At 49.2% G+C, this 67,482-nt stretch overlaps 6 protein-coding genes across 9 annotated transcripts; 3 read left to right on the plus strand and 3 right to left on the minus strand.

The window, feature by feature from the left end:
• Positions 1-999: 999 nt before the first annotated feature.
• Positions 1,000-11,404, plus strand: SOX10 (SRY-box transcription factor 10). 2 transcript variants are annotated; one of them, XM_040061176.1, is made up of 4 exons: positions 1,000-1,185; positions 2,406-2,859; positions 8,290-8,555; positions 8,951-11,404. In XM_040061176.1, the coding sequence occupies exons 2-4, from the start codon at positions 2,450-2,452 to the stop codon at positions 9,664-9,666; spliced, it is 1,392 nt and encodes a 463-aa protein (XP_039917110.1). In that variant the 5' UTR covers positions 1,000-1,185; positions 2,406-2,449; the 3' UTR covers positions 9,667-11,404. The 2 variants fall into 2 exon arrangements, with proteins under 2 accessions (XP_039917110.1, XP_058276434.1); XM_058420451.1 differs by lacking the exon at positions 1,000-1,185 and having other exon boundaries at positions 1,485-2,859.
• Positions 9,675-18,366, minus strand: POLR2F (RNA polymerase II, I and III subunit F). 2 transcript variants are annotated; one of them, XM_058420452.1, is made up of 5 exons: positions 18,297-18,366; positions 18,106-18,175; positions 17,832-17,962; positions 16,282-16,353; positions 9,675-9,830 (listed from the first exon to the last, which is right to left on the minus strand). In XM_058420452.1, the coding sequence occupies exons 1-5, from the start codon at positions 18,314-18,316 to the stop codon at positions 9,752-9,754; spliced, it is 372 nt and encodes a 123-aa protein (XP_058276435.1). In that variant the 5' UTR covers positions 18,317-18,366; the 3' UTR covers positions 9,675-9,751. The 2 variants fall into 2 exon arrangements, with proteins under 2 accessions (XP_058276435.1, XP_039919337.1); XM_040063403.2 differs by lacking the exon at positions 9,675-9,830 and adding an exon at positions 14,483-14,707.
• Positions 18,367-18,448: 82 nt separating this feature from the next.
• On the plus strand, positions 18,449-21,898 carry C4H22orf23 (chromosome 4 C22orf23 homolog). Its single transcript, XM_040062519.1, has 6 exons — positions 18,449-18,558; positions 18,792-18,854; positions 19,228-19,404; positions 19,877-20,011; positions 21,153-21,253; positions 21,545-21,898. Exons 1-6 carry the CDS (start codon positions 18,468-18,470, stop codon positions 21,647-21,649), a joined length of 672 nt encoding a protein of 223 aa, XP_039918453.1. The 5' UTR covers positions 18,449-18,467; the 3' UTR covers positions 21,650-21,898.
• A 647-nt stretch (positions 21,899-22,545) lies between these two features.
• On the minus strand, positions 22,546-43,108 carry MICALL1 (MICAL like 1). Of its 2 annotated transcripts, none has more exons than XM_040062518.2 (16): positions 42,952-43,108; positions 36,792-36,840; positions 34,634-34,775; positions 33,420-33,523; positions 32,558-32,685; positions 29,779-30,359; positions 29,229-29,292; positions 28,195-28,574; positions 27,461-27,879; positions 26,840-26,974; positions 26,399-26,525; positions 25,958-26,048; positions 25,519-25,592; positions 24,991-25,105; positions 24,610-24,656; positions 22,546-24,312 (listed from the first exon to the last, which is right to left on the minus strand). In XM_040062518.2, exons 1-16 carry the CDS (start codon positions 43,095-43,097, stop codon positions 24,191-24,193), a joined length of 2,724 nt encoding a protein of 907 aa, XP_039918452.1. In that variant the 5' UTR covers positions 43,098-43,108; the 3' UTR covers positions 22,546-24,190. The 2 variants fall into 2 exon arrangements, with proteins under 2 accessions (XP_039918452.1, XP_039918451.1); XM_040062517.2 differs by having other exon boundaries at positions 27,461-27,939.
• Positions 43,109-46,099: 2,991 nt separating this feature from the next.
• EIF3L (eukaryotic translation initiation factor 3 subunit L) lies at positions 46,100-55,641 on the minus strand. Its single transcript, XM_040062567.2, has 13 exons — positions 55,530-55,641; positions 55,402-55,450; positions 55,086-55,296; positions 54,422-54,501; positions 54,110-54,171; positions 52,726-52,795; positions 51,965-52,038; positions 50,926-51,097; positions 50,511-50,665; positions 49,566-49,736; positions 48,103-48,600; positions 47,079-47,159; positions 46,100-46,346 (listed from the first exon to the last, which is right to left on the minus strand). The coding sequence occupies exons 1-13, from the start codon at positions 55,560-55,562 to the stop codon at positions 46,308-46,310; spliced, it is 1,695 nt and encodes a 564-aa protein (XP_039918501.1). The 5' UTR covers positions 55,563-55,641; the 3' UTR covers positions 46,100-46,307.
• Positions 55,642-55,925: 284 nt separating this feature from the next.
• ANKRD54 (ankyrin repeat domain 54) lies at positions 55,926-65,546 on the plus strand. Its single transcript, XM_040062572.1, has 8 exons — positions 55,926-56,187; positions 56,545-56,592; positions 60,930-61,028; positions 61,446-61,517; positions 61,924-61,971; positions 62,084-62,208; positions 63,048-63,155; positions 63,826-65,546. Exons 1-8 carry the CDS (start codon positions 55,926-55,928, stop codon positions 63,898-63,900), a joined length of 837 nt encoding a protein of 278 aa, XP_039918506.1. The 3' UTR covers positions 63,901-65,546.
• Positions 65,547-67,482: the final 1,936 nt, after the last annotated feature.

Here is a 67,482-nt window from a genome sequence, read left to right on the forward strand (position 1 = left end):
TGGCTCTCCAGCAGGGAGCTGGGGCAGGAGCTCAGTTTATCTCATTGCTGCCATAGGAGATCGGAATTTTTGTGGGTGACTTCTCATGGTTACAGAGTTGGTGTTTGTCTATATCAGCCCTGCCAACAAAGGAAATTGAAGAAACCAACTACCAGAGGCATGTAGGAAGGAAAGTGAGGTGGAAAACAAAAGATGTGAGAGAGAATATTCTAAACCATTGAGAGCTGAGATCTATTACTTATCCCAGTGCACAAGCAGCAAGAATGATGGTGAGTGAGCGTAGAAGTCCTTCTCATCAGGAAACCCCACTTTCCTTGTGAGATCACATTTGCCTTTAGGAGCAGCTCAGCATGCTGAAGGAAGCAGAGCCTGCTTGTCTTGGCAAGAGCCCACAGAGTCCACCCCTAGAGTGCAAAATTCTTAAGAAGGCTCAGACTGGTATCCACTGTCCAGCAGCATGGTATTTTCCTGATGTCCTCCACCCTCCGAACACTTCTGATCCCCTGCATCGCCTTTCCTACCTTGCAGATGCAGGTCTGAATGATGCCCTTTACACAGTGCCTTGACCCCAGAGTCCCAGGTCAACTCGTTTCAGCATAGAAGAATCCTCATGTGACTCTGTGATGAGGACTAGGGACTCATTTAGCACATGGGGAGCACTAGACTCTTCAGGAGCAACCACAGTATCAGAGGGAAGGAGGGGGATCCCCATCCTGAGGATGGACCCCCTTCTCCTCAAACTACCCACACCCCTTCCAGCATTCCACCACCTCAGCCTGCCAGGGTTCAGCACCATCTCTGGGGTGGCCACGCCGCTGAGAGCAGCAATGCCAGCAATTCTCATGAAGAAGCTGGCATCATGGAAAACAGAACATACTGGTAGCTGAGGTGGGGGGCTGCCTGTGTCCCCTCCCCGCCGTCCCTGGCCGACTGTATTCTGGCTCTGAGGAGTGCTTGGCTCCACCTTCCGCCCTTCCCTCCCCCGGTGCTAAGCAGCAAAGCCAGCTAGAGACATCCAGCCGGGGTATTAGTAAAAACCAAGCCTCCCTCCAGGAATGGCACTCGCTTGAGAGCCTCCCCGAGCTGCGTGCCCCGACACCGCTGGGGCTGGGAGAAAGAGCAGGGGGGCTATTGGGATACAAATCACAGCCCTTGCAGGATTTGCCCGGCATACCGGCCAGCAATGTAAGTTTTCCTACCTGAGCTCGCTTGCACACGCGCACACTTTCATTCGCGCTTTTTTCCCTCTACTTTCTCTTACTTTTTTCATTTTCCTAAACAAGAGTCTGTGTTGCCCTCTGAAACTAGGGGGACAGCAGCTCTTGCTATGCACTGGCTTTTTTTTTTTTTCCCAGCTAAGCCAGAGGCATGCTTTTCCATCACTTTTTTTATTATTATTTTTTTGATTTCTTTCTTCTTCTACTTTTTTTAAAATTTTTTAAAATTTTATTTTATTTCTAGATGGGGAGGATAAGAGAGCCTTTATTTTTAGAGTGTTTCTTTCTCTTAGGGGGGAACTGCTGCACAGCAGCAGGGACTTTTAGAGGTGACTGCAGACAGAAGGGGAAAGGCGGAGTGTGTGGGGCAGGCAACCCAAAGCTATGGCTTGTCTCAAAGTTAAACTTGGTTGTGTTTTTGTCTGGATATACATAGATATAGATGCAAATATAGACACAGATATAGATACATCAATGTGAGTGTGCATAAGCATACACACATATATACTGGAATGTGTGTGTGTGTGGATGAAGTGTCTTTTAAGCCTTTGGTTTATCTGCTATGAGAGGAGAGTGAAGGATGAGATGTCCCTGCAGAAGCACTTTCTCAGAGCTGGGATCAGGGTCTCTGGGTGTGGTTCCCGGGCCTGAGTGCTGGTGCCAGCCACTCAGGTTCCCTGCTACGTGGGGTATCAGTCCCTTCTGGCTTACAGATACAGTGCCAGTGCTTCCCCTCGCATGCCTCCCCCCAGACATTTGACTGCATGTCTTTGAAATAAAGGGGCACTTCCCCACACAAGTTTGGTGGCTCTCCTCCACATTCCACTCCTCTGTGGGGTACTGTGCCCAGGCAGAGTGGTACATGTCTCTCTCCTTTCAGTTTCCCAGCCTTCCTTATCCCTCTTGCAGCAGGCCCTTCCACACATGTCAGCTCCACACTATTGCAGAGATAGGGAGCAATATCCCAATTAATCAGGGGCCCCGGCCCATCCCCACCCCCATTGATCACGGGTTCTGTGGTGTGCACAGCAATTGCGTTGCTTGCGCTTTAATTGAGCAGCCCCTGTCTCGTGGTCAGTTCTTCAGAGACCTTGGAGTCCCTTTCAGATTTGGTGGTTGCTCCTCCTTTTCTCTCTTTTCCCCCTTTTTTCCTTTCTTTTCGTTGTTTTTCCTCCCTTCCCTCCCCAGTGAGAAGGACAGCGAGAAGGAAGAGGGAAGGCTTGAGAGCAACGATGGCTGACGACCAGGACCTTTCGGAGGTGGAGATGAGCCCAGTGGGCTCTGAAGACCACCACTGCCTGTCCCCAGGACCCTCGATGGCATCAGACAACTCCCCGCACCTCACTGGCTCTGGGAATGGGGAGATGGGGAAGGTCAAGAAGGAACAGCAAGACTCGGAGGCAGATGATGACAAGTTCCCGGTGTGCATCCGCGAGGCAGTCAGCCAGGTGCTGAGCGGCTATGACTGGACCCTGGTTCCCATGCCCGTCCGGGTCAATGGAAGTAACAAGAGCAAACCCCATGTCAAGCGGCCCATGAATGCCTTCATGGTCTGGGCACAGGCTGCCCGGAGGAAATTGGCTGACCAGTACCCCCACCTGCACAACGCTGAGCTCAGTAAGACCTTGGGAAAGCTCTGGAGGTAAGAATGCGGTGGAATGTGGGGTGTGTGGGCTGAGGTCTGGAGGTGTCCTCTGTAGGACTGTGTGGTCATGTGGAAGGATGGAGACTCAGTGGAATGGAAGGGGTGTCCCTTGAGGGGACTTCTGTACGGTGGGCCCTGTCACAGGAGGCGCCTTTGTTGACTGGAGCAAGAGAGGTGGGTGAATGTAGTGAAGGCTTCCTCAACAGAACTCACCTCTGTACTGGGCAGAAGCCCTTTCCATGTGTTTCCTACTAAGTTTCCCTATTGTTCCTGATGAGGACACTCTCATTCTGGTCCTCCCTGCCTGTCTGCCAGGGGAGATCTTGTTTTCTTGGCTCACTCTCCCTGTTGGGCTCAGTTGTGCACTAGCAGTAAACTGGCTGAGCTTAAGACTTAAGAGCTAAGTCACAGGTGGCTGCCCCAAGCCTGTCTGCACTCAGATCCCAGCACTAACAGGATTTCTTTTCTGGGCAGTGCCACAAAACAAGAGGGAAACCAATTTACAGCTGAGGAGGAAGGTCGGGGGAAAGGAGACAGGCAGTCAGAGCCCAACACTCCTCCTTCCCTGGATGGTCCCAGTTTTGGCAGGCCATGCAGGTGCAGTGACATGGACAAGGAGAGACACAGGTAGAAACAGGGGCTGAGGCTCAGCAGAGAGGAAGAGACCTGCAACAGTCCCAGTGTTAGCAGGCTCTCTTGGAATATGCTGGCTCAAATGAACCCCATCTTCCTTTGCACCCAGAGAGATGCCCTCCCTTCTCAGTAGCACACATACTTTTGTTCCTTGGCACCATCAATTCGCACACCTATTTTCACTTTGTGCAGTTCCTGAGTCCTTTGTGTAGCCTCCCCTCCCTCCTCCAGCAGATTCATAGGCTGCCCTCATCAAGTGTGCAGAGAGCCATTGTGCCAAAGCCAAATGCGTCAGGCTGGCTGTGTCGCATCCATACCGTTGAACGGTCTCTGCTGAATGCCTCATCAAACTGTTACTTTCTGCCACAAGTCCCCAGCACAGTCCCCTGCCTCATGCCAACCAACGCAAACCAAGGCTCACGCAAACAGCCTCTCATTCTCTCACACCCTGACAGTATTTCGCAGAGGAAGGCCTCGGTTTTGGATGAGCCAAGACACATTTTTTGAAGCAGAAGCTTCAAAACACACTCTCTATAGCAGCTATTCATTCCTGGCTTCAAACCGCCTAGTTTGCAAGGAACCAACCCCTTGGCATTAGATTCTCCCTCTGCTATGTCAGCCTGTTTACCCTGACTCCTGAGTGTATAATGTGACCCCAGCAAAGGGATTTCTTTGGGAAGTCAAACGCAGAGCATTGATTGTGAATGTCTCATTTGATGTTCTTTCCTGTTTGGGTCCCCTCTGCCTTCCCCTTACCACAGCGCTTGCTTTCACCTGGGACTCTGCTGCCAGCCTCTGGACTGTGAAGCTGTGTTGAGAAGAGGGGGTGTGTGGGGGGACCCATCCTATTTGTTTCCAAAATGTTGATTTCAAGATATCATTCCTTTACTGCAAAATTTTCCCAGATTTTAGATCAATGGTGTCTCCCTCCAGGCACTGTGTTTTCCTTGAAAATATAGCAAAGCAGTGAAACCTCCACAGGTATTACATTCAGGGCACAGGGAGACATAGCCTCCAGCCCGTGGCCACAGTCATGCATCCAAGTGTCTCCCTGGTCCCAGCACATGGCTCCCGCTGCTGGCCACATGGGACTCAGTGCAGTGGGATACTGCCACCAGACCATGGTCAAGGTCCCCATGTGTTTATTAGGGCACAATATAGCCAGGAAGTGTGGCTCAGATGAGAAGCTTGTGGGGTCAGGCCTGGGGTTGTTGTAAACTGCTAAGTTTGCCACCTGGGTGCTTCTCTTGAATGTCTCCTCTCCTAGTGTGTGCTGAAGCTCTCCAAGCCATGCCAGCCCCATTGGATATCACACAACACAGCAAGCTGGGCTATGGGTACAGTAAGTGTCTGGCCACATGTGTGTGTCCTTCTGTGAGGCTGGGGAGAAATATCAACCACAAAACTCCAGGGAAGGTGACCCAAAGTTTACCAGGATAGTAGTCCAAAGCCTTGCCTTCCAGCTGTGGTATGGGTGGGCTTCCTCTGCTGAGGTTCCCATTGTCTTATCTACACTGTCCTCCAGGTATAGCTCCTACACACGGGTACAGCTGCAGGCAGAGAGGATTTTTTTCTGGATGACTTAGCCTCTAACTTTTGATGAGTGTCCTTGCAAAGGTGGCCATTGAAACCCTACTTCCATGGCTTGTCGCTTTGGAAAATGTTGGCTGCTCTGAGCTTATACCGATAAAGGGCGGGTTAGAGGCAAAGGCTGGTGGCCACAGGGACTCCCTGCAGACCACCATTAAACCAAGCACGTCCCCAGAAATCGGCACTGGGTGGGAATGGAAGAGGCTGGGAAATATTGAGAGGCACCTGCAAAACAGGGCGCAATAGCCCAGGATTTTTGGTTTTTAAGCCCAGAATTTGCACTGCCATGTCCTCCACAGGCACCAGCCCTCACTGGAACGGGCTGCAAGATATGCCCTGATGGCCACGTTACCTGCCTGACCCCAAACACAGTGCCAAGGGGCTTATAGCCCCATCCACCCTCCCCAGTCTGTACCCACTTAGGGTGTGTGATGGGTGCAAACAAATGGGACATACTAAAAAAGAAGGGAGAGTTTTTGTGCTTGACGGTCACGAAATCTGTCCTTGAATTCTTTCCTTTCCCAAGGTAGGACACGGAGCACCTCTCAAATGGAGGCTGGCTGCTAAAATGCCAGCATGACTCCCAGCCAAAATGCCAGCCAACGCCACCTCTGGGGCTGAAAACAAGGGAAGCATGGGAAGAAGGGGAGGAAGGCTTGGTAGGGAGGAGCAAGGGGCCCCGATGGAGGGATCTTTGCATGAGGGTGGCAACACCCAGGGAATTAGTTCATGCCAAATCTAGGGCCATGGATGTGTAGGAGGGCTGCTTTCTGCTCCCAGCCAGCCCTTGCCTTGCATCAATCCCTGTGCCCAAGCCCATCACTGCACTGACTCATTGGCAGCTGAGCTCCAGCCAGGGTCAGGCCTCTGGCTGCTGAGCCAGGAGCCTAGAACACGGAGAAGTGCAATGCCAGGTGGCAAAAGGGAAGGCTGTGAGAGGCTGGCAGGAAGGTTTTAGCCTTTCTTTCTCCTCCCAGAGCATGGTGCTGGATGCTTGCCCCTCTCCCCTCACTTCAGGAGTAAGCATTTGGTGTCACTTGGATAAGGCCCATGAAGGGCTTTTCTCTGTGATCCATAACTTCTCTGCCTGTGCGAGATTCCTTTCCATTATGGCCTGGAGAGCATGGGGGGCAGGAGGGGGAGGGCAGGAAGCAAGTGAAATCTAAATCCCCCCAAATCTCCTGGCCTTTGCCTGCTCGCACCAGTTTCACTTTGCTAAAGCCGATTTGAATTCTGATCCCAGTGGGAGGGAGGAGGGAGCAGGCAGCCTTGGAGAGAAGGCAAAGATGTGGGGAGTGGACTTGCCTCTGTCCCGTTGGTGGCACTACCCATGGGCTGCTGTCAAGGGGAGAGGAGGTGAGGCATTTGAGAATTGCTCAGAGGGCAGAGATCTGACACCTGTGTAGCCTTCAATGGCTCTGTTTCACACCATCCACAAGACAGATGTCGGAGGCTGAGCTTTGCAGTTTTTGCCTCTATTCTCCATATCCCACGTTCTGCAAGGATGAAGGTTTTGCCAAGGCAACGTTGCTCCCAGTCCACAAGGCCTATGAGGGTTGACCCTTGGAGGGCCATCTCGAGCAGCACAGGCTGACAGATTAGAGCCTCGTGGGACTTGTGAGTGTGGTATACAGTGGCGGGAGGGAGACAGGAAAGCTGGTGTTGGATTCATGGTGGCTCAGTTGCCCTAATCTCCAGGATTAAGGCAGTGGAGGAATGTGGTGTGTGGCCACAACCCGCTCAGGCTGACTGGAGTGAACCCGGGTCAGCACTATGCCACACACCTTCCATCTACCAGCCGAGAGGATGCACAAAGAGTAGCGGGGAAGGGGGTGTTTAGGGACCAACCCGCTACTTGCTGGTGAGCCATCTGACTGCCCACCAGATTTACATGTGTATTCCTTGAGCCATGCCTCCTCTTCGTCTTCAATTTTTCAGGTCAGTTCAGGTCTTTTCATCTTCCCCAGAGCTTACAGCTAAATGGAATTGATCACATTTTAGTGCTAAGGGCTTCAGCGCTGCCATGTAGTTCTGTTGCTGGGGAGAGAAAGGTGGGGACACAACATAAATGGATTTTCTTTTTTGCTGTTTGTGAGTCCTGCCATTTGTAATGGGTGTTTTGAGAAGACTGGTCCCATCTGAGAGCACTGGTTTTTGGTTGGAGGCAGGATGACCTTGAGTCACAAGAATATGAGGAGGAAAATCATAACATGAAATTGAAGTGCTTCCATGTGAAATGCTTGCAAAAGGCTTGAGCAATGAGTTTGATCTCATCTTCAAGTGCTCTAAGGCATCCTGCCTGTGCATTTCACATTTCCTCAGAGAGCCTTAACTAGAGCAGCCCGTGATCTGCAGGAATACAGACAAGGAGCTCACATTTCTGCAGTGCCTTTCATCCAGAGACCAAGGCTCATCTACTTCTACAAAGCCAGTGAAATAGCAGCTAAATTTTTTACAACTGCTTGTTCAAATTCAAGGAAGGCTGGTCCTTTGTGCTTCAGCCTTTTGCATTATCCATGTCTGAGGCGAGCAGGAGCTCCAGGAATAGTAGAATACACTGTTTCTGCCCCTTCCAATTTTTTTTTTTTTAATTCCCTTTTAGAATATTGCAAGATGACTAAAGGTTGCTTTACATGCTTATAGTGGAGCCAATATCAATTTTTGCTATTGGTGTTCCACACAGCCTCAAACTAGGAGCAGAGCCAATAGAAGGGAGGAGGTTAACCTGGAACAAATACAGTCTAGGGAAGAGCAAGAGACATGGGACAGGCAGCACTACAGGCAGTTCGCTGTCTTTGTCCAAAGGACAATTCCAACTGCCCTTAATTTGTCCGAAGTTTTTAAAAGCAGCTCGTCCAACCTTATTTAACGCAGCTACAAAAGGCTGTACTTCACCCTTTGGCAATGAAAGAGAGTGTAAATTGAACTTACTGAGGTGAGAAGCATCATACAGGTAGGGAAGGGGGACCCAGCACTGGCACCAACCAGTGGCAGGGCTTAACGACTAAGGAGAAGAAGGAAAGAATTGCTGTCTCCATTGAAACACTCCAAGTTCTTCCTGTTGTTCTGGGAAGTACCCTCCATGGGGCAACATCCTGGCATTTGGATTTACACACCCTGTCCCACAATACTGAGCATAGGTGTTTTACTTTGATGGACCTGCCCCGCTCCTTTCCCTCTTCTTTACCACCTTGGTCTCTGCAGGTTGTTGAATGAAAGCGACAAGCGGCCCTTTATCGAAGAGGCGGAGCGACTGAGGATGCAGCACAAGAAGGACCATCCTGATTACAAGTACCAGCCCCGCCGGCGGAAAAATGGCAAGGCCACACAGGGTGAGGGTGAAGGCCAGGTAGAGGGGGAGGCTGGTGGGGCTGCTGCCATCCAGGCCCACTACAAGAATGCCCACCTGGATCACAGGCATCCCGGCGAAGGGTCGCCCATGTCCGACGGTCATCCAGAACACTCCTCAGGTGAGTCTTGGGTCTCAGTGAATCTCTTGACAGATTACAGCCAAATCAGAGGGTCAAGAAAGACAAGTCATGGTGAAAGCCTTAGTGATGGGGCTCACACTTTACTCATGACTCAGCAGACTGCTGGTGTCAGCAGTACAGGAACATGCCTGCGTTTCAGGGGCACTTGTGTTCCTCTAGTCAGGCAAGATATCATTGCATTCTTCCCTTTTTTCCACAAGATGGTATAAATAGATTTGGGTTTGGCTATTTCTTTCTCTCTCCACCAAAGCCTCCAGCTAGACAGCTGCTGTCATACTGGGAAGAACAGAGCTGGGTTGTGTATAGAGCGAGTCATAAAGCTGTAACTCACCTCTTCTCTCTTTTTCCTCCTCAAAATACTTTTCACATTGCAGGTCAGAGCCATGGGCCCCCCACACCTCCTACCACCCCTAAGACTGAGATGCAGGCAGGAAAAGCCGATTCCAAACGAGAAGGGCGATCCCTGGGGGAAGGGGGAAAGCCACACATTGACTTTGGCAATGTGGACATTGGGGAGATCAGCCATGAGGTGATGTCCAACATGGAGACCTTTGATGTCAATGAATTCGACCAATACCTGCCGCCCAATGGACACGCCGGCCACCCAGGCCACGTTGGAGGCTACGCGGCAGCAGCCGCTGCTGGCTATGGCCTTGGGAGTGCCCTGGCCGCGGCAAGTGGACACTCTGCCTGGATCTCCAAGCAGCATGGAGTCTCCTTGTCCACTGCCACCTCATCGGTGGTGGACTCAAAGGCCCAGGTGAAAACAGAGGGGTCCACCCCCGGAGGCCACTACACTGACCAGCCCTCCACCTCCCAGATTGCTTACACATCCCTGAGTCTGCCCCACTACGGCTCGGCCTTCCCCTCCATCTCCAGGCCACAGTTTGACTACCCAGACCACCAGCCCTCAGGACCCTACTACAGCCATTCCACCCAAGCCTCTGGCCTCTACTCTGCCTTCTCTTATATGGGACCTTCCCAACGTCCCCTTTACACTGCCATCTCTGACCCTGCACCCTCTGTGCCACAGTCCCATAGCCCCACACACTGGGAGCAGCCCGTGTACACAACTCTCTCCAGACCATAGGGAATGGGGAACAGTTACCGAAGCAGCAATGGAAAGGCTCTGAAGAATCAGCACGGGCAGAAGAGCCTCCGAACTCCAAGGTCACTCAGTGCCATCCAGCCACCAGAACCCACCAAGTATACAGAAGTGCCTTTCTTGATCCCAGTTCTCGCTGGCACACCCACCTAGAAGAAGAAGGTTTATTGTCCTTTCGCCCTTTATCAATTTCACACAGGCCACACGACTGGCTTGCAATGTCTTACTGGCCTTCTAGATGAGGGGGATTCTAGACATGGAGTGACTGGTCTGTGGTGGGTTTTGTTGTGCACACCCGGGACTGTACGATGAGAGAGACTGTCTTTTCCTTCCCCTCCCACACTGCTCCAGGGAGTTTGCAAGTGTTTCCAACAGGCCACAATGGCCACATCTGCTGCAGGTGTAGGGTGGCCACTCAGCCTCAGCAGATGCATCTTAGGAAGAGCAGTAGGAATGATGGCATGGCCAGCTTCCTTGCAATCAGCGTTGTACAGCAGTCCTGCCTAAGATTCACACATGCACGAATCTTGAAGCCCTTGGAAGACCAACCAATGCTTGCTTCCCTGCCAATTTCCACAGCTGCACCCTAGCTTTTTCTCCCCACCTCCTCCCTCCATCCTGTCTGTTTAATCCCACACTCTTCCCAGCATGGAGATTTGAAGGCTTGCCTGAACAGTACATGGGATTTGGGAACAGCATGAACTGTCTTAGCATTACTTGTATCACAGCCTGTGCGCACATGCATGTTCACGTATGAAGGTGGAAGAGAGGTGGGGAAGGACCAATGAATCATTATGGTGCTACGGGTGAATCCTCCTTTTTTAAAATTACTCTGTATCATTAATTTATGTCTAGCATTTCTGGTCTGTAAGTCCCTTCTAATATCTTCAGAACCCCTAACAACCTCTGAGCAAACTTAGTCCTTGCTCTTCAGTGTCTGAAGGTGCCTGCATGAAATGAAGAGGCACCAAGAACGCTACAATGCACTTGCCAACACCCCAAGTTGATTCCACTCTTCGAGCTCCCACTCTAAGCCCAGGCTGAACTCATTCATTCATCATATCTCCCAGCCAGCCAACACCTCTCTCCCATCTATGCTGAGAATGGAAAGATACTCCTGTGGCTTTTAACAAGGTAGTTACAGACCCGATCTTGGATGATGAAAGAAAAAAGTCTATTGAGGTGCAAAGTAATCTTCTTTGCCTTTGGATTGTAAACTGGAAGCAACCAGCTCTTAGAGATCAACCTCTTTTTTCAGCCCAACATCTGAGGACAGTCTGCTTGCTCCTTCTTTGTCACTTCCATGACTGGGGTGGTTTGTCATGCCAGGGAGTGAACCAGCACAAAAATTGCCACAGGAAAAGATGATTCCTGGCAGCTGATTGCAGACATGCTGTGGGACACTCCGGTGCATATTCCAGTCTCGAAAGAAACTTTAACCAAATGTGGACTGTGATGGGTGCTGCTGTACCTCTCTGCTGATATGACTGTCAGATGCCCTTCCTGCCTCCTTTAGCTACAGATGACTTATCCTTGTGGTGTCTGAAAAGATCATGTAGAATGTTTGCTCCCTGATGTATGTAACCTCTTCCAGCCTTGTCCCCTTATTTATGCAAGTAGCACCTTCCTCCCCCACCTCCCTCTCCTCAGTCTCTGTGCCATCCTAGCACCATTAACTCTGCATTAAACATATGGAATAATAAACATAAAAGTTTCATTTTCACATGTCTGGGTTTTTTCGACCTCTTCCCTGCAAGTCTGATTTTTCCCCCAGTACGTGTATAATGGGTCACACACACCACCACACAGATCCTGTGCACAGCCTTCCTCAGCCTCTCAGGAAGGGGAACATTTCTGAGTGGCTGTCCAGACTCCTTCATGGAGATGAAGCTCATCTTCTGTTTACATCTCACCTCCAGTCATTTCTTCCATGACAAAAGCACTAACACTGATTTCTGTTCTTCATCTGAGATACAGCACATGCAATCAAGAGTACTATTTTGCACATGCTTCACCCAAAAATTTCTTAGTGTGATTGTTAATGCTAAGATAAAGTATGGGCTTTCTTATCTTGGTTGCTCATGACCAGGTAGCAGGTGACATACCTTCAAAAGAAAAACTTCCCCACATGCACAAATTAGTGTATTTTGGAAGCAGCCATTAATTTCTCTGTAAAAACTCAACCCCCCATCCTCTTGCCTTCCACAAGGAAGAACCTAAACACTCATACATACAGAGTATATTCCAGAACATATGTATATTTTCTTACTCGTTGAAGAAGACATTCTGTACATAGTGATGTCCTGGGAGGGTATCTGAACTTGTCTGGGAAGAAAAATATGTAGCAGGTATCACTCTGCTTAAGAACATCTCTCAAGGCCAATGGCAGAACGGTAGGAGCCTAATTACCACAGACACTCCCAACAATTACATGTTGATTCGAAAGGGTTTCAATGTTTCAGTGCATGTGAGCAAATGCAGTGAGTCAGTGTTCACTAAACCCTTTATGGGCGAGTAGAGCAAGCAGAACATTTAGGAACTGTGGAACACGTTCAAAGCTTTCTAAAAAGCACAGCACTATTTGGATTAAGTTCTGTCTAGGGCCAAAAGCATGCCCAGCAGGTTGGCTTAATTAATCTAATAATAGTGATGCCAGCTAAAGAGTTTCATGCAAAATGGGACTGACCATTCATGAAGTGGAGGAGAAACCTCTACCCCAAATCACAGGCTATGGGAAGAGCCGAGAAGGGCACTGCGGAGCAAGTCCGGAGCACGGGTAGGGAGGAAGGGAACGCATCGTAGAATTAGAGGTATGAAAGTTGATCACAGGGGTGGGAGAGAGAAGTGACACAGTATGCATGAACAGAAGAGTGGGAAAATCTCACATAAGCACTCTTCTCCATCTCCTCAAGAAGCAAACTAGGAAAGTGAGTGGGCACTGCCTCAACCATTCTCCAGTGGAAGGGGACGCCTCCTCTCATATGGGGGGGTTGTTGCAAGTAAGAGAGTACTGAGAACACCACTGGTAATAGAGGGGTTAACCAGTCCTCCTGCAGCCTAGCAAGAGCTGGCCCGGCATCCTTCCCTATCCCTTTAATCGTATCTGATACAGATGCAAGGCTGGGGAGGGGAGTCCGGTAGGGAACAAAGAAGCCATTTAAAAAAAATAAAAAAAAGGACAAGAAAACGACCGCGCGCTCCATGGCAGACGCCAAAACGATTGCACAAAGGCACCATTTCAGGGCTGAAATTTCACCGCACCAACGTGATTAAAGGATTCCATGGAGGGTGGGGGGAGAAGGCTGAAGGCCACAGTGCTGCAAATTAACCTTTTCTTGGTAAGGATGGCCTGGATGAGGAAGCATTTGCATTCTTCACAGTCAACCCCCTTCACGTAGCTGCAAACATCTCCACATCTCCTTTGACCTGTCATTTCACCTCGGGACCCATTCAGCTCTTGCATTATCATCTCCAAACCCAGCCTTTCCTCTGCATAGCAAGAGAGGAAGGATAGACTGGTGCTTTTACAGGGAGCAGTAAGAGAGTGACATTCATGGCTGGTTACATGAGCCAAGTTTCCAGGCAGGTGAGTATAAACTCCCTTTGGGACATGGATGCCCACGTGCAGGCATTGACCACACATACAGCATGGAGAATGGATCACTTTATATATAAGCACAATCTTTAACACAAGCTAGTCAGAAATATTCTTTCTGAAACAGAGCAAAGAAAAATATAAGGCATAAACCATAGGTGAGGTGTGCCTTCCTCCTTCTTCTCTTTAAAAACAGAAAACAAAACTTCTGAGAGCTCTTTTTAGTAAGATAATTGAGAAAGATTTGGTGTGTTCTGCCCAAGCTCAAATCTTCTGCATGCAGAGAAAGAACCTTGAAGTACATGGATCAAGAAATGAAAACTGGGTGAATTAATAAAAATCTGCAGCTGGCTGGAAGCTCTTGCAGATTTGTAAGGCATCCACCCAACTCTTACCTCCCAGCACCTCAGAGACGAGAGTGTAGGTACCTGAAGGGGACAGATGACTGATCTTTCACCACAATACAGATCAAAGGAACCCTAGGATTTAGCTGCAGTTGTGCCACAGTAAGAACCACCAGGTTACGTTCAACTGAGATGGCCGGCCCATTCTCAGGACCTCAGTTCCACCGTGTGTCAGAGAGCCTGGATGCACCAGGAACAAGTGCAACAACAACCCACACCTGTGGAGCTGGTGGGATGGTGAGTGGCGGCCACGCTTCCGGCTGGGGCTGTGCCACTGAAAGGGGATCCCCAGTTCTGATAAGCAGCAAGGGAGCAGGGAAACAATAGGTGGCTTGATGAGAGCTGCTCTATGATACTCCTGAGAAGCCCCACAGTCAGCACTGGCCAAAGAGGAAATTGAGGGTTTCCACAGCAACCTGTTCAGGGCACAAAGGCCCAACTGTCTAGGGGGAAGAAATGGAGGTGTCTCAGCACTCCCATTTTAAGAAGGGACAGTGGTGGAAGGCTGGAGTCTTTCTGAAGCCAAAGTACCTGCCAGAGCATTTCTGTACAGCAGGAGTTTAACTGGGTATCAATTCTGTAACCAGGGAGGAGCAGTGCTAGAGGAGGGAGTCACTGCAGACTTTAGCCTAGCTAAAAGACGAGGCCTCCAACAGTGCAAGAAAGCCGAAAAAACGGCATTGCACTTGGCTCCCTAATCTTACTAATATAGTATACAACACACAGAGAAAAAAATAATACCCAGACTGGTGAAGACAGCTAAGAAAGTAATCTCTCAGACATACAGAACTGAGATGAAAGAGAAAGTCAGAGGGCAAAAAACCCCAAATACATTTAATTTAAAAGAGGGAGATGTAGAATTTATTTACACAAACACTAACCAAAATTAGAAACATCCCTGAAAATGCAAAACCAAAAACAATGCCTGGAATCTGATCAATCTGTGATAATTAGCTCATCCACACCCCAGTCTTCATAGCTCCCATCCGGAAGGTAACGACGGATGATTATGGGGATCTTGCGTGCTCTGAAGGGAAGAGAGAGATGAACAGAAATGTCAGAATCTCCACTGTATCACTTCAGTAAGAGATGGAAGTGAGGTGCTTGGTGGCTTCAATAAACTCATCAGATTTAACTGAGAGCTGTGCAGCACCAGTGATTTGATATCATATAGCCAAGTCCCAACAACCTTCTGTCATTTCTAGATGCGAAGCACTCAGCACCCTCAGACTACAAACACCAAAGACCTCCCAGACCTCTGTTGCTACTGCAGGAACTGTCTTGCAGTCTGAACCCACTAAGAGGCAACACCAAGCATCTAACCCGGCTACAGGGGGAAAATATAAATCAAGGGACTTGAAGAACAAATCCACTTTTTGTTTGACAGAAGGTTTTCCCCCACATGACATTAAAAAGGTGGCAGAATTCTGAGAACTTCCAGGACAAACTGGTATTTACAGAGAAATTTGCATCCTGAGAGCATCAGTTACATTTTAAGAAGGATACATGAAACAGTGACTATTCAGGTATCAAAAGCTGGGGTGGAGCACAGCATCTGCTAACAGTGCTTCTGATTAGAGAGTAATAAAATGCTGAATATGATTTAGCCTCATGAAAGTAGATTTAAGTCAGCAAAGCATAATCAGACAGTCTGGAATCTAGCCAGGGCATCAGGTTTCAACTGCATCAGACTTGAAAAGTAACACAACTCCTTTACATTCAGGGAGGTTGTTTTTCTAGTAGTAAAGTTTCCTTGTTGCCAAAAATTACAACTGAATTTTGGCACAGAACAGGATGCACCACCCTGACTTACTTTCCAGAGCTCACACACAGGTGACCAGAAACAATTCAGTCTGAGCCTGGAGATCTAACGGGAATATGACCTAAGGAGTTTCTAGCAATGGTGAAGGGAGCTGTAGTAGATAAAAAATCTGCAAGAGCAGCGTCAGTGCACTGAGAAACTGGGGACAATTTTATTCAAGGAGAAGACCTAATCAGCATCAGAGTCCAGCTGCTTGAAGGCTATCTGCATGTGACCTAGATCTTGCAGGAAAACTGTGGGACAGCAGGGAGCTCTGCTGTGGAAAGGTAGGCCTGCAAGTGGTCATCGAAAAGCTGCCTCTGCTGCAGTCAGAAAGGATTTATTTACCTTTTCTGTAAGCAGGGGGAAAGCACAAGAAGCCAAGCACGAAAGGGTGCAGGAAACAAACTTCCTCACCAGCCTGACCCTTATTTAAATTTTTGCCAGCACTTCATTTGAAGACAGGTCTGTTCAGATGACTGCTTCAGAACAATTCAGTTTGGGGAATTAAATCAATTCCCAAAAGATTAAGACCTTGGGATCCCATTATAGAAATAAAGAACACTGGGACTGTGAAGTAGAAGCAATCCAGAGCACTCCTAATCATCAGTATTTGTAGGAACAACTAGGATGGGAGAGAGTTATCTGTGGAGAAACTCCAAGGTGAAAAAAGAAAAAGGCAACTATAGTGCTTACTTTTATCGAGGGAAGACAAGGCTGTCCTAGAATAAACTGCTAAATGCTGGGATGAGGAGAGGACTGCTGTCTTTATGGAAATCAGTACAAAATCTGTTACTTACTTGAGTTCTTTCATGGCAATGAGCAAGGGGTCTGTCTCTCCTTCCAGCTCCACCATCACAGGGGCACACATCCTAGGAAGAACATCAACAACCACTTGAGCAAAAACACAGAGTGAGAAGAGGGAAGAGCTAAACACCTGACTACCTGTGTCGCCTCTAGAATAGCCAATAAAGTAGGAAAGTGGGACACCATCCTCGCAAAACTGATTTGCTGTTGTGCACTTCAAGAAGAAAATTCCCCCAGATGGTTACAGACCAAACTTTTACTTCAGTGTTCTTCCTGTCCCATCCCTAGGGCTCTGCTAACCAGCTCATGCTCAAGAACCGGTCAAATCCACACTCTCCTAGTCACCCTCTGCTGTACTTAAACATGTAGAAAAGAATGGTTCTAAAATTAATCCAATGAAATGGGTGGAATTGCTGTAAAATGAGCAGGCCTCCTACAACTCCAACACATCCTTACATTCTAACTTGCTCACAAGCTCTTGATCAGGGATCAGGGATCTTGATCCAGCTCTTGAACAGGGATCAGGGAAGAGAGGGGCTGGATTTACAGGGCATTTTACCTCTTGGAAGAAAAAATTAATCATTTTGCAAAGGCCTGTGACTACACCCATCCACAGGCCAGTGGTGGCAGAGAAAGCTCACGGTAGTGTGGGTAAGTCCATGGGGGCTGCTGCTGGTCAGGGTTCAGCACTGAAGGCAGAAGATGCAGGTGAAGCAGAACCAGGTGCCAGAGTGCTTTGGATTAAAGGCCTGGCACGAGCCTATCTCATCTCCCCCCATTTTTCTTGCCTTTCGCCAGCTGAAAGAACATGCACAAAACAGCTTCACAGGCTGTGCAAAGAACAGCATGGCTGCCTCTAAATCATGCAGAAGAGAAGCCTCATTTTCAAGGTGGCTATAACCAAGATGAAACCCTTGCCAATGTCTAGCAATCTCACTCAAAAGGTAGTTTTTCAAAAAGCATAACAGTTTTTAATATTTATAATTAAAACAAGTCCAACAAGGCAAATGGATTAAGAGCAGCCAGTCTTAACACAAGGTAAAGTAAGTACTAAATGTTATTGTCTATTGAAAATAAGGCCTTAATATTGCAAATATTTTAAAAAATTTACAGCTTCCCACAACGCAGTTGCACTTAAAAAGGATTTCTGGTTGGTTTCTTCACTCCCAATTCCTCCAGCCCTGCGGTATCAACCGAAGCTGTTTTGAACCATCTCTCCCTCCCTCTTACAAACCAGTTATGAACCTTCAAGTCCATGCTGCCTCTCTTAGGAAAGACCAGAAACTGTCTTGTCCCATTCCCTGGGAATGTCTGTGACCTAGGAAAACTCATTGTGGCTACTAAATGCTCCCTTCTTAATGCACAAGTATCACAGTTTCAGGCAAGGAGAGACACAGAGACTTCAGGTGCAACTACGAGCCCCTTAGTCCTGTGCATCACTGCTGACCAGAGGCTGACACGCAAAATCAGCAGCCATACAAAGGATTCAGTGCAAAGGGGGGGCAGCTGCGGCAATGCTGGGGACACGGCGGGCAGTACTCACGCTATCTGGAGAGCACGAGTGCCCAGGACTCTGGCTCGCTCGTACTTGGTCATGTAGGGGGTCGTGATCCGCTTCTGGTTTGCCTGCTGCCGCTCTCCCGAGGGCAGAATCTCCACGTTCTCCTGTCCCTCCTGTTGGAAACAGACCCGCGCGGCGACTCAGCCGCAGTCACCACCGAGGCCCTGAGGTGTGGGGGGAGCCACTGAGACCTCCCCAACCCCAGCAGTCGCCCAGTCAAGCTGCGGCGCGACCCTGCGGGCCCGGCAGAACCCACCTCCTCCGCGTTCTCCAGGTCCTCCAGGCCCTCATCCTCCTCCACATCGTCGAAGTCATCCCCGTCAAAGCTACGGGAGAGACACACGCGTCGAACTTGCGGCCGGGCCACCCCCACCCGACTCGCGTCACCGCCCCGAAGCGCGACACGCCGCCGCCTCCCGTCCCTCCCCTCGGCCGCCCCGCTCGCACTTGTCCTCGTTGTCGGACATGTTTCCAGCCCGGCGCCCCGTGACCCGCACCTCCGGCAGTCACTTCCGGGTGTCGCCGTGACCTACCGGAAGTCGTCCGGCGCCGTTGCCATGGCGACCGCCGCTGCTTCCCCCGCGCCCCCCCCGTCCCTCCCGGTCGCCGCCCGTCGCGATGGAGGCGACGGGGACCACGGGCCGTGGCGGGTGCTCAGCGGCGGGCAGGCCGGCCCGGTACAGCACAGGCACACAGGAGCTAGTGAGAGGTAACGGTGGAGCGGGCCGGGCCCGGCTGCTCTGGGCGCCGGGATCCGGCCCTCCGTGTCTCGCCCCGAGGTAGAGCGTCCCACCGCGGTCCGGCAGTCGGGCGGGCCCGTCGCTAGTGTCGCCGACCCGGCTGGAGTCACCCAAACCCGCATCTTCCCCTTCGGGTTGGGGTTGTGAGGGGGGATGAACCCAGGGCCAGCTCTGCTGCCTCTTACGGACACGTGTTTTTCAGCGATGATGGAGGAGTTGCAGGTGACGCATTCCCAGAAACGATACCTGATGGACTATGTGAAACGTGAGTGAGGCTCCCTGGCTCTCCTGTCCTCTGCTGTGCTGTGGTGGGAGGTTTTGCATTCGGCTTGAGACGGGGGCATTCGCCCACAGCGTGCTCGGATGGGCAAGAGCTTTAAAACAGCAGCACAGCAGCTGCTGGCACATGGGGAGAAACGGGGCGAGTTGTCCTCACGGGTCAGCCGGGAAACAAGGCACAAACGGTGTGACTTGAACCACAGTCTGTCGTGCCCAATCACCAGAGTGAGACATCTGCGGCACTGGGATCTTTGTGATGATACTATTGATCAACAGGTAGATCTGCTGGCAATGCCTCAGAGCCATCCATCCAGAAACCCCTCTGCCTGATTTGCAGTTGTTTTTGGTTCGTCCCCCAGGAGGAGATGCCCTGCCCCTTCAGAGATTCCCTCCATCCAGCAAACAGCCAGTGCCTGTTTCCTACCCAGCAGCCTGTCAGCCACACAGGCTTCCAGCTAGAGCACTCCTCCGACCCGCCAAAGTCTGCCAGGCAGGAGATGCTTACACCCGCGAGAAATTCAAGCCACAGCCCACACGTAAGTCAGCAAACACTGCTAATAAATACATGGTGATGCCTGGAGCCTCTCTTCCCTTCTGTCAATCTCCTGCCTCAATCTCAGCAGTGGCAGTGTATCTGAATTGCTCCACATCCACACATTCTCAGTCTTCAAAGATGCTGCAGAAACGGATCTCTGAGGGAACATCTGCTCTAAGTGCTTGGTGACTCTTGTGTGCCAGCTGGGGGGGTGAGAGGTGCTAGGGACCTGCACAGTCCTTGAGTAACAATGGAGCACTGTGTGATTTTTTTAGCACATAAATGTGAACCACACCTCTCATGTTGTTTTGGTGGGCTCTGTACACCCATGTGGTGCACACAGTCCAAGGATCGACTGACATTAATGGAACACTTCCTCTGGCACAGTTAGCAGGGAAACAGTGTGGTCAGGCTCCTCCATGAGGAGACATGCTGATAATTATTATTATTTTTTTTTTCTTTGGCCTTCACAGGAGATTTGGAAAAGGAGAAGAGAAGACTTCAAAACATCTTAGCAACAGGGAAGGATGAGGTGGAGGACAAGGTGGAGCAGGTGTTCATTCAGAAAAAGGAAGAGGAGATAGCTAAGCCTGACCGGTTTGAAGAATGTACGTCTTCATGTCCGCAGGAGGGAGGCAGGCAGGAAGCCTGGGAGGCCAGCTCCCCCCTGGGCTGGGGTAGCAGGCTGTAACCTGAAGCCTGTTACAGGGGGAGCCACAAAGCCCAGGTTCCAAGAGAAAGGACTTGCTGCTATGACGCTCTCCCTCTCCAGCCATTCTCACAGAGCTTATACTGCCAAGATTTGCTGACAGATAGCTCTCTGGGTTGCCCACACAAAATGCACCCTGGCAGGGGAATAGCCTAGGGATGTGCAGGGATACCTGGGATGCAAGTTCAGGTACTGTTGCTCCTTTTCCTAGCAAGCATGACTCAACATAGACCATGTCACTTGACAGCCTGACCACCGTTTGGGCCATTCCACTCCAGGATCACAGCAGTTATACTAGCAAAGCTTCAATATCAAGCAGAATTTGAAGCAGTGAAAGACTTTGGCCTGCAGAGTACACTGGGATAACAAAATGCTGCCTTAATACCTCTCTGTGCTTGAATCTTCAGTGTGTGTGTACAGCCCTGCCAGCCCTTTGCCAGCCAGGGCAGCACGAAGATGGGCAATGCTAGAATAACGTGTACAGAAGGGGTGCTTTGGTCCCTGCTGTAGGGAGTCAGTGCAGCTGGTTTCACAGATGCTTGGTAGCCTCCAACACTTGTCACAAGCTGAATGTTGTCCTTGACACATCTGTGACAGGATTTGCGTCAGCTGGCTGCAGGGCTGTACTACAAAGCAGCAGCTGATGATCCGTGCCTGGTCTTGGATGGTTGCAGTCACTGAGTGATGCATGTCAACCAATGAACCTCAACAGCAGGTTCTGTCTCCATCCACAGACTGGTTAAATTGCCCACAAGCAAAAGAGAATTGTCTGCATGAATAAAACTAGAACACTACTGTTCGTGGGAGTCAGGGAGTGGTAAGAAGTTGGGCAGAGGGGGCATTTACGATTATGTAAGGGATTACTGAGGTATTGTGATGATATGTTGAGCAAGGTGAGTGTTACCGCAGCTATCATCCTGCCTTGATGGGACTGCTGTTCAAGCTGAAGTAGGAAATTGGGGATTCAGATCTAGACAGAAACATGTTTTCTTGCCTTTTGGCTGCATGCTGTTTCCAAAGTTCTTTCTCTTATCCACCAGTGACGAATGAAATTCAAGAGAGGAGGGATTTCCTGGCAGAAATGGAAGCTCTAGGACAGGGCAAGAAGTATCAAGGGATCGTCCTCACTGAAATCTCACAGGTGTGCAAGGGCCTGGGCTGAACGGTGCATGAAAGGAATCCCATGTGTCAGAGATCATAAAGCAGAGTCTTCTCTGATACCTGAGCAGGGAAGGGGGCAAAGAGCTGCTGCCCTTCATGGTACAGCTCAGGCGTGAATTTGGGTAATAGTGGATAACAGTTTTTCAGCTTTCTTTCCATCTCTGCATGTAACTTAATCAGGGAAATAGTTTTTGTTCTTGAGATTGGCAAAAGAAGAAAAAAATGCTGCTGGCTTTCTCCCTGCTCAGCTCTCCCCCTTTCTATTTTGCAGAAATTGCATGAGATGGAGATCATTGACAAGAAGAGAAGTGAGGAAATGAGAAATACCGTGGCAAAAGCCTTCCCTGTTGGGAACAAATCCAATCTCCAAGACTAGGCCAAGGGCAAAACACAAGTGCAATTTGTTCCCACCTATTCTTCCCAGACTCTCGGCATCGGATACTGGTCTGTGTCTGTTTCCAAAGAGGGGGCAGCACCATCTGTTGCCTGAAATTAGAAGGCAGGACCAATTTGTACATAAACAGTGACAGAAGTTGTAAAATCCTTCCCACACACTGGATCCCTTCTTGCTCAATAATATTAAAGGCATGAAAACACATAGCAACAGCCCCCAAAACATGACAAAGCAGAGCCGCCTTTTGCTTATCCAGTGCCTCAGAGTACAGCAGTCCATCCCTAGAAATGTCATTCCTTCCCATCTATCCAGAGGTGGAGGTTTCTTGTGACAGTATGATGGTAACACACACTGCCACCACACCTGTAACCTGCTCACTCCTGGCCTCATGACTCCAGGAATCTCTGGAGGAAATGCAGCTGCACAGTCTTGTGCAAGCCCTTGGCATTGCTGCAGCTCACTGTGGCTATGTCCTTCAGCATCAGCAAACCTCTGGTGGCAGCCCACTGGGCAGGGGCTCAGGAACACAGCTTGCCAAGCACAGATGGGATTTCACCCCAGTGCCTGCTGCTGTTTGCTGTGGGCTTGCTGTGATTTTTTGGTTCCTGAAAGCATGGTATGCAGAATACCCACCGTGTTCCCAGAGACTGGAAATGGGTGTTTGGTCAGCTCAAATACCTGCACCTCTCTCCTCTAGCAGGCTGAAGCATGATGTCTTGCTTTTCATGTGCAAATCTCAGCATAATGTCCAGTTTCTGGTTTCCTTAAGATCTCATCCTCTGTTTCTTAGCAATACTCAACCACTTTCCAAAGCCAGCAGCATGCCCTGGCCCTGGGACAGCATGAGTGCACAAAGGAATCAGAAACATAATCCACAATCATTTTTTAAATCCAATGTTTCTTTTATTTCTGTTCAGGTGAATGGAAGTCATGGAGTTAGTACAGTATAATTTACAAATCAAACTTCTCACTGGGCACAGGGCCAAGAGTGTCAGGCTGCAGTGATCCCAATGGCCTTTGGCAACAGTGATGTGACAGCAGGCTCTAAAGCATATTTGTTCTCCTTAGAAAAGAGTTGAGCTTTGAGATCTCCCCTACCACTGCTCCTCATCAGCCTGCTGGGTATGGCAAGGGTGAAATGGCATTACCAGTGCAGGGCTGAGCTGGCCAGCTCCCAGCCATGAGGGTGCTGCAACTGAGGAGGGGCTTGGGTCCCTCTGTTTTTGAGAAATGAGGACCCCTCTCCAGAATGCTACACCAGCCACGTTGCAAGGCACTGCTCTGAGAACATCTTGGCTAAAGCCTGTTGGGTTTTTAGAAGAGACTGCAGCAGATGGCTCAGGGCTGGTTATGTCTTATTTGCTAATGAGAAGGCATGATGAACAGCTGACCAACCAAACACCCATGAAACTCTAATTCAGACTGATCCAATAATTCAATAAATAACTCATCTTGGAAGTGAAGGCAGGAAACGAAAATGGAAGGAAGAAGGGATGGCTGGAAGAACACTGCCTCCCCCTCCATTCCCTCTGATGTATGCACACGCACACACATGACAAATAAAATAAGGGGGTTAAAGTTTTAGGATGGGTTTGAATTCATCTAGTAAAGAAGATGTAAAAAATAATCAGCCACATCTGCACACTTTTAAAGTATACACAGGTTAAGCTGAGTGAAGGTCCGTTGTGACCACACCTCTCTCCCCTGCTGCTCAAGGGTGGCACTGGTGAGCAGGGACACAAGCTTAGTGCCCTTCACCGGCACTCAAGTCAATCTTAAGCTTTTCTGCCCTTGCCTGGAAAAGGAACAGGTCCTCCCTCCCCAGAAAAGCAGCAGAATCAGCAGTGTTTAGCAGCAGTGGGGTTCCTGAGTAGGGCACGTGAGCTACATCCTAGCAGCTGTACGCCGTCCCCTTGGGTCCTCTCAGCCTTGGGATGGAGTCCACCCACCCCTGGTGCTCAAGGGAGGGGACGGCTCAAAATAAATGTTTTTTTTGGCTATGGCTCCAGAGCCTTTTAGTTCAGGACAGTAAAACCCAAAGAATCCTGATTCTAATGTCAGTTTTTTCCTGAATTTAAAAAGGGGACAGAAAAGGGACAAGAGTAGGCAGGCAGGGAGGGACATGGAGGCCCAGTCCCCTCCTGGCAGAAGTCAGAGGCACGTGGAACTATCACAGTTAGAGCGGGAGAAGGGATGGGGTGCAGTTACTGCAGGTTTTCCCACAAACATGAAACTCCTTTGCTTGTTCTCAGTTAATGACAAGAGCACACAATTGGGTAACGCATCTGAAAAGCAAATCCATCTTCTCCCCACCTTGTTAACAAGGCTTCATGAAGGGTATGGCCATGCTCCCCCACAGCCTTGGGAAAGGGAGGGCTTTGGTCATTCTCACCCACTCGGGGCTGAGGGCTGGCATCTCCCTGGGGCGGCAGCTCTGGTGCCTGGGGAGGGAGCAGGAGGAGAGGCAAGCCAGGGCCAGAGAGGCAAGTCGGGGTTCCCTCCCACTGCTGGTGCTCCCCTGCTCTAGCTTTTCTCCTTGGGTAACTTGTTCTTGGAGTCATGCTTGTTGCCCAGCAGCTTAAGCACCTTCATGGGCTTGAATTTGCCTTTCTTCTTGCTCTCGGTCTCCATCTCCTTGTGAAATTCTGGGGGTGCAAAGAGAGGTTGTTACCGTGGGATGTCAACAGTTGTACAGACACAACAATGGGCAAGGGTGAGAGCCATGAATCAAAGCCCTCCACTGCATGCACACTTTCTCTGATAACAGGGGTGTGCAGCACAACTGTGCCTCTAACTTTATTGGCCCTACAGGAAAGTCTCCCCAGTCTACACAGAAAAGATTCAATCTCTCCTGCACACAATTTCACTAATGGCTCATGTTGCCCCTTACTGCGGTCAGCAGTGAAAACATCACTCCAAAAAGCTTCCCATTTGTTTCTTACCTTTCCTTTTAATCATGGCTTCCAACATTTTATCCTCCTCCTCTTCTCTGAAAGAAAGAATGGGAAAGAGGTCAGGAATTCAGCCCTGAAAACAGCTGCTGTATTCTTGAATGCTAGAGAGTCTCCTACTTAGAAGCCATAGAGGGGCAGATCCATCACTGTCTTGTCAGCGTTTGCAACCAGCAGGATAAATCCCACATGCTGCACGTGCTGTCCTGTCTTTCCCACACAAAACATTCAAAGAGACAAGGATTGAGAAGCTTGATAAAGACATCAGCAACATGGACATCTTGGGATACCCCCACATGGCACTCATGTGGCGCTGAGTCAGACAGGCTGTGCTTTTCCCTTCTCCCCCAGCCTATCCCATTTCTCACTCACCTTTGCCGGTCCTCATCCAGGCAGTTCACAATGGCATTCCTCTGCTCAATGATGGTCACCAGCTCCTGCATCAGCACCTTCTCCCTCCCTCGGTCCTCATCAGTCCAGTCCTTCTCTACCCAGCCAAACCCCAGGAAAAGACAGGCAATTACATGGCTGAAGGAGCACTGAAATTCAGCACTTTGGGGCAGAGATCTCCAGCACAATCCCTTCTACCCTGCTGTGTTGCAGGGCCAGCTGGGCTAGCAGTGCTGTGGGGACAGAGCCCTGCATGTGGCATTCCATGGGGACAAAAGGAGCGCGCCCCTGCACAAGGCTAGGACATACACTGAGATGGGACAGACCCTCTAGAGCCAGCTGATTGCACTGGCATCCCTACAAATCTGCCTCTCTTTACCTGAGATCCACCTAGCGAGAGGGGAGATGATGCCCAGGGGAAAAAAGATCTTTGTCCCTTGATCCCTTCCAACTCATATATTCTATGATTCTATGAAAAAAGGGGTAAGCACACCCAGAGTGGTGCTTTACCTGGCTTGTTGAGGAGGCACCGCAACTCATACTCCACGTCTGACTGCCGCTGCTCCAGGTTCTGCTGCTTGAAGCTGCAAAGGAAGGGGGAAACGTTGGGAAGCACTGCAAGGCTCCAGAGAGGCAGAACATCATCCCAAAGAACAGACTGAGCTTGGAAAGAACCATCAAGATGCTGATCTTGTCCTGTATAGCCAGGGAGCCAAGGACCAGCCCTGGCTGCTCAAGGCTTTCCTGGAGTAGATGCTGCAGGGGCTCTGGTGACATGCTATGGGTCAGTTCTCAGTCCATCTGGACAGATTTGCTTGCCCTTACTCCCTCCCTTTTCTAGGCAAGGAGGCCCTGTCAGGATCTTCCCTGGAAGCACCATTTCAGGAGAGCTGAGAAAGGGTTTCCTAAGGGAGTGTCAGTGCCTCTCCACGTGCCTGCAGACACTTACATGTAGATGAGCTCCGACTCGTGGCGCACCAGCATGTGCTTCTCATGGATGAGTTTGAACCAGTCCACAAGCAGGCTGTCCTCAGGGTTGTCTGCCAGGTGAAGGGATAATTCAGAGCCATTCCCAGCCCTGGTGGATCTCATTACCCTGCAACAGGCTGGCCTCTGCCAAGCCAGGGGAGGGGCATTGGGCTAGAGCCAACCCAGCCTCAGCCCGAGGCCCAGAGAGACCCTATCTCTTCTCCCACCTGTTTCCATTCTAGGGACATCTCCATGTTCAGGGTAAGGTTGTGACCAATCTCGGAGGCCAGCACAGCCTCTTGTGCCCTTCCAACCCCAGCATCAGCAGGGAGGAGGTCACTGTAGCTATTTCCTTGGCTGGACAGAGGGCAGCCCTAGGGTCTGTCCTGCCCCCCACCCACAGACAGCCACACCCACACACCATTCTCAGCACTGCGCAGTTTTTCCTCCAAGGCTACCCCACGGTGCTCCAGTTCATCCAGCTGATGCTCAATGGCATCCATCTCCCCATAGATGTCTTCCTCAGGGATGTACTGATCTGTCTGCACCTGCCAAACCATAAATCAGACACTTTCATTACCACCAGACTCCACTTTCCAGGGGTAATCCAGAGGTTGAGCAATACTAACAAGGGCAGGGGGACAGCAGAATATTCCATCCAAGTGTGGATCTGAAATCTCCACTCTGGAGCAAAGGAAGACCATGGTGCTTTCATGAACAAGGTGTAGCACCCTCTGCAGCCACAGCCACCTGCTTCAATCCCTGCCCACAGCTGCATCAGCAGGGTGCCTGCAGACTGCTACAGCCCTGGGCAACAGCACAGAGCCGGCTTTTCCCTCCTTGCTCCCAATGGCCCTTTTACCTTGCGTTTGATCAGTGGGAAGCCATGGCCTGGTGCAGGAGGACGCACAGGCTTGGAGCCCTTGGGAGGTTTCTTTGCCGAGGGGGAGGCAGCAGGCGATGCCTTCCGATTGAAGGGGTTCTCTTTGCAGGAAGACTGGAGACGGAGGACAAAAGCAAATACATAAGCAGGGTGAGGTGAGGTGGGGTGGGGTGGGAAGGGAAGGGATCCCAATAGGTGGGAATAAGCAGACAGGGCAGAGCTAGGGTTTGTCCTGCCCCACAGCCTCCTAAAGGAGGAACACAACACTCATCTCCGCAAGCACCTAGTCAAAGAAATAGCTATGCTACTGTTTGACATCAGTTTCCCACCCTCTCTTTCACAAGCATGCTGAAATATTTTCCTTCATGGTTCCCTTCCCATTTGCACAGACTACATGACATCCTGCCTCTTCTTTAGCACATGGGGTAGGCGGAGTACAAGCAGAGCCACCATTTAACAGAGGCCTGAAGATTGCTTTCAGGGGGTCACACATCACCCCTACCAAAGGGGCAAGCCTGGACTCACAGACTCCCTGCAACCAAGTGATGGATGGGGAAGAAAAGCCCTGTGATCTGGATGGGGAGAATGTCATCATCTCACCTTCAGCTGTGGTTTGGGTGAGGAAGATGTCTTGGGGCTCCCAGCACCCCCATCTGAAGCCAAGAGGATGGGTGTAGGGCTAGCCCGAGCTGGAGGCCTGGGGGGCAGCCGGCTGGGGCTGGTCTTCAGGCTGCCAGTGGAAATACTTGTGCTGGTGTGCAGGGTGCTGGGCTGCATTTCCCCACTGAGGCTGGCCAGCTCGCTGGAGGAGGAGAAGGAGGAGTTGGTGGAGAGGCTGGCTGGGACAGCAGGACTTTCACTGGAGGAGACACTGGCCAGCGGTGCATCAGTACTGGAAGTCTTGGCAGCTGTTGGCATGTGCACAGTGGGCTCGGAGGAGCTTTTGGGCACTGAGGCCTCATCGGTGTCTCCCAGCACCTTGGCTGAACTGTCAGAGTTGATGCTCTCGAGGCTGAGGGCTGGAGATGGGGTGGAGGATGATGGCTCAGAGTGTGACAACCTGGAGATGGGGTGGTGGACTGCAAAGCAAAGGGAGAGCTCAGGGAGGAATGAAGGGACAGCCAGGACAGAAGGGGAGGGTGGCATACCCTGGAGACAAGGGTCAGCGTAAAATCTTGCCTACAAGAGCTGTGCTCCAGTGGGTAAGGAGGACATGGCTAATGCAACCATCATTGCATAAAGGCCTGGCAGGACAGGGTGATGCAGAGGCACATGGGAAGGGGGAACCTCCAAGGGGATGCAGAGGAGGGATAAAGGAGTGGGAGGAAGCTCACCTAGTGGGGAAGCATTGGGGGCTCGTGGAGCTGGCCGCTTCTTTGCCTTCGGACTGCTGGTGGGAGTGATGCCATACCAGGGGTGGAGAGGTTTGGCAGCAGTCTGCTCCTGCTCAGGTGTGCTCTTTTGGGTGTCAGCACTTTCCACTTCCTCCTCATCCTCTTCCTCAAAGGGGTTGTACAGTTTGGGCTCCGTCGTATCAGACCTGCTCTCTTCACTCCTGGTTTTCCCCACCTCCTCCCCATCCTCCTCCTCTGAAGTCCTGCTTGGAGTCTCGTAGCTGTTGCCTGGGGGAGGAGGGGGAGCTGGCTTCTTCTTGGGCTCTGCTTGCACTAAGGCCATCCATGGTGGGTCCTTGGCTCTTGCAGCAGCTCCACCACTGGTAGAAGAGAAAGAGAAATCAAGATGGTGGAGACAAGGTGGGGTGGTGAGGCACTGGAGAGGGACTTAGCCTTTGGGGGAAAAGGAAGAATGGAGCAGGATGTCTCCCATGCAGAAGCAGCTTTCTCATCCAAGGATGGCCCTAGGCTTCCCCAGACACAGTGTCTCACTCTCTGTGGGCAAACCTACGGGCCTTAGGGAAACACAGCCTGCCTGACTTGCCTGCTGGGCCCAGTGTTTCAGCGTCTGAATACTACAGCCTCCATCTGCTAAGCAGTAGTAAAGGCTGAGCTTTATGGACATAGCTGGTCTTCCCACCTTTCCCAGGACAAACCCTCCACAAGGCAGACAAATGTCTCCTTCTCAGCACCCACAAGCAGGGCCATTTCAGAAGGCATTTGGCAATATGCCTGTGCCACAGAAACACCTTTCTGAGATTTTAAACTCTTTATAATAAGAGACAAATGCCCTGGGAGGTATGGATGAACAGTCTGACCACGCTGGACTAGTACCTATTAGAAAAGGAACGTGGTCAAAGCCTACATATTCCTAAGAGGATGATGGAGGTGGGATAGAAGACCACAGCTGTGCTGTCACCATAGCCCCACCTTGCTATGGAGTTTTCAGGTGATCTGCAAACAGAGGGACGTACCGATCAGAGGAGCAAGGTCTACCTCGAGGTTTTGGGACAGGGGGGCTGGGTTCAGGTGCCCGACCTAGAAAGAAACAGTCATATTGTCACAACACCAAAAGGACATGAAGGAAAAGGTTAGATCAACATGAGGCACCTCAGACACCTTCCCAGAGGAAGGTGGCAATTCTCACTCACTGAAGACCTCATGGCATTTCTCCCACAGTCAATGCAGCCAGCTAACCCCAAACACGCCCTTTGCCTTTTTCTCCTCCCTTGGCCCTGGGAGTTGCACCTGGAGAACTGACATGCCCCTCTGTTCCCACACCTGCAAACTCCTCCAAGCTCTACCATCTTCCCTCCACACTGCCCTGCCACCTTTGGAGAGCCCTGGAGAAATACAAGGGAGCAGACGGGCAGGAAAACTAGTAGTGCTCTCCTTGCTGTGGGGATGGCTGGCAATTGCCGGCAATCAAAGACCTGAGCTCAAGATTTATTCAGTGGAAGAAGAGTGTCAGACAGCAGAGAAGGAAGGCAACTCAGCCAACGTGCAGCCACAGTGCCCTCTTACCGTTCACCATGCCGGGCCCACACTCGCTGCCGTCACCCTGCAGAATGGACCTGGGCCGGGGGACAGGGTGGGAGGTTGGAGGGGAGAGGGCAGATGCATCTGTGGCCTTCCTTGGGGCTGGGGTGGGACGTGAGTCTCTGAGCCGTCCGTCCAGCGAGCTGGCTTTGTCCTGGGCGAGCCCTGCAGGTTTGCTGGGGATTGGAGGCCTGGGGGGAGTCTGGGAGACAAGTGCCTCGTTGCCGGTGTGAGCAGGGAGTGTTGGTGTCTCTGCTTTGCTGGCTGTGCTGTCCTTCTCTGCTGGGCCAGCAAGGCCCTCTGCAGGCGTAGGGGTCCCTGCCACACACTCCTGGGAGTCACCATCATCCTTCCCCACCTCTGCTCCTGCCGAGAGGGCTTTCTCTCCCACGCTGTCAGCCCCAGTCTCAGTTTTTAGCTCTGATGACTGTCGGTCTGGGCTGGGCCTCCTCTCTGCCTTCCCACTCATGGCCAATTTACCACGATGCTGCGTGCAGACAAAAGTCCCTGCCTCTGACCCAGGCTTGTATGACCCCGGGAGCAGCGTGCTGGAGCATTCCTTACACCTGCCAATGAGAAGAGAGAGCACCATAAGATGGGGGATGCCATCCTGCCCTTCGCAGAAGGCAACACACCTGGAAGACCCTTCTAGGAACTAGGACTTAGTTCTTACTCTGCTATTAAATCCTAGAGTGCCCTTGGGGAAATCATTGAGAAAAGAAGAGAAGTAGAGAAATGTAACCAGACCACTGTAGGAACCCATGGCAAGTTCACAACTCAAATACTGCATGCATTTGGGTTCCTCCTTCATCTCAGAAAGGATTTAATAGATGTGGAAGGGTGACAGTTGGTATTGGGATAAGCTGCAGTTTCCACACTTGGAATGGGGAGCGGCATCAACCATTCACAGACATGGAACAGTGAATATCAACTGGAATTAGGGAGCAACTGGTTCAGAACTGGAGGCTACAGACTGCCTTGTGGGGCCAAGGGTCCTGGCACATTAAAGAACTGTCAGACACATTTGTTTGTAAAACAACCATTCCCCAATGCTGATTGTTAAATAAAATCAATAATTTCAACTCGGGAAATTACTGCATTGGAGGCTTCCAGAGTATTCAGGAGAAAGAACACACAAGCCTGGCCTGGTCTCATGCTCAGCCTCAGTAACGCTGACTATGGCATACAGCTGGGCCACAACATTTGGCTGGAAGGACAAGGCCTTATGCAGCAGGCCCATTTTTACACTTTGCTTTGCCTGTTGTTGGGCTAATAGCTTCCCTTTGCTGTCTGCCACATCTCCCTGGATCATCCACTCTTCCCCCACTGAGCCTCTGAATGCTTCTTAATGAAGCCCTCCAGGTGCAAGCGTGATACAAAGCACTGGCAACCAAGTTAGTCCTTCTCCACCTAGGAAGGGAGGTGGATAGCATACATGAAAGACAGCCAAAGGCTAATCAAGCACTCCCATGAAAACCAAGCTTGTTCCTTCTTGTCTGAATATCTGGTGCTTGCAGCAGCTGGCTGCCCTACACTGCCAGCAGATAATTTTGGCAAGGAATTCTGCTCTGGGTATCCCGTTGACTGGGATTTTCTTTGAAAGGGAGAGCAGAAGTGTGAGGGCACAGGGACTCTAGAGAGAAGGGGTATGATGAAATGAGGAGGTGGAAAGCTCAGACAAGGGGAGAAAGTGGTTTGCTTTAGGTTTATCTCCATCAGCCCACAGGAACCACTGCCACAGGACATTTCTGACCAAATACGGTCCATGAATCAGCACAGCAAACAAAACAAAACAAAACAGACAATAGGAAAGAATCAGGAGGTAAAACATTTGGGATAAAATTACAGGGCCCTGCTCAGTCTGAAGGGCCATGAGCTGGGCCATGGCAGACATGGCACCTCTCCTATTCCTGACCCATGAGGAAGTGGGAATGTTGCACCTACACCCCAAAACTCCTGCTTTTGTTCCAGCTGCAGATTGAAAGTCTGATGGGACACAGCTCAGCTCCCCTCCTGTGACACTGTTTCTACAGCACATCCCCAACTGGCTTAGGCAGGTGAATGAGGCCTCCCACACCTTCCCAGTGGCTTGATGTTTCTGTCCTCAGATGCCAAGCCTAGTCCTGTGGCCCATGGGAGAGATTTCATTTCTTCATCACAGCAGGGAAAGCAAGGTGAAATGATTTCACAGGTGTTGCAGGTAAGGACCTGCACTCAGGGAGTAACCACAGAGCTGCTGACGTGTAAACCCTCATTCCTCAGTTTGTTAACAGTCTGCAGCTCTCCACATGCTCCCTGGGAGCTCAGCACCACCCAGGCAGCATGGAAGCCTGTATATCCAGTTGAGGATGTGGACTGTAGATGGAAGGAGGTCTGTAGCATGATGTCATGGCTTAGACCTCAATGGAAAGTGAAGGGGGGTGGTCCTGGGTAGGCAGATGGTAAAGAGGCAGAGCATCTTTATTTATGGAAGTGGGAGAAGCTGAAGAGGCTGGGATTCCAAGTAAGTGAAGTGGGAAAGCACAAATCAGCAAGGGAGTCAGGGAGCAGGATAGGAATGGAGCACAGGGACACAAGGGGCTAGTCAGACCTCTGGGACGGGGGGCTGGCAGGCAAATGGAACATCTTCGCTCTCACTTCAAGCGCTGTTGTTCATGTTCCACGTTGCCCAGGATGCAGACACTCAAAGATGGGGCGCAGCAGGCCACAGACCCCCAGTCTGCCTAGGAGAGAGGCCGCCCCACCACACCTAGCCACAACATACCTGAAGCACTGGCGGTGGTAGAGCTTGCCCTCGGCCAGGTAGCGCTGCACCAGGTGCACGTGCTGCTGGCAGGCTGCGCAGGTGCTGCTGAGCGTACTGCGCTGGGACCGCTCCGAGGGGGCTTCACCCTGGGACACAACACACAGGCAGCTCAGCACGGGGGCCTCGAGCTGCTCCCCAGACCACGGATTCTCCAGAGCAGCTGCTCCCTGTGCAAGGCCCACAGCTCAGGGGCTGACCTCAGGGGCTGACAATGCACAGAACAGCTGTCCTCAAGCCCAGGCACAGGCAGGCTGCCTCTTTCCAAATTAGAAGGGGACGCTCCAAAAGGTGCCTTGGCCCTATCTACAGCTGAAGGGCTGTGGAAGGGACTAATCTATATCCCATTCACCAGGGTCCTGCAAAACACTGAAAAAGGTCCCATCCCAGACAATTGCTAAAACATGAAATAAAAGGCTTTTTTTTCTGCCCTTCTAGTCCCACATTCCTCCTCTTTCCTCATCTACAGGGTTACAGGGTTACCCCCACATAGGAAGGAGAGTGTTTGTACCCTGGGTGGTTCAAGAAACCATCCAGCACCAATCTGCCCAGCCTCTTGCCTGCCATGGACAAATTACGGGCCACAGACTCAGAGAAAAATCACTCTCAGCTGGATCCCACAAGGAAACAAAATCCCGAACACCTCTCATTCCCAAAACACCACAAAATCCCAAACACCTCCCGCTCCCAAAATCACCACACCTCTCACAGGCAAGCCTGTGCAGTGATCCATGGCTCTGTGACAGGCTTTTTCCCATCTCCTCACCTGCAGTGCAGGGGGTACCACTGCCTCAGGCTGTCTTTGAATCAAGAAATTAGGTACCTGTGGTGCTGAAGGACTCTCAACTGCAGCCACGGGCATCTTGTGGGACAGCAGAGGAGGAGAGGAGGCAGCAGCTGGTCGCTTCATAGGCGGAGGGACGCTGGCTGGAGGCAAGAGGGAAGGAGGATCAGGCATGGAGAGCAGTGGTGACTCACACTACCCATGTGCAGGAAGGGGAGGGGAAAAAAATAACATCATCCAGCCTTGTGACATAGGATGAGACCTGCCGCTCCCAAAACTTCAGTGCTTATTTTAGGTGGAAGAGACAAACATAATCTAATAATGGGTCAGCTGTGAGACTGCAGGGAGCCTGGCCTACTGTGGATCCCCTTCTGTGGCCCAGGGATACCTGCCTCCCACTGTGATTTTATTTACTCATCACGTGCTACTTGGCTTCCTTGCAATTGACTCCCTAAGCTGAAAGCCCAAAGCAGCTGGGGTAGCTACTGATGTATTGTTGTGACCCACTGAGCCCCAGGGCTTCCAGGCTGTCAGCAGGTCTGTGAAGCACCTCTTGCTGCTGGGGCTGGAACTCACACACTAGTCCCCAGCAGGATTCCTTGTCTGGGAGACCAGTATCCCTGGAGAAGCATATACAAGTAGAAGAGATTTATCTGATATTGTAGCTACAGACTGAAACAGAGGAGACCTGGAGATTTCATCTCTACCTAGCCAAAGGATACCTGGGAAGAGCTGTCTCAGAGCACTCAGCTCAGGCTGCAGCTGTAGGGACAGATGAGCTGATTTGAAATATTCCACCCTGGCTTCACTCCCTCTGTCCTCCAGTCACTTTACTTGTACCAATGTGATAAAAATAAGCTGTGGTAGATGGGCTCCTATCTAGCTTTCTCCGATTTTAGTGGGTTAGAGCAGATCACAAAGGGTTCTGGTGAGCACCAGGGGTGATGGCCCAACCCAAGCTGGCAGGAATGCAGCACAGAGGGAGGAGAAAGGCGTTTCTTTTCCCATAGCCTGAGCTGTTACATCACCCCCCCACACCTCTTGTGAAACCTCACCCAAATGCACTCTCTCTTCCAGGCCTTCCTCAGGGGCACCAGCAAGATGCAGGAGAGGCAGGTACTACCTGCTCCTCTCTCCTTCCCCACAAACACAGCTCCCAATTGCCACAGGAAGGAGGAAGCACAAGGCAGTGCTGGGTTTCCTGTACTCAAACAGGGGCAAACTGGAAGCCTGAGGGGTGGGAGGACACTCACCTTGGCTGGGGTTGTTGAAATGGTTGTAATACTGAGACACATAAGTCATGATGCTGAGGCAGTCGGGCACTTTCATGGAGACCATATCATTGGGATCTAGCAGGGCTGGGATGCCCAGCTCCTGCTCTGCCAGCTCAAAGGCCTGCAGGAACAGCACAGAGGCATTAAGGAAAGAAAACTGATGCTTCGCGAAAAATAACAGAAATATCAAATTGGAAGAACCCTAGGGAAAGTTAAATAGTGAGCCTATGGCATCCTTTATGGACAGACATGCTGCTTGACTAAAAAAAGTAGCAAGAGAAGCAAGGCTCTCTTCAAGTTTTCACTGAAAAAAAAAAAACACCAGTGTTTTTTCAGCTCAATCAGCAGTGCCCTCATGCAAGTGCCTGGCAGAGTCTTGGCTGGCACCACGAAGGGTCGAGGGCTGGCAGATATTTCCAGTGACACTGAACTCTACTGAGCAGTGTCTTCAGCCACCCCAAATGCTCACCCCACAGAAACACTGACTGCACATCCTTTTGTGCTCTGGGCTGCCACACCTTCCCCTCCCACAATCAACCGAGCCATCCCAGCTCAACATCCAGCACCCTGCCATGCACAAGCCAGTACTTTTAGTACTCTCTTCTGTGATTCAGCAAGCAGAAACAGTACCCATCTCCTCCTTCTGCATACACGGCTACTCAAAAGGAAGGAATGGAGGAGGAAAAAAGCTGTTGGAGAGTTTCCCACTTAGCAGTGTGTGTGGATTACTGTCTCTACATTGGCCATCCCTCTCCTGAGCCAAGGGCAGCATACCCACATTGATCTCCCAGGGATGGGGGTGCAAGACTATGGCAGGGACTGAAGAGAAGCAAGCCAGGAGCAGATGAGAGTGGTTTGGGCACTGAATGGTGAGGTACCGAGTGCACAGGTAATGGTATTGCATGTGAGTAAAGACTGAATGTGCCTAGTGTCTGCGGTATGAGGTGCTGTGCAGGGTGTGAGATATAAAAGGAAAGGAATATAAATATAAAAGAAAAAGATATTTTCAGTAACTAAGGGTGTAAAAGAGCCCACCATGGATGTCTTGCTCTGCTCAGCCTGGCTTTAAGCCAGTTGTCTGAACTGAGTCTTACTGAACACAAGGCTGCAAGCAGCAGGAAGTGAAGAGAGACTCCACCTGAGAGGTCTGTAATAGGACAAGATACCCATTGTGTGGGTCTTGAATGGAAAAAGCTGCTAATGACTGAAAGGGGCCAACTGGTGTAGGAAAGGGCATGCCAGGACACAACTGGACAGGCCTAATCCTGTAAATCCCAAATCACAGAATTACAGAACGGCTGGGGTTGAAAGACACCTCGGATATCATCTAGTCCAAACCTCGGCTAAAGCAGGTGACACAAAATCACATCCAGTTGGGGTTTAAATATCCCCAGAGCAAGAGACTCCACTTTCTCTCTGGACAGCTTAGCCCAGTGCTCTGTCATCATCACAGTAAAAAATGTTTTTCCTCATATTCAACTGAGGAATTCCTGTAATTCAGTTTGTACCCACTGCCCCTTCTCCTGTTGCTGGGCACCACTGAGGAGTCTGGCCTCATCCTCGACATCCGCCCTTAAGATATTTGTACGTAGCACGACTCATCTTGGGAAGATGATGGGCCATGCCTTTCCACAGACTATCACATGGAGCCTGCAGCAATTAGGTCTTTCTCTCATTTAAAAAACCAGGGCTAACGCTGCTCTGTCCTACCACTAGCCCCTGGGGTCGGGCATCTCCCCATTCCACACTGCCTGCATCTGCTACTGGCTCCAGCTGTCCCAAGCAGGAAGGGAACATTGCAGACCAGGGTCTAGCATGACCTTCCTCTGCTGATGCCTGAAGTAAAACTAGCTTCCTGCTTCCACTGCCTGCAAATCGGGAACGACTGGAGTCAAGAAGATGTTGTACCATTTAAATCTTCACCTGAGATGCTGTCTTGGCAACTATTAGGATAACCAGGCTGGAAGCCGATGTTTCAGATTCCCTTGTTTCCAGAGAAGCTCCTGCCTGTTACTTACAAACACTGATTTTTCTTATACCCTCAGCACTGTCACAAATTCCTCCCACACTACGTGACCTTCATCAAGTCATTCTGACATCATTTCTTCCTTATGTGCACTGCAGAAAGGGGACTTACCAAGCGATTATTCTCATAGACATCATCCTTGGAGAGAGAATCAAAGTCTCTGAAATGAGAAAGCACAAAATAGCCACATGAAGCGCAGAGGAAAAGCGCCCCTATGCCATCATATGTAGATTCCCAGGACAGTCAACCTTACAACTCAACACATAAGATCCTAGATAAACAAAACCTTGGCAAAGCATATTTCATTTTGGGGACAAGGAAACCAAAGGGAAATTGCAATGAAAAAAAGAAAGCCAGTCCCAAATGGGTGGTGACCAGGAAATTAAAATGTCGTTCTTGTCTCTTGTTACCCACTTCTGCCCTTGAGATTAAAGGCTGCAGAAATACCAGGGCCATGTTTCAATCAGCGCCACACACTGCTGCACCAAAGAGTGCACAACATGATCTCAAACTTGCTTTTCCAAGGCCACTGGCACAACAGTGGAGGATGGCGCTACAGATCCCTCACCTCAAGAGAAAGAAGGAACAGATTCAGAAGGCTCTGTGAGGGTCCTTAGGCAAACCTCCCTCCACCACCTCAAAGAATTTGGGGTGACACAGAAGATCTTAAACTATACTTCTGTCCTCACTTTCCCCCAAACATTTACAATGCACAACAAACTGTCCTCAGCTGCAGCCCTTGGAGCTGAATGCAAGGTGATCTGGGCACACAGAGGAATCCCAGCAGTCTCCAACCCAGGGGATTCATTTGTTCTAACCCATTTCACTTGTTCCCCTGGAGCCTTCTGGGGACTCAACCTGCCCACAGGAATTGATAGCTGCCTTCACCAGGGAAGCAGGGGGCATAAAGTTAAAGCAGTCTGCAGGCTTTCGAAAGAGGGAGAGAAACGCAGGAAGGAGGTAGTTATGCCTTTTGCATGTGCGTGTGGGTAAAATGTGTGAAAACAGCATCACGCTGCAGTGCTTACAGCTCCTCCCTGCCAAGGATCTCAGCTTTGTTACAAAAAAATGCACCCTCATGCAGCAGCCTGGTGTGCCTGCTAGCTGGATTCACAGCAGAACGCAGTCCAGAGAGATCTAGGGTCAAGCCAAGCCATCCCAATGGACTACAGAGAGGTGCCAAAGCTTGGGAGATCAACACAGAAGGACAATTCAGAGTGGGGAATGCATTCCCCACCCTGAAAGTGGTGTACAGGATCCAGGTGAGGTGGCAGCACGCACCTGCGGAGAGGGGCTACAGGAACCTCCTTGCTCCATCCCCCTCTGGATTTTATTGCCTTTTCCTGTAACACTGACATAACCTGTCCCGGCACCACACGGCAAGGCAGCCAGCCCCTTCTCAAAGCCCCTCATGCAGCTCTCCCAAAGCTGCAGAGGAAGTCCGTGATGAGCTCAGGAAGGTTTTCCCGGCTGCCTACAGGACCATAAAATTACACTTCCTCCGTTCAAAAGCAAGAGGCTGCTGGTGCTGTTTCCTCACAGATGAACGAAGCTGCAGCTGCTCGCCACTGCGGGAGCAAATGCAGCCGACACACAAAAAGGTGGGCTGGATGTTCAGCTCTGTTACCTTCCTGAAAGCTCATGTGAATATATTTACGGAGCTCAGACTGCTCAAAATACCACAACCTTTCCTTCTCAACATGCTGGTGAGCAAAGGCTTCAGCTGCAGCCTATGTTTTAATTCAAAACCACTGCCATTTTTGTAATTATAACTGGCCTCCACTGGGAGACGTTCCTTCTCTAGGTTTTTGTTTTGCTTTTTTCCAAGAGAAGTCCTTTAACCTTGCAGTATTTTTCTTTCCTTTTAAAGAAAATGCCAGCTTGGAACACAGGAGAAGCAATGACAGCAAAGTTATATATCAGCTGTCCTCTAACATTCATGACTTTCATTCTGAATGCCTTCACTTTCAGGATGTGGGAGTGGCGTAAGCTGGAAGCTCGAAGACTCCTTGGTGGGCTGAGCTGGGAGAGCATTTTCTGACAGACAAAACATCATGTCCATTCCACTCTGCCCCAGCAAACCAAAGCTGTTTTAGTAAACCAAGGGAACTCCATTAGGAAAAGCAGATGTCAGCTGAGAAGATGTGAATGTAGTTCAAGAGGTATCAAGGGATTACCAAGCAGCAAGGGAATAGAAGATTCTTTTCCACTAATTTAGGATTGCAGACTCAGCTTTACCTGAGATGTTGAAGTCCATCAGTACAAGACCCCAGAGATCAGTTTATTCAGCTCCTCTCCACTGCATTTTCCAGCTCCCTCTCTGATAAGCCAAGCAGGACCACACTGACCTGTATTGCTCCTGACATGAGCACTCCCATATGCCATTTGGTCACGTGGCATCCCTGTGGCTCCAGGCAAGCTTCCAGTACCAATGTGCAAGGAGCATGGCCTCTCAGGCACAGGGAAAAGTCACTCCAGCAGGGAAAAGTCACACCCCTTTCCCCTCTATAAACCGTCTCCTCCGCAGAGAGCCCAGAACTTGCCATCTCACAATTCTGTGACATGTGGCTGCATGTCACATTATTTCCTTGCCCTGATCTCAGCAGTCTTTTATGCAGCCCTGCTCAGGTTCCTCTCCTGCCAACATACCCATCCAAGGGACTGGATGTAAGAACAGGCAAGACTCCGGCTATCCCAGCTGAACAACTGTCTTGATTCAGGAAACCCCGGGGTTGTACCATATCCTGGAGTAATATTTCTATGCAAATAACATCCCAAGCACTTACCTAATTAGATACATGCAGAGCCACTAAGCACTCCTGGGTTTAGGGCAGCTGCCAGGGAGCACAGCAGATCCAGGGAAGGGGGAAGGGTGTGCCGTACAGCTAAAACCAGAGCGAATTCCTGGATTCCTCAAATATAAATCATGAGCACTTCAAGGCAGTGCCACATAATAAGCCATTCAGCTTCCCAGGTCTTGTCAGGGAAATGCAGGCGGTACAAGGGAAGGAAGAAACAAGATTTGTGATCCTGACTGTAACCAAACCCATGGCTCTAGGGACACGAAACAGTGTTTCTAAAATAGCTCTCATCTCCTGTTTTTCCTCAAGCCTCCATCTCTCCCAGCACTCCAAAGGCATGTGCCACGCTCCTTTATTCTTCTCACCCCTGTATGTCAAGATCCTTCCTTGAGCACCAGGGAGGCTGTAGAGCTTGGGATGCTGAAAGATGCTCTTTGCTTCACTAAAGCTGTAGCAAATGCCTTGTAAACACTAATTTCATGCTTCAGATTTCTAGAGCACTGAGCAAACAAACTCATTAATCCCCACAGACCACTGTCAAGTTGCTCTGGATGTTGCCAGTTTAACTGAAAAGGGAAGAGATTAAATGTCTAATCTCCTGATCACACAGCCAGCAGCACAGTCAGAGGCTAAATCCAAGTTTCCCATTTCCCTGACTGGGACAGTGAAGCAATGAAGCCAAGTGAAGTGCCTACAACAGCGGAGTCAGGGATTTTCATCTGCATGGTTCAATACATAGGTCTTACAGGTATGCACCTCGTCCTCGGTGGTCACTTCAAGACACCTTTAGCTGGATTCAGTAGACACTGAGGGATTCCAGTCTGCTTCTTTCAAAAAGTGCAAACCTATAGTGTCTCCAAGAGCTCTGGGGGAGCTGTTCCAAAGCTCTCCAGGGCAGCGTTTCTCCGATGCCATTTGCCTTATTCCACAGTAATTGTGTTCAAATCAGCAGTCATGTGGAAAACTGTCCTCAGTCTCAATTACCCATACGGTCTTTCATGACATCCTCTTCCTCAGTGTGTCCCCTCCCAGCACAGCAGCACACCAGGGGTGCATCTAGGCAAGGTCAGAAAACCAGGACAGGCTGATGTCCACCACAGCAGCATTGCCCAGGCGATCAGGGTGGCAGAGGAGTGGTGTCACACAGGTAGAGAAGAGCTTCAGCTCAGCTCTCCTATGGATGCGCCCATTCCTCCCCTCTGCAATCCCAGAGGAAGGAGCTGTGTGCAGAAGAACTCCAGCCTTCAGGGAACAGTGCAGCTGTCTCGTGTGGGCCAGGAGAGCCCCGCACAAAGGAAGACCACACAAGGTCAGAAACACACTCAGAGATCCCTGCCAAGTCTCATTACTGGGCTGACTGAAAGCACTTTAGAAGAAAAGAAGGGCAACCACTTTTCCTCTGCCGTCAGGAGATTTACTGCCTCTGATCCAATCTTCCCACTTCCAAATCGGGACAGGCTGAAGAAGTTGGAATCAGATGAAATTATGCTACTCTCCTGACGGCAGTCCGAAAATGCTTCTACAACATGCCATGTCCTTGTAAGGCCCTGGGCTTTGTCTCTACAATGCAACTTGTGCAGAGGAGCTGTGAAGCATGTAGTTAGGACATCTGCCAGGAGCAGATTTAAGCCCACTGACAACTCAAGAGCAGCAGCCTCTGCTTTAATGGAATGGCAAATATGGTTAATGGGGAACCATCAGGTGGTTTTAGTGGTATTTACCACAAGCTTTTACCGAACCTCAGCTTTTCAGCTCCCAGTTACTGTGCCATTTACAAAAAAAATAATAATTGCAAGTGTTCCCATCCTTAATTTGCCTTTTCCCACCCAGCAGCCTTGCAACTGGGAGCATTTTCAGAGGCTCCATTCTAGCTACTCAGAGTGAGCCATACTATCCAAGACTGCAGGAAACAAGACCACACAGCTCCTTCAAGACCCAGAGTGATGCAAAGACACTGTATGTCTTGGCTCTCAGTCATTCCAGAACACCATGCTGAGGGTTTTAGGGCAACCACCTGAAACACAGCAGGCAGCAGTTCAGTTTCCAGCCTACCTGCTCAGCTTCAGCTTGTAAGGGCACAGACCTGCTTCACCCGCTCACGGACACCACAGCTCCCCAGTGGAGTCACAGTCAACTCTATGCCTGACAGAGGTTGCTGTCATGGCAAAAAGCCTTCCTGAGGCCAGCCCAGGAGAGAGAACTTGGTCAATATGGGCAACCTCAAAGGAAGAGCCATCAGTCCCAGAGCAGAACGCGACCAGGGACGCATCACCCTTGTCAGCTTTAGCGGCAGGCAAAGGAGCGCGTGCAAGCCGGAGGCACAGCGAGGTGGGGCGATGCCTACCTGCCCTGCAAGGGTTACCAAGGATTAGAGCAGATGGGCGCCAGATTCCCAGCACCGTCGGGGCACAAAGGGTTACAGCCGCAGGTCAGGGCAGATTCTTTCCAGCAGCTCAGCTAGTTTCTCCAGCCTGACACGGTGCCCCCAAGCAATCCCAAACTCACTGTCTGCCTCCTGAAACTCACATTCTCCCTCAGAGACACTCAAGTTGGGGGAAGACTAGAGAGGCTCAGTACCTCTACTGGCATTTGCTGTCTTCTGCTTTCACCGTGGCATCCAGAGAAAATAAGCAGGAAACAAATGCAAGCAGCAACGTGATCCAGGCCTCCATACATTTCAGAGTGGCTGCCTCTGGCAGCTGGGAATGTCCCTGTGCAGGGCAGGCCTCTGGCCCTCCTGAAGTGTGAAAGCTCACCTCTTGCTGAGGCAAAACACCCCCACACCCAGATACCAGCATCATGTCTCTTCTCCAGTAGGTAATGCTCCCATTTGGATGGAGGGCCCTATTCCACCTCCATGCTCTCACCAGACTTAAATCACATGACTTCTGTTAACCCTGACCTTGACAGGTCTGCAGGACCAGGTCAGAAGGTCGTTTGCTGAAACACAAAGTGATGGAATGGTTTGGCTTGGAAGGAGCCTGAAAGATCATCTGCTTCCAACCCTGCTCCCACGGGCAGGGTAACCTTCCACTAGACCAAGCTGGTAAGAGCCCCATACAGCCTGGCTTCGAGCACTGCCTGGGAATACGGAATCCTTCATTCCCAAGTACCCAACTATTTCTCGACAGCATCTTCTTCAGCGCATCCCTACCAGGACATCAGCACAACGGAGACACATCCACTCTCAGAGCCCCTCACGCCCCTGCCCAGGGAGCTTCCCTGCCAGCCAGCCTGGAGCCGTTTCCCACGGTGCCTCCACTCCCCGCCGCCCCCGCCCAAATCCCTGCGAGCCCCCGTGATCGCTGCTGGGCACAGGCGACGCAGCCCCTCCAGAAAGGGGGGTTCCAGCGGTCCCGCGCCCCAAACCTCCACGCCCCCCGCTCCTTCTGCCAGCAGCGCCCGCGGGCGGCAGCCGGGGCCCCGCGGCGCCCCGTCCGGGCGGCAGGCAAGGCGCGGCCTGCACTCACAGGAGGTCGGGCCGGTGGCGGTGCAGGATGGCGCAGAAGGCCAGTCCGTCGCGGAAGGAGGTGCTGAGGTCGCGGATCTCCACGCCGCGGTAGCCCTCGCACTGCCGGCGGCACCAGGCTTGCAGGGCGCCCCGCGGACCCGACATCGGGGCGGCCGATCCCACCGCCGCCGCCGCCGCCGCCAGCCCGGGGCCGGGCGGGGCCTCCCGGGGCGGGGCTCCGGGGGCGGGGCCCGGCCACGCCGCGGAAGCGCCCGGGACCACGGGCTCAGCGCTTCCCGGGGAGCTGGGCGGCGTGCAGGGCAGAGAGAGCACCCTCTCCCGCCTCGGGGAAAGAGCTGAGCCTGAACACAATTGAAATTCAACTAGATTAAAAACCACTAGGCGACCTGTTATCTGGATCCCTCTCAGGCTTAGACAGAGGTTGCTCCAGACAGAAGCAGTTCTCAGCATTCCTAGGGGCATAAGCCGTGGCAGTAAAGTACATCTGGGAGGTCGGTGGCTCCCGGGGTAGGCTCAGGGCCAAGGAGAGCTTTGAAGATCAAGACACTTGGAGTCACAGGCAGCGCTTCACAGGAAGCCCTGGAAGAAGCGGAGGAAGAGTGCAATACAATCTCAGGAACCCACCACATCGAGGCAATGGATTGTCACGAGAGCTGGCGTGCACGCTCAGGATGATGGTTTGACAAGAGGGGGGGAAGCACACTATTAAAGGCTACTTTATTAAGCTTAGCATTCTTTGAACGTCCAACAGCTACCTCCGTGGAAGACCAAACCATCACACTGATGCCAGTTCCCAATCTTTGAGTCCATTCTCTGCAGTTATTTTGTAGAGGCTCTAACACTCCTTCCTTCACTCAGATTTCATGCGTAGCACCTTCTTTCTTCTACTCCACTGTTTCATTCTATCATTTTATGGTCACAGAACTGTAACGTGAAAAATAAATTCCCTGTACTGGTTTGTACTATCTCCCCACTCAGCGCCGGATATAAACTGCAGTATAAATCACCAGAAAAACTACTCTGTAGCAAAAAAAGGAAACGAAATATTGTGTCAGTTTTGTAATGACTGAGCTGGCTACTCAGCATCCTCCAGATCTGCCCTGACAGGGTCTTCCTCATGTATCCTAAGGGGACAGCAGAATGAGGTTTTCTTGACTTTTCCAGGTTCCATAATTACACTCAGCCCCTTCACAACTATAGGACAGACACAGTACATGACCCTGTACTGTGGTTTCCTCTGACAAAACCATTTTGTCCAGAACCACTTCCAGTCACCAAACCCTGCTGCAGCAGGCAAGGGTCAAGCTCTAGCCACCCCCACCTCCCTCCGGAGCGCCTTCCCAGCACGAGCGGGGCTCTGTTGATGCTGCTGAACACCCTGCATTCCTCCAGATTCAAGCAGTGCCAGGCACAGCTCGCTGAGCCCATCTTTCCACCCAGTGAGAGCTGCAAGCTCCTCCTGGCGTCGTTCCACCAAGTGCCAGTCCTGCTCAGTTAACCTTCAGCAGTCCCTCAGAGAAGGCGTGGAGCCAGGGAGATCCGGGGATGGTCTCTGTGCATCCTTTGGAAGCTGCTCTGGCAGATGGAAACAAAGCAGTAGCGTATTCACAGACCTGAGAACAGCCTGTAATCACTGGAGCGTTTCAGATGATACAGATAAGCATTAAAAATCCGCAATTCCGACATGCCAACCAGATATTAAAATCCTACTAACACACTGGATTTCCTTTGCTATGCTATGAACTGGAATTGATCATGGATACCTGCCAGGGTTCTCATGTTGTGTATCACATCCACCTGAGCACGTCCTGGGAAAGATTTAGGCTTTGTATAGTAAGAAAGTAGGGCAGTTGCTGTTGACAGCTATGCTTACGGTGTTGCTGTTGGCAAATACAGAAAGAAAAGTGCCAGCCCTAAAATCAAAAACTATCAGATTCTGCTTGATATAAACACAGCTCCCCAGGGGCTGCTGCAATGCAGTGGCATCTCAGTCCTTTAATTTCTTAATGATATGGCTGCTTCAAACCCTCCAGAACTGGAGACAGCGAGCTCCTAGCATCCATAACACCAGCAGCTAGGCCAACAGGAATTGCCTATTTGATCTGTGTTGCCTGTGCTCTGCCCACCTGAGTTACTTGACTTTGTGATGGGAAAGAGTTTACTTTTGAATGGTATCTAGGACACTGGAAACCTGACCCTCATTCAAACACAGAATATAATCCAACAAAGGCTAATTATTTCCTTTGTTTAAACAGAATTACACAGAGCCAAACTCGACTGCTAGGACTCCTTTCGCAGTTGGAAAGGGAAGAGAGGGAGAGGTACAAAAAGGCAGATGGTGTATCTGAAACACACTTTGTGTAGCTTTCCATTACACATGCAGCTTTTCCTCTTGCACCTGTTTCTGCCACTCAAACACCAAACTATTTAAAGATAGCAAAAGGGAGAAAGGGTGTGGAGGGATGCAATTAATTCTTTGCATTCTCTTCTCCAATACTTGCAGGTCCTTGATTTCCTTTTATCTGACTTGTTTTCAACTTTTTTCCCCCCTTTTTCAAGGCACTACAAATTTGCAGGTAGAGAGCAGGGAAATTTTGCATTTAAAGGGTTTTAATAAATTAAAGGCCTTCCAGAGAAACTGAACTTGATTAAATTAAGGGTCATGTCTCAGGCATCACTTCTGCTGAAACAAAACTAGCAAGGACATTTCATCAGACGACCAGTTAATAATTGTTCAATGTTTACAAAAATTCTCCCCTCCCCTTTAAAAACATGACAACCCACTTTAGAGCACTTCTACTCCATAGCAACTAAAATAAAACTGAGGGGAGAAAAGGCAAAAATGCAACCTTCTAAGAATGTAACAACTCAAGTCTATTCATGGGGTAAAAGCTAAAAGGAAGAGTATTAGCTTGTGTCTCTTTCCATATCCTGTGAAGACACTGTGGAACAGCTGATTTTCTTCCTGTCAATCAGTTCTGCAGCCTCCCCCATTTGCTGTGCACAGTGAATGTAGAACACCTAAACAGATCTGCTCCCTGTTCTTACCTGCAACAGTATGTACCAACAAGAGCACAAGCCACTGGCAGCTGCCTGTGTCTCCAGATGCAGTTATATTCTTCCATGGAGGAAAAAAAATGAGTACAAATGCTCATCAGGAAAATTCCACTTATTTATTAGATGTCTTGTCCTTCCTAGGATGGTTTGAGCCAAATGAGTCTGAATATTTAAATACAAAATACCTTCTGAGTCACAGGAGATTCCAGAAATGCCAGAACCCTGAGCTCCCCTCCCTTAACACAGAGAATAATCTCTCCCACCCACTTCTCTGCCCAGGCCTGCACTGCAACCACATTAGGGTCTCTGGCCCATCTTCTTCAATGTTCGGTTCAGCTGGAATTAGAGAAAGCAAAGGTCAGAAAAATACACAGTGCTTGATACACTCTGCTGTTCCCCTCAGCAGACTTTATCCAATGGCTCTTAACGCCTTCCTCTCAAATTCTCTGAGCTCTTGAGCAAATACAGTGTGTCAAGTAGAAGAGGAATAAGTAGAACTCTCTCCTCTCCAAGATAGTACAGGAATATGTGGGGAGAAGAGAGGATGCAAACTTGTAGCAGCGGTATCATGGCCCTGCATTAAGCTCCCGAATCTCAGAATTTTGCCCTCTGAGTTTCCAGTGCAGAACAGCCTCTGTTGGGAGAGTGTGGAACAGTGACAGAATGTCACCTCCTGGCCAAGCTCAATGCTGAAGCCATCTATGCTCTAGAAATCTCTGAGGCCATTTTCTAGAGCCATAGTTATGAAGTTAGAGATATGATTTTGGTTGTGTTACTGACAGGGACAGCACATTTATCTAGAGACAATGGAATCAGCATCCCTGGACAGTAGAACCTTTTCCACTGTGGCTCAACTGAGCACTTCTCAAAAAACCATACCCTTCCTCAAAGGTCAGTAGCTGCTGCTTAGAGCACCTGCCTTTGCCCAGTGCCTTGCAGAGTCAGGGCTAAGTCCAGCATGGAATTGCACAGCTGTCTCACACAAGTGTGGACCCTCGAGAGCCTGCACAGCCTAATGATTACCCCATGTTTCCTACAGAGCTACACAACTCTCTCGCCCAGCCTCACCTCCTCAAACTTGTGGATCTGGCGGATGAAGAAGTCTCCGTAGCGTCGAGCGACCTTTGTGTCTGCAATATGGATCATGTCCTGGGAAAAGAACAGGATGAGATTAGGAAAAGGAGTGTGCCACTAGCAGGGAGACAGGAAGAACTGCCAAACATAAGGATCCACCTGTGGGGCTTCACCCCAGCCATGGCTCACCATCACACATATCTGACCTGTGCTAGTCCCACAGCCCGTATCTAGTTCTCCTTGGGCTGCCTTCCCTCATACCTTTGCCTGGGATGGGTCCTCAGTTCATGTGGTATTAACTTCCCACATTCTTACATGCTCTGTTTTTGTCTTCCTTGCAGCAGTTTGACAGTTCCAACCCCAGTTCATGCTTCCCTCTTTTCAGTCATGCTATATGCATGCCATGACAGCTCGGCTGAGGCATCGCATGAAACCTTGCAAAAAGAGGTCTGCAAGAACACAGGACAACCTGATCTCCTTTCTAGCAAGAAACCTAAAGGCTACTGCTATCTTCTTTGACTGAAGTCCTAGAAGACTCTTTGCTACTCTTCCTGCTGCAGCAGCTCCAAGGGCAGACGGTGATAGTCCCACACCTTGAGTTTAGATTCCTCCTAGAGCAGCCACAACTAAATGCTGTTCCACTGCAAAGCAGACCTGTAACATGACCAAGCAACACCTCTGCTTTGTCAAACAAAGGAGAGGTGTGGGGGACACACAAACAGCAGCACTGTTACTCAATTATCACTTCCCAGAACACTGACAAGCAGCTCCCTCTGTCCTGGGGATGCGTTTGTTTTCTAGGTAGGTTGACTGCCAAAGCTGCCTGTGATAGTCCATCACTCTTCATCCACTGACATTCCTTTTATGCAGAGTTATAACTTCATTGTGGGCAGCCAAGCCCTATAAATGGTAAAGGAAGAAGGAATGTCTCCCACAAAATGGAACAAAACTAGGTGCTGCCAATTCCAGAATTTCCTGGGTGAAAGAATTTCCCAGCCAGCAAGTAGCAGATACCAACCTTGTCAATATAGAAGTCAACCTCAGAGGCAGACTGGAACTCTCCATCCAGGGCAGATATGCCACTGGTCCATACCAGGTTCTTCATCTTGTGCTTGAAGACAAGCAGCTGGATACGGAACTCCTGCTCTGTGAGGTCTAAGAAGCCAGCCAGCTTCGCCACAGGCATGGTAGTATAGAGCTTGAGGAAGCTACGGATGGTTGAGAGCTGGGCCTGCTGCTGAACTTCATCAGCAAAGACCTTGAGCTGCTGCAGGAAGGGCTCCTTGTGGTAGTTGGGGTGCACGTTGTCATAATTGGGCACCACAGGGGAGAGGAACTTGGGGCAAGCGTAACTGAAGAGCTCCTCATAGACCTGCGCGTCGCCCTTCTGCATGCGCAGCATCTTGTCCCCGTACTTCTCGCGCAGCTGCAGGTGGATGCTCTCGTCTATGCGCATGGGGTACATGGTGAGGGCGATGGCCAGCAGCGCGTGCATCTGCTCATTCTGCTTGTTGATCTGAGACAGAGAGGAGACCCTGTCAGCACCACAGTGTGCTCAGGCTTTAGGGTGCCTGAGGGAGCTGGGTGCTGCACTTTGCAGTGGGAGATCCTTCACATAGAGCACTGATGGTCCTAATGCTCAAGAGGGACAGCACAAAGAAGCGGTGCCTCTGGGCAAAGCAAATGGATGAATGACACATCAAGGCTCTTGGAAATAAAGAGGGCTGGACAAGAGGAAAGTGCAGAGTAAATGTATCCAGAGCCATGCAGAACCCGGAGGGCCAGAAGCACGTTTGACTCTTTTGGTACAAGAACACGCAGAGAAGGGAAGACAGACAGCTTAACAACCTGTCCCTGGCAAAGGACAGTTATCAGAGAGGCCAGCGAAGAAAAGATTTATTTGAGTGTGGGACGGAAATGGACAGCTGGGTGGCTGAAAATGTCATGGAATTAAGACTGGCAAAATTTGGCTAAACAATGAGTTAGAATTAATCATAAGGATAAAAAGGAGACAGCAGGTTAAGCAGGCACCAAAATCAGGAGGTAAGACAGCTTAGGTAGAAAGAGAAAGGAGCTTTGTTACTGCCATGTTTGCGAATGATTGTCAGATAACGGAAATATATCTGACAATGGCAGCAACTTGAAGTGCAGCACTGGGTTAGAAAGACAATTCAGTCTGCAGGAGCCTCAACAAGAGCATCGCCAGCAGATGATACTCATTAAAAACCTCGCCTAGAGCTAGAGTGCAGATGGACCTGGGACAACAGTATGGGAAACACACAAAGTAACTAGTAACATAGCTAAGAGAAAATATTGCCACACATGGCAAAGGAGTTCAGAGGATCCTCAGTCACCACCACCAGCAAAGTCCAGGATAATAAAGCTGGACTATTAGACATAAGCTATCAGGTGATAGAGGAGGGAAGGGAAAGTAGACAGCAGCCTTTTCTTTTGGAAAGCCTAATCCATTCTATCTCTTACCATCTCATACTTGTAGGTTGTCCTCTGAAACATGCTCTTTGTCCTCTGGATGTAGAGGAGGATGTTGGCAAAGACACGGATGGCATCCTGGTAACGCCGCATCATAAGGTATGCAAAGCCCACATAGTAATAGGTGGTCACCTGGCACTCAGGCACCCGGGAGTACATGCTCTGAGAAGGAAGGAGTAACATGCTATGTCAGAGGGGAAACAACCCAAACTGTTTGTTAGCTGCAATACAGCCACCTCTGTTTTCACTCCAATCCCAAATACAGAAAGGAGACGGTTAATTCTGGATACCTCACCTCCCACCCATCCCTGCAGCAGCTTCCTCACTGTTTTATTAGATCATCCCATTTCCTATGTTTCCCAATTTCAGCTTCCTGCAAGGAGAGAACTCTTGCTCTGTGCCTACATCGCTCTGCTCGGTTCCCTTTCCCCCCTATTTCACTCCACATCCTGCGCCAGACAGCACATATGTAGATCTGTGCCAAGCCTTGGCTCATACCCATTGCAGCTGAACTTTTATTAGCTACAAGCAGCACTCAATTCTGAGGCAAAAACAGCCTAGGTGGGAGCAACCACAGTGAGAACAGAAGTCAAAAACACAAGAAAGAGCCACTGACAAAGGTAAGAACAGTGTGTTCAGGAAGTAACCACTACACCACCACTCGCAGTTCCAGCAGTATTCTCTGTAACAACACTGCCTTGCACAACACAGCAAACCTCCTAAAAAAATGGGCAATTGTGCTGCAACAGCATCAGGCATTATCATATGGCTTGACTTAATGCCAAAGCTCCAGCTGTGCTCAGCCACAAGCTCCTGACTACAGCAGATACAAACAGTTCCTCAGCTGGAAGATTCAGTACAGCAATTTTTCACCAGCATGCTTAAACAGAGGCATTTGGAAGACCGCAAAAGAAGGGTTAAAACACGTTGTATTACCTTCTTGTTGAGCTCGATGTTCTCCAGCACCTTGATGGCTTGGTAGTAATCTCCCAGCAGAGAGTGCAGACGCAGCAGCCCAACCAGGCTGAAATAGCCCAGCATCTTGTACAGGGAGTGGCGCCCATATTCACCAGCCACACTTTCAGGGTCACCTAGGGAAAGAAGGAACCACAGTGCCATCCTCCAAGGAAGCAAGCTTCTTTTTCAACACTTTTCTGTTTAAAACAAAGGGAGCAAGGCCTGAAATGTAATCAGTGGTACTTCTCACCTAAGGTCAATAGAACCAGTTCCCAGCCAATCCATCCACTGATTATGGGTTTGATCCAGCCCCCAAACAAAGTTAAGCAACTTGGGTCGAATCAAAGCAAGGCAGCACAGACACCAGTGCTGCCTGGCCCCATGCAAAGCTTACCTCCACTTGTATAGACCTCCAGCTGTCGGTTGATGTTGGATTTGTCGACCAGAGAGTGCAGCACATTAAGGACACTGTGGACGTTCCAGATCTTGGGGTTGGAACGAAGGAAATCAATTTCCTCTTCAGACTTCTTGGCTGTTTTACAGCGGTACTGGCTGAAAGACTGGAACTACAGGAAAAAGCAGAGATTCAATGATGAGTAGCTTGCTTGGAGACGCTCAGCCAAGTGTACTAAGCTTACAATTTGCTCACACAAATGCATTACAATAAACTACAAGTTGTATCAAAAAAAATGTTTCATGAGCGATCACATGGAAATCAAGATGGCAGAATATACAACCTTTAAAGAACCTAAAAAAAATATACAGTACAGAGAGAAAAGGCCAGGAGACAGATCAAAGCAGAAAAGGATCTCTTAAACAATTAGGAAAGGCATCTAAACACAAATTTGCTATCTGGAGAGGTAGAAAAGAGAATGACCAAATTATAAGGCGTATTTGCAGAGATGCATCTTTTTCCCCTATATGCACATGTCCTTTTCGTTCTCAAGATTGACAATACAACACTTGAGGAATTCCAGGCAGCTCTGTAATAAAAAGTTACAGAGACAGGAGTACATTCACTAAAGACAAAAACCAATAGCATTTGAGATAAGTAGCGCTGCACTCAGAACAGTAAGAAGAAAAATATTTCTTAATGTAAATATCTCAGACCACAGCTTATTTCAAATCAGGTCATCAATCTCTCAGTGCACGCATAAAAGCCTTACTGACTAAGAAAGACAGAAATTTTGTTCTGAAAGAGAAACAGGCACAAAAGTTCAAGACTGCCCAAAGAGCACCCTGTAACTCAAATATCTGTACATTTACAACTTCTTCATCCACCTGCTAACACAAGAGTAACAGTGATCACCAAAGATTTTCAACCTGCAATTGTATCCTTGCTATGGAAATCACAGCAAGGGAAGAGATGGAAAATTTATACAACTAATAAAGGCAAGACCACCCCAAAATGGCCCAGTTTTATAACCACATACCTGGTATATGAATTCATCAATTATATCCCAGAGCCACTGGTTGGGCAGTTCCAGAGGAGCAGGGCCATCAGCATCTGCAGGAGAACAGATGAGAAGGTTAACACTTCAGCAAGAACACTGTCAGACCTGGAGGAACAGACAAATTAAAGAACACATGAATTTCCCTGAAATGGGAGATGGAGCAGCAGATGAATGAAGCTTCCAGTAGGGCTGATATGCAGCTTTGACTATCTCAACTGCCTTCACTTTCAAAGACTGCAAATATGCACAGGGTTACTCTCTAGAGTGTGACTGCTCAGCAGCATCAACTCTCAGAAGCTGCACACAAACTGCAGGGGTTTATCCTAACTGATGCATGCTCCACATGAGGCTTGGCAGGGAGTCACAAACACTAACAATTGTTCCAAGGGGAGTGAACAACAGTGAACAGTTGTGAAACACCACAAGTTTTCTTTAGCTTACCGCTTCATTTTACTTTTTAATGAAGGTAGGTGAAGCAGTTCTCAGCAAGACAGAAAGCTAAGTAGGTTTTATTCTTTACAGTATTTCAGAAAGCACTGGAAACTATTTCTGCTTTTTGTATTTTTAAACTAATGGAGGTAAATTGCTCGTAATTCAACAAACTCAAACATACTTATAAACTACCTTTCCCTCTGTTATTTATAAACATGTTGCAGTTCTTCTGACCCTTTCTTCAGCTCTGCCCTCTCCATCCAATCTTTCTCTCCAAAATCCACAAACTAGAAATTGCAGCAACTCACTGAGGATGTAGTTGAAGAGATTGCAGTAGTTGTAATAGGACTCAAATCTCTGCTCCAGCGTGGGCCCCCCCTGCAAAGAGAAGTCAGCAGAGTCTGCTTCATTTCAAGCAGGGCAGGAGGGAGTTCATGGGCAACAGCGTGCAGAACAGCCACCACAGCAGAAGGTCCTGTTCAGGAGTGCTAGAGCCAATATTCAACCAGGACACCCAACAGCATCACCCAGAAAACCTTAAACTGTAGCACTGTTGTCCCACAAAACAGGGATGACTTTTCCTGTACAGGTAGCTTCTCCCAGGATGTCAAGCAGCCAGATGTCCTGTGAATACTCTGCATTAATCTTTACTGTTTCCCTGTGCTGTTCAGATTCAAGAACTTCCTATTACCTTCACCAGCTTTCCTTCCTTCTCTGATCATAAGAAGCCTTAATAGATCAACAATTCTGTTTCTGGACATCATTTCTAAATGATGTCAACTTTCAATAATTTTTTAATAAAATCAATCAACTTTGACCTACTGGTTCTTGTTTCAGCTGGAGACACTGGGTCTGAGAACCACTAACAGCACAGCTTGAGAAACCAGTTTCTCCTGTTGAAGCCTGGCTTGGGTTAACAGCAGCCTTTTGAAAGTGCCCATTTCTCCACCCTGTGGTCCACAGTAAAACTGCAGTTATTACATATTTACCCATAAGTCATGCATCTGTTGAGATTTTTTTCCTTTAAGAGCCAAGACTTTCTCACTGATTTCAAAGCAGCTTAAAAAACAAAAGGCAAAATTTGTTTTGTTTCACAAAGCATTATTCTTTAAATTTCCTTCTTTTCCATCCTTTATGGTATCCATGTTTCCCTTTTTGCAAGGCACTCTGATTCCATGTGCGGTTTTTAATGACAAATAATGCACCTTCCTCTTGTGACATCCCTTCTCACTGCCTGCTCATTTAAAGAGGAGCCACAAAGAAACACACATAAGCAATAAAAAGGAATATTCAGTTACCTTCCAACACTCCCTTCTTCCCTAACTCACTAACCATTACATTTGCTGTTAGCAACAAAGAGCCTCCTGAACACTCGGATCCAGTCTCCTAATTCATCTGAGCGACCAAAGAAAACTGCACACTCATCACCACCAAGCCTGAAGAGACAGCTAACAAGCCTCAGACAGACAATCAAGTCTTTCCTGCTTTGCAGCAATCCTTGCTAAACTAGCAAAAAGGCAAGGATTCTAAGCTTCCCTAAAACAATGTGACTTACAGCTCACGAACCCATCCAATCCTGCCTTGCAAAGATAAGGGGACCACTGATACTGTAGTGGCAGCAAGACTTGTCAGGTTTCCTGGCACAGAGAAGCCAGCATGCAACCCACAAGAAGACACAGGGCCAACACTCACGCTGACTTTGGCGTAGATGTGTCTGTAGTACAGCTCCTTGTATAGGATCAGGAAAACTGCATCTGGAAAGGATGACAGAAGAGGGTATTAGCAAGCCACAGGGCCTATCAGCCTCCTGCCACAACAATAAAGGGAGGCACTAAAAGACACTTTGCTCATCTGACTTCTTGCCAGGCACTTGCTGAAGGAGTTGCCAGGGTGAACAAACGCAACTGACTCAGGTAACAACAATGCTATGCACCTGCTAACTCAGGATCAGGAGGATTCAGTTCCTCTCCTCTCTGACAACCCAAGGGAAAGTGGAAGACTCACCATTTCCAACCTGAGGAGCAATGGCTTCGGCCTCTGGCCATGGAGTGTTCTTAAAAAATCTTTCTGTCAGTTTTGTCCAGCTGAAAAACAGACACACATGCGGAATGAGAAGCTACTTCTCACTCAGTATGACAATGCTGGAGTCAGAGCAGACAACAGAGAGAGGCCTTGGACTTGGTGAAAGCTGAGCAGCATCAGCAACCCCTGTTAGTAAGTCGTGTTGAAGCAAAGAATGAGAATTGTAAAGTAAGCAGTGAGACTTCAATTTATCTCGCAGGCATGAAACAGACATCACTTCCACATTTCCTTTAAGCTGACACGGCTACAAGCAAGGGTGGAAGTAGCTGTTGGGAAGAAATACAAAAGCTACACCTCACAGCCTTTTCCAAACGGCCTGGCTGGCACCACTGAGATCCCTCTTTGCAGCCTCCCTTCCTGTTAGGCCAGGGCTGACCCTTCCCTTCAGACAGATCACAACTCGTGTATACTTACATTAGCCTAATGGGCTGGAAATACCTAGGGTTTTTTTTTCCACTGTGACCAAGTCAAAACGGTTTCAGAGAAAGCACAAGTTTGGAACAGCACGGGTAGTAGTCAGCCTTTCCTTTTAACGGGATCACAGTTAAAACAGTGATTTCCATCTGCTAGAAGGACAGTATTGTACCTGTTCTCATAAATGTCCTGGATCTCGTACACCTTCTGGTCAATAACATCACTGGAAACACGGCTGGCCTGGAGCTCGTACACCTTCTGGTCAATGAGATCTGACACCGTCTTGTGAAAATACTGAATGAAGTTTTTGATCACTTCGGGGATCACCTGGTAGGTCTGCTGTTCGTACTGGCGCTCGTAGGCCAGGTCTTGCTTCGGGTCTCCTGCGGAGAAGGAGGAGCAGTGAGGCAGCCGCCGAACGGCCCGGCCCGGGCCCACAGACCCAGCCGGGCGCAAGCAGGCCCGGGGCGTGGGGCTCTCACACTTACCCGTGTGCATATCATAGTCGTTGGAGTACGCGTAGGGATCGTAGGCGGCCTGTGGGGAGAGTGCGGCAGTGAGTCCCCGCGAACAGCCCGGACACGACCCCCGCGCCCCTCAGCACCCCCCGCCCCACCTCGTTGTCGTAGTCCTCCCCAGGGTAGGCCATGGCGGCGGCGCGGCACGGAAAGCGCTCCGGGCGGAAACGCGGGACTGGCGCGGCGCGTGCAGAGGGGCGGGGCGGGCGCAGGAGAAGCTGTGCTCTTCTATTGGCTGAAACAACTGCCTGTCTTCATCCTGCTGAGTCGTCGCGGGTGGGCAGTGGCCCCATTCTCTATCTGATTGGACAAAACAACTGCCCGTCAGACTCTTCTGGTCACAGCCTCCACTCCCGCCCCGCCTCTCTCCCACTCGCTCCCTCCCCATTGGCTGCATGTACGGGTCACGTCGCTTTCCATTGGTTGAGAGGACGCTGCCCGCCCTGTTGCTATGGCGACGTCCCGCCCCCCTCCCTGGCCCGGGCCGTGACGGGATGGAGGGCGGCGGTGGGGCTGACGGGGCTCCCGGCGCGTCGCCGGAACCGGGACCGGAGTCAGAGCCTGAGCCGGGACCGGGCCCGGAGTCTGAGCCACAGCCGCGCATCGCGCTGCCGCCACTGGGACTGGGCGCACCCCTCGGTTACCTGCACGTCCTGTGGCAGCGGGAGGAGCCCGCGGGCAAGATCCCGGCCCGCCGCCTGCGCAGGGCCTCCCGTCTCCACCGCCGGCTGGGGCCGACGGGCAAGGAGGCCCACGGTGAGCGGCGGGCGCGCGGAGCCGCTGTGCGCTCCGGAACAGCCCCTCCTCCTTCGGCCGGCTCCGCACGGGGCTTCGGGAGGGAGGTCGGCTCTGTTCGGTAGGCGGCTGGGGAAGGCACCCCGCTCCTGCCAAGGGAGGGTGCCCGTCAGGACTGCGCGGGCCCGCGTCCAGCTTCGGGAGGAGACGAGGAGAACGATTCTTACCTGGTTCCTTAATCTGCTTCCCTTTCTCTGGAGCCAGCAGCAGCGTGATTTGGCCCCGCACTTGTGCTCGAGTAGCGGAATGGAATGTTTCATTAGGAAAACGTGCCTTTTTTCTCTCTGCTTTTTAGTAATTGCTGTCTTTCCTCCATAGCTCTGAAAAGGCTGCGTGAGGCTGCCAATAGCAACGATTTGGACACAGGTAAGGCTTCTGTGAGTCCCACCTGGGACCTCTTCTTGGAAGGGCAGTATATCAAGGGCTCTTACTTTAGGAGAGGAGGAAGCGGGTGCAGATGGTTTGTGGACAGGATGCTTTAGATGTTTTAGATCTATAAAATGCTTCTTTAAGGCCTGGGTTTGTTCTCTGAGCGGAGTGGGGCTGGTTATTGTGTTCATTTTTTCACTGCACCTGGTTCATTGAGTTAGTTTTCCATCTACCTGGAGCTAAATCAGCACTGCACTGTCCCAGCTGTTTTGGTATATTCTTTTGCCCAGTTGTTAGCAGCAAGAGAATAATGTTTTGATTTAGGTGGAAAAGTTACGATTATCTAAGCCATACCCTTGTGTGATGAGGCAGGGTAACCCAGTAGATTAGAACCAGGGCCAGAGCTGGACTCTCACCTTTTGGTTTCTGCAAAATGCCCTTGTGATCCATAAATTCTGCTTTCCAGATGTCCAACCTCAACACTACATCTTTCTCTCTCAGGCTTTGTTAATTGAAGCATATCAGAGTTAGTTTATCAAAACTTAAAGTTTTATTAGTTTTTGCAATCTGTGTTCCTACAAAAATAACGTAATGACAGCTTTGCTAGATGCTGGCTAAGAGTAATATATGAATAACATGCTATTTATAAATAATGAATATTTATTGATTATGACTAAACAATTAATTTAGAAGGTAATTAAAACAATTAACTAAAATTACTAAAAAGTTCTGAATTTTCCAACAATTCCTCCCTTTGGAAGTGATCTTAATTTTCCTTTAAGGTTACTTCCACTTAAATCATTGAGTATCTAGCAAAACTTAAGATATTAAAATGCAAAAATTTTGCTTGTGTCTTGTTATAAGATATCATAGATCATTCATCACAAATGAAATTGCAAATCAGGGTATAATCTCTTTTAACAATATCTTGGTAACTTCTCTTGCTTTGTTGGTGCAAATGGCTATTCAAAAAATGTGTCAGCTAAAACCAATAGGTATCAATATCCCTCTTGTTGAGGTAACTCAGAATAATCTATTTGCCTGTAAACTCCAGGACAGTTTCCTCTTTTTGTAGTCCTTAAAGGAGGTCTTTTGTAGGGCTGTGGTATGTTTTGCAAACATATTTTACACTTTCTGACTACACTTTTGATTAGTGGTATTTTTACACTAATTACTTGATGTTTCAAGTTATCTCTAATAGCTTCGCTCTCCAATGTGTTTCTCTGTGTTTGGTTACTTGTCTCTTCTCTTCTTGAGGTACAATGTATGGTATGTAATTCCATTTCTTTTTCTTTTGGCAGTATAACATCAACTCTAAAATACCATTTTGGTGTAAAATAGCATGAACTGGCCCTTTTTCTTGATTATCTAATAGATAATCTGGGCACCAGAGGATACAATATTCTATTAACTGTGTCCGGGTTAAAGAATTGCTTTTAAATGCTTTCCAATGCTGCAAAATACAACCTAAAGGTGAACATTTGGGTATTCCCCCTCTTCAAGGGTTCAAGAAGAAAAACAGAAACCCATAGTAAATAAAAATTCCAGCAATCACTAAAACCAACATGAGAGAGCGCTCTGTGCACATGAATACAGTTCCAGTCACTAAAACAGCAACAGCCACTGTGCTAGTGCCAGGGAGGGAGCTCTGAGCAAACAATCCTCGCTTTAACAATTTACATTACTGGAAACAAAACATTTAGTACACACCAAATAACCCTAAAATTCACAGTAAACATATGATGGCTTCAACACTCTTACAGCAAATGAATTTTCATACCAACTCAATTTATACTTATAACACACATTGCCACTCGCTCGCATTTTCTAGCACTAAGGCATACCATAGGCTTTAATAAGCATGGAAATATCTGGGCAAAACCTTTCCACAATGTCTCTTTGTGCAGGCAGCACTGTGTCGGACTAATCTGGGGGCAAAGCAGAGGCTGAAGACTCAAACCACACCTTTTGATAGTCACATAGTTTTACTATTACAGTTTTCTGACTAGGCAGTGGGACTCAATCACAATTCCATTAATATTCACTTAGAGAGTTTTACACTTACTTTTAATAGAAAATAGACAATTATATCATCACTTTCTTAACTCTATTATATTAGAGAGTGCAAGCTTATGATCGGGTATACCTTTTTAAACCTTCAGTAATGTCCTAATAAACTCCCAGTGGTTTTTGCCTTGAACTCACCGGGACCAGAGGATTGAAAAGTTTCCCTGAAAAAAAAGTCTTTCAGTGAACACCAAAGTCCTTTATCCTGTAAGTCTGTGCAACATCAAATGTGTTGTCTCACCTGGGTCACCAGTAAATTGTTACCAAATCCAGTGATATTGTTGGGGTAAATAAACCCCTCTAACACTTTCTTTTTTAGTGTTAGTTTGTAAGATGTTACTTTGTTGTTGTTTAATGTGGCTTACAAAATTCTGGCCTCCAATCAGACACAGTTATAAAACTTCTTCACTTATTTATACTTTTTAGCAAACGTAGCAATAAAATTAATATTCATTGGTTATAAATTACATACTTTTCTTTTATGAGTTAGTATTCTGTCCTCTATGGGTTATTGATTTCTCACATCTCATGCTAGTTAGTCCGTATTTTTAGTCTTTTTAGTACCTTTTTCCTCTCGTAAGAACTTTCCAACTCATATACTGAGTCTTTGTTAGTCCGTTCTTTATCTTTTGGTTTCTCCAAAGTCTTTGCTGTCCATAAATTCTACATTCCAGATGTCCAACCTCAACCATACATCTTTCTCTGGTTTTGTTTATTGAAGCATATCAGAGTTAGTTTATCAAAAGTTAAGGTTTCAGTAGTTTTTCCAGGCTGTGTTGCTTCAAAAGTACATTATGACAGCTTTGCTAAATACTGGCTGAGAATAATTTAAGAATCAGACACTATTTATAATTAATATATTATATTTGGTTAATCATAATTTCGATATAGATTATGATCAACTAAAGGAATTAATTTCAAAGTTTATTAAAACTACTAACTAAAATTATTTAAAAGTTATATACTTCCAACAGGAAGATGAAAGAATGCAGTTTTATGGAAGCCTTGGTTTCAATCCACCTTGGATTTGATAGACAGGTTCCCGCATTTACAATCCGCTTGTGTTTTGTTTACTCTGCAACTTGAGGAAGTGTGCTATGATTAATTTATTTTTCCTCAACGAGTAAACGTCTTTGCTGTTTCCTGTGGTGGCACTGGGAGGAGAGGTTATGTCATTCCTACTTGGTTCAGGGGAAGAGTAGCTAAAGCGTTCCTATTAATGGTTCTCACTGGGGCACTGACAGTCTCCCTGTCTTTCTTCTGAAGTAACAAACTTTCCATGTTAATGCCGTGTTCCTTTCAGTTCTGTACCACACTTGAAGTAGAAGGTATACAGGAAGAAATTCAAAGGGGGCTATAATTCACTTTCTGGAAGCTGAGATGAATGGTGACTTTCAGTGTCCTGAAACAGTCTTGACTGTTGTAGAATATGCTGTTTAAAAATCTCAAAATATAGTGAACCTGTCAGCATTTTTAATAGCTATGGAATGAGCTCTATTTTACACACCAGATAGTATATCAGGATGATCTCAAAACAACAGGGAATAACAGCCCTTACAGTTGCCCCTAACACATGTTGCTGTAGGTGCTATTTTTATGCCCCTGATCTTTCCACCCTTTACTGATCTCTTTGCTCACCTCTTGGCTGGTCAGTGCATTCCCCTGCCTGCTTCCCAAACTGTAGCCACCATTGGTTAGGAAGGGGCATAGTCAAATCCGGTGTGAAGAAGAGGCTTTTCTCACTACCTGTGGTTACACTGTGAAACTTCTGACCATGGGTCCATGTTGATGTCAAAAGTTTACACAGGTGCAGAAAATGACCATGTAAATCTACAGGGAAAGCCCACGGTGGGGTAGTAAACACAGGATACTAATTCTAACTTTGGAAGTGCCTGAGATGCCGCTGACTAAAACCAAGAGTTAGCCCCCTGTCCTTCCTATCTGTTTATATTCTTCTCTAGGTGTTTGCTGCTGATTGTCCTTGGAGCTTGAAAATTTGGCTAGGTGGATCTTTAGCCGTTAGAGCTGTTGGCTTATCTTTTATGGCAACATGTGGAAGGAAGGTGGTGAAGGCTGAATCAGAGGGCGGAGGTTATGCTGCTTAGGCTGGTTCTGCTGAGCTAGGGTACTGGTGGGAATCGGTTCAAGTCCAGGTGACTTAGCAGCTGACAGCACATGTATCTACCCCCAAAAGAGCAGACAGCATTACCCCTCTCTGATCAGGTGCCCCTTCAGCTTACCTGCTTTCTTCTCCTTGGTTCTGTCAGTGCAGCAACTCTTGGATGACGGAACTGACCCCTGTGCTGCAGATGACAAAGGTCGGACAGCACTGCACTTTGCCTCCTGCAATGGCAATGATCACATCGGTGAGTGATGGGGAGAGTTCTGTCTTCCAATCTCTCTGTGGCAGGGACTTTGGAGGGTGCACTCTATATTCAGCACCTATCAGATGTTGCTCTTTTCTGTTAAAGTTGTCAACTCTGGCCCAGGGCTTGCCAGTTCTGGAGGGGGAGCAGGATCTCCCAGTTCTAGGGCTGTACTGGTGCAGAGGCAAGTGTGTCCTTCTTCCCACTTTTTTGCATCAGGGAGCCCAGGAGCAGTGGCACTTGCCTGGCTTTGTGCTGGGTCCTTCCATATTGCTGTGCAAACCCCTGTTCCTGTCTCAGTAAGGAAGCTGATGAGCTGAGCAGCCTAGTGGCTGCCACATGGACCTGTGGCCCATGTGGACCTGACCTGTGGAGCAAGGGTAAGGGACTGATGTGGTTCTTTTTCCTTGTTTCTAGTCCAACTGCTTCTGGATCATGGGGCTGACCCAAACCAGAGAGATGGGCTGGGCAATACTCCCTTACACTTGGGTAAGTGCCACACAGATGAGCTTTGCATGCAGAGAAGTGAGGTGACAGCCTCCTTACTGTTCCTTTCCTCTCCACCTTCCTCTTGCCTGTGCCTCACATAATGCATCCCCAAATTTAAGGACCTAGGAGAGACTCTTTGCACTTCGTTAGATTCACTTCTCACGAAGATTTAGTTAAAGAAAAGGTTTGAGAAAATTGATTTCCCTTCCTCTGCCAGCCCCAAGGAGTGCAAGATCTATTCCAGATAAATTACTCAGACTTGACTGGGAGGTTACCTTTAGCATTTGGGCCGTTCCTCTTTCCCCTGGCAAAGAAGCCCTTTGGGAAGCAGCAAGCTCTGTGCTTGAGCAGAAACTCATTTTTGTTTGTACCTCTGAGTTGTGTATCCTGTGTTTTCCCTCCCCAGCTGCCTGCACAAACCATGTTCCTGTCATCACCACGCTGCTGCGCGGAGGTAACGTTTCCTCTCTAAGAGTTACAGCCTGTCCCCTTCCTGCCCTGTTGATACTCCCCAGGGGCACCAGATCCTGATGAGACCTCACTGTCCCTGCTCGTGCGTCTTGCAGGGGCCAGAGTTGATGCCTTGGATCGAGCTGGCAGAACCCCACTGCATCTTGCTAAATCAAAGCTGAATATCCTGCAGGAAGGATTCTCCCACAGCCTGGAGGCTGTACGCCTTGAAGTGAAACAGGTAAAAGAAACAGTCCTGTGTTCTGATAAGGTGGTGGAGCCGCTGGCAGTCTCCTGCACGCTTTACTTAAACGCCTGTCTGTAGGCTCTCAACTGCTCTGGGAAGAGTTTGACTTCCATTTTCATAGACCTTCCTTTTTCCCAGATCTACTTTAATTTTTTCCAGGGCCTCCCTTGGCTCTGTAAGCTAAGGATGCATTGAGTGTCTGGATTCTTGAGCTGTATGGAGCATTTGCTTTTCTTCAACCACGATGTAAGACAGATGCCTTGTGGCAGGAGAGGGATCACAGCACAAGGCTGTAGCTCTGGCGTACACATGCTCTGTATTCCTAGCACAGTCTAGCCTGCTCCAGTGTGTGAAGGCATGGAATAGGAAAGCACTCCTAGGCATGCAAATGCATGGGGTATGAGCCTCACTTCAGGAGCCACACAGACACAAGGATTTTTATCCTCTGTGCATAAGCATATCCTGCTGGAATTAGAAGTCCCTGCTCCTCACAGTGAGCTGACTTGCCATAAAGAAAGGTTTGGTGCTTTCATGGCTAGACCTTATGCTGCTTCAGCTGGGCTTCTCTCTCTTCCCTGCTCTTTACCAGGCACAGGGATCACAACTAGTCCATCTGTGACCAGTGAATGCCTCTGGTGACTCACTGGACTCTGATGGGGCCATTAGTGCCATGTGGTTGCTTTGCCTGGGTTCGTCTCTAGGGGTCATGTACTCTGCCATGTGGTGCAGCTTGAAGGCTGTGTGCTTGGCAATTTAATTGCAATTTAATTTTTCCTGTAAAAACACCCAGTCCAGTGCAACTCTCTGATGTTTGTCTCTTATGCCTGTTTCAGATTATCCAGATGTTGCGGGAATACCTGGACCGTCTGGGGAGGCATGAGCAAAAGGAACAGCTGGACGACCTCTGCTCCAGGCTGCAGATGACTAGCACAAAGGAGCAGGTAGGCAGCACTAAGCTACTCTGACTCACCTCCTTGCGTTGGGACTCCTGCATTTAGGAGAATGCAACTGCATGAGCAATGGGACATTGAAGACATGGTCATACTGCTCACGTTGGGTCTAGTGGGCAAGTTACATGATTACTCATGGTACTCCTTTAGGTGAAAATTCAAATTGCAGAAAGCATTGTAGCGCCAAGCAGCAGGGAAGCTGAGGATCAGATGGGCTGAGGGCACAGTTTAAGTCCAGGATCAGCACAACCACATGGGGTTGCAGGGCCTGGAGTTTTTTTTTCCTACAAAAGACTGGCCTCTAGAAACAGGCTTAGAGGAAACAGGCCTGACACCATTGTTGAGTTTTGGGTAATGTAGCAACATGCTTGTATTTTAAAGACTGGATAAATCACACAGAGTGGAGGTCAAGCATTACCTCCTGAAGAATGGGGAGGAGCTCCATTGCCTTAGATTAGGGCTTGTTTGATCATGAGGGTAGTAGCCCTTCTGCATGATTGTTGGCACCAAAAGTATCCTGTCCTAGTATCAGCTGAGCATGGGCATTACTGGCAGTTCTAGTGCAAGGGTGGCCCCTGCTGCATGGGGGTTTCTTCTCTGGTGGTGGGTGGCTGCACAGCTGCATTGCCCTCCCTGATGGCCATCTGTATTCTTCTGTCAGGTGGATGAGGTTACAGACCTCCTGGCCAGCTTCACATCACTCAGCCTGCAGATGCAGAAGATGGACAACAGGTAATGGGCTGCTAAATAATCTTCCTGAAGCAGCAGGAGAAGCGTTAGAGAGAAGAAAAGGAAGCTGGAGTTTGCTTCCCAGATTGCTGACTAAACCTTGCTGCCAGCGGCCATTCCTGCCAGACTGACTCTCCAGTGGCGCTCAGACTGTTCCTCTTGGTGCTGCCGCAGCTGCCCCATGGGGAGGCAGCAGGCTTTGCACAGCAAAGGCAACAGACAAGAATGCTGCAGCTGTGACTTTGGGGTAAAAGAGCTCCTCTACTTTTTACTGATGGGCTGGCGATGAATAGGGTACCCTTTCCAGAGATATTTTGCCTTCTCCTATGTACGTCAGCTCGATGTAGGCAGTGACCAATGCCATGTGCAGGTACCAGCCCTGACTAGTGCACTCAGCAGCTGGCCAGCATCATGGAAATGCTTGGAACAGGCACCTTTTCCAGCCTCATACTGCTGAATTGCATGAGGGAGAAAGATAATGCCTTGAACAGCAGAAGGTTTTGTGCCGTGAGTAGAACACACATTTAATTCTGCATGCTACAAGCTGAGCAAACATTCTGCCTTAAAAGACATGCACTGATGAGGCTTAATCCTCACCTTCCCCAGAGCCTACTGTCAGAGGGCAGAGAATATGTCTGGTTACAGGTGGGATACAAAGTTTTTCATGGCTAGGCTAAGGCCTTTCACTGGACCCATTTTTTTAACTCCACTGCAAGTTAGTGCTTAAATAATACAGTGTAACACTTGCAGAGCCGCCCTGATGCGAGAATAAGGATTACAGGGTGACAGTCTCTAATGCAGTTCTAGTCAGACATCTACATCTTGCAAAAAAAAAAAAAAACAAACCACCAGAACTACCTTTTGTGTTTCCTGTTACTGGCAGTCTCAGGCAAGAGGTCCAGTTGTGACCGGAGGTATTGTGCATTCAGCTGTATTATTGGGCTAGGTACCTCTGCCTCAGCAGCACCAAACCCATTGCTCAGCCATTCTGTGTCCCTTGCTTGTCACGGAGACCCTTAAATGCAGTGTAAGAAACAAATTATGGCTTGTGCTGGGAGCCTGAAGTGATGCAGCTATGAAGCATGCACAGAAATGCTGTTGCTGGTCTCTCACTTCTGCCCACTGTGGTTAGCAAACAATCTGCTTTGTTGTGGAGCAGGGATCCAGGAAATCTCATTGATAGGCACCAACAGCAACAGGATGACAGGAACATGCCAATAATAATCTGAGTTCCCACCTGTGTACCACACCATGGTGTGCTGGTAGCCATACCTATCCCACAGCTTGGGAGTCACTGGTTTGAAAGAGTTTATTATTAGGATACAGCTTAAATATGCAACAGCCGCAGTTTGGAGCATTCTTCAGAGATCTTTAGGTCAGCATGCTCTCTGATATCTGCCTCTTGTCCAGGAGGAGGCTAAGTGGACCTCTGTTCAAAGCTGAGATACTTGAAAGAGGCATGGATTTTTGATGGGTTTGTCTGTGGGCCACTAGAGGACACAGCTGGGAGCAGTCTTGTGGCTGGGCTGGAACTGTCACTGCATATTGATACTTCATTACGATGTGCTGGATGGGAAGGATGCTGAGCAGGTGGGAGACAATCTGATCTTTTTGTATTTTAAACTTCAATAAAATCCTGTCAGCCTTTTACAACTCCTCAGCCAAGTTCTCTTTTTCAGAGCAGCCCATTCTTCTTTCTTTATGTATCTTCCAGGCCCCATGCACAGCACTGGACTTGGTAACTGCTACTCTCGTACTTGGTTCTCAAATCAGAAGTGACAACACACAGTTGTTTGCATTCAAACACCACTCTGTTTGCAGATCAAAGTGCAGGGTTGCTGGCTGACCTTTTCTGATCCTGACTTCCACAGCCAAAAAATCCAAATTTAAAACCTAGGTAGTTGCTGTGAAATCGTACAGAGTAAAGAGAATCCCAGCAGGAGTGCTTCAAGCTGGAAGATGAGAGAGATATTTTGCAGAGAGGAAAAGTAGCCTTGCCCAGTGGCAGAAATTGTGCCTCTCCCCATGCCGAATAGAATGGCTGTGCTGTGAAGGTACAGCAAGAGGATGAGGGGCTGGGGAGGGACATCTAGGCAGGGCAGAGAACTTCCAGCATGGCACCTATGTGAGGAGCAGGTGACCTTCATGCCCAGTCTTTACTGAACTTGTTTCTTCCTATCTTTACAGCTCAGTCTTGATGTCCGCATACACTCAACTGCCAGCGCTTCTACCATCAGTGGCCTTGTTGCTGAGGAGACCATTAAGGGGCCTGAAGCGCACGAGGCTAAAATGCTCTTTATCCCTGCAGTTACTTCAGTTGCTGATGTTGTCTCTAAGTAGACACCTCTTAGAAGCTTACCTCAAACCCAGGAACACATCTAGATGAGACTCAGAGTGATGCTTTTAGCCTTGGCACACGTGATGTTGTCCACAGCTCTTCAGGCTTTTGTCGTGCCTGGTGCTGGGTTTTTTCTTAGCAGCTCCTGACAGAGGGGAAAGGTGGGGGTGCTGCAGCTGGCCAGGAGCAATTGTCTTGCTTCTTTTGCAGCACTGCTCCTATGGTGGCAAGAGAGGCAATAAAAACCCAAATGGCTATAGGAAGTTTTGCCACTGCTTTAGCAGTAACACCATGTAAGAAAGGGAAAAGCGCATCTGGTTTTCAGTGGGAGGAAAAAAAATGTATCATGTAGGAATTGTATTCTATGAATCACTGCAGTCAGTTCTGCTTTCCTGCCTCAGGGTTTGAAACTGTAGGCTGCCCTGACCCATATCATGTGTTTGGCACTGGATGGAGAAAAATTTTAGGTTTCTCTGCATCAGCCAGTCATACCCAGCGCCTTAACTACCCTGTCATACTCAGCAGCTGTATGCAGAATAAGAGTTAGGTTCTGGGCAGGAAAGAAGCTGTTCAGGGAAGGAGGAAACATGGCTTCCCTCTATGTTGATTGCTGACTGTTGCTGCCTGGTTTTCTTCCTGCTTCTGGCATAGAGGCTTCAGCTTCTCCCAGCAGCTTTTCTCTGTCCTTGCACCCTGTGCCACAGATTTCTCTGCACAACCCCTGAGGTTGGTGGCAGTTTTCTGCATCTTCTGGAGGCATCTGCTGCAGTAATGGAGAATGGAAACAACAGCACAGGTTTCCCTCTATTTATCTATTTATTTTGCCATTAAAATCAGTCCAGACTCCTCATTTTCTTTGTGCTACACCATCAAATGCATCCCCCAGATCCCTTCCTGAACAATGATCAGTCCCTGTTCTCAGGGCCATGATATCAACCAGGACTTTAGGCTTTGGTTCCCTCTCACCACTACCTGACCTCCAAATACACTCCATTTCCCCTCCTAATTCAGACCATGTGATCTGCAGAATTCCCAGCCATTGAAGCCAGCAGCAGCCTCCCTGGCTCTGAGGCTGCTGCTGTAGTATAAGATGCAACCAAAACCAGCTAGGCTGAGGATCTGCCTCAAGCAAGCAAACAGCTGAGAACCTGCTTGTGTCTCACAGAGGAGCCTTAGCAGAAGCAGCAGCCCTGACAAGGCCTCCCTGCAAAGCTCCATGGATGTTACTAAGCAAATGACCTTTCTCTGGAG

Source organism: Hirundo rustica, chromosome 4 (genome assembly GCF_015227805.2).
Source record: "Hirundo rustica isolate bHirRus1 chromosome 4, bHirRus1.pri.v3, whole genome shotgun sequence".
NCBI lineage: Eukaryota > Metazoa > Chordata > Aves > Passeriformes > Hirundinidae > Hirundo > Hirundo rustica.

Excerpts from the sequence above, each read along its gene's own strand:
- POLR2F (XM_040063403.2), bottom strand. The coding sequence starts at position 18,316 with ATGTCCGACAACGAGGACAA. Across the intron at positions 17,963-18,105 it reads ACCTGGAGAACGCGGAGGAG|GAGGGACAGGAGAACGTGGA; the intron begins GTGGGTTCTGCC and ends TGTTTCCAACAG. Across the intron at positions 14,708-16,281 it reads ATTGCCATGAAAGAACTCAA|AGCACGCAAGATCCCCATAA; the intron begins GTAAGTAACAGA and ends TCTTCCCTTCAG.
- C4H22orf23 (XM_040062519.1), top strand. The coding sequence starts at position 18,468 with ATGGAGGCGACGGGGACCACGGGCCGTGGCGGGTGCTCAGCGGCGGGC. Across the intron at positions 20,012-21,152 it reads GCCTGACCGGTTTGAAGAAT|TGACGAATGAAATTCAAGAG; the intron begins GTACGTCTTCAT and ends CTTATCCACCAG. Across the intron at positions 21,254-21,544 it reads TCCTCACTGAAATCTCACAG|AAATTGCATGAGATGGAGAT; the intron begins GTGTGCAAGGGC and ends TCTATTTTGCAG.
- SOX10 (XM_040061176.1), top strand. The coding sequence starts at position 2,450 with ATGGCTGACGACCAGGACCTTTCGGAGGTGGAGATGAGCCCAGTGGGC. Across the intron at positions 2,860-8,289 it reads ACCTTGGGAAAGCTCTGGAG|GTTGTTGAATGAAAGCGACA; the intron begins GTAAGAATGCGG and ends TGGTCTCTGCAG. Across the intron at positions 8,556-8,950 it reads TCATCCAGAACACTCCTCAG|GTCAGAGCCATGGGCCCCCC; the intron begins GTGAGTCTTGGG and ends TTCACATTGCAG.
- MICALL1 (XM_040062517.2), bottom strand. The coding sequence starts at position 43,097 with ATGTCGGGTCCGCGGGGCGCCCTGCAAGCCTGGTGCCGCCGGCAGTGC. Across the intron at positions 25,593-25,957 it reads GAGTCGGAGCTCATCTACAT|CTTCAAGCAGCAGAACCTGG; the intron begins GTAAGTGTCTGC and ends CTTCCTTTGCAG. Across the intron at positions 24,313-24,609 it reads AGCCATGATTAAAAGGAAAG|AATTTCACAAGGAGATGGAG; the intron begins GTAAGAAACAAA and ends TTGCACCCCCAG.
- EIF3L (XM_040062567.2), bottom strand. The coding sequence starts at position 55,562 with ATGGCCTACCCTGGGGAGGACTACGACAACGAG. Across the intron at positions 52,039-52,725 it reads TCTCTTCAACTACATCCTCA|ATGCTGATGGCCCTGCTCCT; the intron begins GTGAGTTGCTGC and ends GTTCTCCTGCAG. Across the intron at positions 50,666-50,925 it reads GGAGGTCTATACAAGTGGAG|GTGACCCTGAAAGTGTGGCT; the intron begins GTAAGCTTTGCA and ends TTCTTTCCCTAG.
- ANKRD54 (XM_040062572.1), top strand. The coding sequence starts at position 55,926 with ATGGAGGGCGGCGGTGGGGCTGACGGGGCTCCCGGCGCGTCGCCGGAA. Across the intron at positions 56,188-56,544 it reads GACGGGCAAGGAGGCCCACG|CTCTGAAAAGGCTGCGTGAG; the intron begins GTGAGCGGCGGG and ends TTTCCTCCATAG. Across the intron at positions 56,593-60,929 it reads TAGCAACGATTTGGACACAG|TGCAGCAACTCTTGGATGAC; the intron begins GTAAGGCTTCTG and ends TGGTTCTGTCAG.